This window comes from Diplotaxodon limnothrissa, linkage group LG22 (genome assembly GCF_057381915.1).
Source record: "Diplotaxodon limnothrissa isolate DT_005_m linkage group LG22, D_limnothrissa_male_GT1.1, whole genome shotgun sequence".
In the NCBI taxonomy this organism is placed as follows: domain Eukaryota; kingdom Metazoa; phylum Chordata; class Actinopteri; order Cichliformes; family Cichlidae; genus Diplotaxodon; species Diplotaxodon limnothrissa.
The window spans coordinates 26,200,186-26,270,493 of NC_140616.1; the positions used below are offsets into that span (position 1 = coordinate 26,200,186).

General features: G+C 41.9%; 5 protein-coding genes across 8 annotated transcripts; 3 read left to right on the top strand and 2 right to left on the bottom strand.

The window, feature by feature from the left end:
* Nucleotides 1-233: 233 nt before the first annotated feature.
* Nucleotides 234-8,974, bottom strand: lrp12 (low density lipoprotein receptor-related protein 12). Its single transcript, XM_085346776.1, has 11 exons — nt 8,445-8,974; nt 6,406-6,462; nt 6,171-6,306; nt 5,836-6,038; nt 5,498-5,745; nt 4,690-4,839; nt 4,390-4,611; nt 4,036-4,302; nt 3,280-3,482; nt 3,068-3,200; nt 234-2,866 (listed from the first exon to the last, which is right to left on the bottom strand). The coding sequence occupies exons 1-11, from the start codon at nt 8,497-8,499 to the stop codon at nt 1,937-1,939; spliced, it is 2,604 nt and encodes an 867-aa protein (XP_085202902.1). The 5' UTR covers nt 8,500-8,974; the 3' UTR covers nt 234-1,936.
* Nucleotides 8,975-11,346: 2,372 nt separating this feature from the next.
* Nucleotides 11,347-19,637, top strand: bop1 (BOP1 ribosomal biogenesis factor). The gene is made up of 16 exons (XM_085346777.1): nt 11,347-11,474; nt 12,354-12,518; nt 12,642-12,719; nt 13,790-13,944; nt 14,024-14,141; nt 14,317-14,418; nt 14,498-14,710; nt 14,828-14,989; nt 15,080-15,160; nt 15,239-15,308; nt 15,987-16,119; nt 16,879-17,065; nt 17,160-17,451; nt 17,615-17,699; nt 19,017-19,124; nt 19,238-19,637. Exons 1-16 carry the CDS (start codon nt 11,409-11,411, stop codon nt 19,389-19,391), a joined length of 2,169 nt encoding a protein of 722 aa, XP_085202903.1. The 5' UTR covers nt 11,347-11,408; the 3' UTR covers nt 19,392-19,637.
* A 762-nt stretch (nt 19,638-20,399) lies between these two features.
* On the top strand, nt 20,400-27,873 carry ntaq1 (N-terminal glutamine amidase 1). 2 transcript variants are annotated; one of them, XM_085346778.1, is made up of 6 exons: nt 20,400-20,457; nt 25,180-25,279; nt 26,873-26,923; nt 27,013-27,158; nt 27,242-27,366; nt 27,455-27,873. In XM_085346778.1, exons 1-6 carry the CDS (start codon nt 20,402-20,404, stop codon nt 27,601-27,603), a joined length of 627 nt encoding a protein of 208 aa, XP_085202904.1. In that variant the 5' UTR covers nt 20,400-20,401; the 3' UTR covers nt 27,604-27,873. The 2 variants fall into 2 exon arrangements, with proteins under 2 accessions (XP_085202904.1, XP_085202905.1); XM_085346779.1 differs by having other exon boundaries at nt 27,242-27,343; nt 27,455-27,597.
* Nucleotides 27,874-33,245: 5,372 nt separating this feature from the next.
* On the top strand, nt 33,246-41,770 carry hsf1 (heat shock transcription factor 1). Of its 3 annotated transcripts, none has more exons than XM_085345911.1 (15): nt 33,246-33,599; nt 35,634-35,742; nt 36,655-36,791; nt 37,070-37,194; nt 37,267-37,342; nt 37,511-37,572; nt 37,955-38,027; nt 38,205-38,323; nt 38,404-38,585; nt 38,661-38,814; nt 39,454-39,525; nt 40,006-40,111; nt 40,200-40,253; nt 40,359-40,404; nt 40,490-41,770. In XM_085345911.1, the coding sequence occupies exons 1-15, from the start codon at nt 33,480-33,482 to the stop codon at nt 40,657-40,659; spliced, it is 1,605 nt and encodes a 534-aa protein (XP_085202037.1). In that variant the 5' UTR covers nt 33,246-33,479; the 3' UTR covers nt 40,660-41,770. The 3 variants fall into 3 exon arrangements, with proteins under 3 accessions (XP_085202037.1, XP_085202038.1, XP_085202039.1); XM_085345912.1 differs by having other exon boundaries at nt 38,664-38,814; XM_085345913.1 differs by lacking the exon at nt 39,454-39,525.
* A 5,189-nt stretch (nt 41,771-46,959) lies between these two features.
* Nucleotides 46,960-63,106, bottom strand: LOC146610047 (uncharacterized). Its single transcript, XM_085345821.1, has 29 exons — nt 63,096-63,106; nt 62,147-62,211; nt 61,997-62,062; nt 61,034-61,069; nt 60,682-60,747; nt 59,900-59,929; nt 59,229-59,297; nt 57,788-57,841; nt 56,109-56,150; nt 55,951-55,980; nt 55,154-55,210; nt 55,015-55,062; nt 54,825-54,869; nt 52,686-52,727; nt 52,462-52,497; nt 52,336-52,386; nt 52,020-52,136; nt 51,862-51,912; nt 51,623-51,649; nt 51,482-51,520; nt 50,176-50,226; nt 49,729-49,770; nt 49,614-49,646; nt 49,457-49,516; nt 49,139-49,204; nt 49,016-49,051; nt 48,168-48,203; nt 47,469-47,513; nt 46,960-46,994 (listed from the first exon to the last, which is right to left on the bottom strand). Exons 1-29 carry the CDS (start codon nt 63,104-63,106, stop codon nt 46,960-46,962), a joined length of 1,386 nt encoding a protein of 461 aa, XP_085201947.1.
* Nucleotides 63,107-70,308: the final 7,202 nt, after the last annotated feature.

Genomic DNA, 70,308 nt, shown 5'->3' on the forward strand with positions numbered 1-70,308 from the left:
GTTTCACAGCTCTAACGTCACCTTACAAATAAACAGCGTGCACTGAGCATGCAGTCATAAAATAGTGAAATAATAAAATTTTTCTAAATAAATAAAATTGATATTTGACACATTTGACAGGAGCTAAGTTCACTTGCTTGCTCTGAATTACCTACTTTTTTTTCACCTTTACCTTTATGTTCGTTCATGTGGAAAGCTGAGCAAAATAAAAAGAATACAAGAGACACTGGAGGTGAACCTTTAATGTTTAGTGCAGTTTATCAGTTTTTAACTACAAAGAAAAACACGAAATGGCCAAATTCATGCAGGCCAGAAAACAGCAAAACCACAACAACAAGAATAATAACTACAACAATAATAACCACATCATGAATAATAATAATAATAATAATAAATATACATAGTCACACACACACACAAGGTCAGCTGAGTACCAAAAACTGTAACAAACATCAGAAATGGCTTCAGTCTAGGAGTAGTGACGATGGGCGGGGCTACAAAACCTTTATAATTCAGGTAAGTCTGACTCGAGTTCTGATCCTCCGCTGTACCAAACCCTTCAGGTCCCATGTGAGCTGTAAACACTGACCTTTGACTTTCCTTTTCTTTGACCTGGACATGAGGGTCACATAATTTAGGTCTGGTTCTAAAATCAAACTCAACTGTTGAACATGTCACATTGTGCTTTACCGTCAATAGCCAATGAACATTCACCTACTCAAAACACCAAATATTTGACCTAATCATCCAGCGTCTCTTGAATAGGATGAAGTGTTAGGGTCACATTAATTTAAAAAAAAGTGTCCATTTTTAGATTAAAGTTGAAATGTAAGCTCAAACTTGAAATAGTATTTAAAATTTTAAATAGTCAAAATGTGGAGATTACAGTTATTTCAAGCCAAAAAACTGCCACGGCTCCCATATCCTCTATAAAATGGCTTGTGTAGATAAGTTAGTGAAACAAACAGATGATCCGTCTTATTGTGTTTTGTGATACAACCATTGGTATCTTTGCATCTGTCCATTGCCAGCCATTTCATTTTGCACAAATCCGACCCACTCTTTCAAGTTTGTGTATTTTTTTCCTTCTGACCAGATGCAGCTTTCTGGCACCATCTCTTCAGTGTCATTTTGTTTATGAGCTAAAAGAGAAACAAGTTTCTATAATGAAAATCAATTCTGAAGTCATTTCACTAACTCAGCTACACAAGGCATTTTGTAGAGGGTATAGACGCCGTGGCAGTTTGTATTGAAAATGTGACTTCCACGTTTTGACTGTTCTCAAAATTACGAGTTTATTATCTAAATAATCAATAATATATATATATATATGTTTTTGCCTAATGTGGCCCTAATATTCCTTCGTACTTGGCACCACTCTCAAGTGACTGCAGGCGACAGGAGAACCTGTTGAACTCAGCTCTTCCTCAGTTTGTGTGCAGTACCAAAGGAAATAACCTGAACTCTGATGTCAGTGACTGAAATAAGGACCAATGAGAGTAAAGGAAATGCCAACTGAACTTTTTTGGGGGAGGGCTATATGTGGCCTGGCCTTAGAAGAAGCGTTTGGCTGCCTCCAACAGTCAATGACCCTCTCCTGCTTGGGAGCTCTACAATTCAGTCGTACCATGAGGTGGGCAGTACCTTAACAGACAGACCGGGAAACAGAGGGACTGTTTTTAAAGTCGTACCAAATAAAATTCAATTTGTGACATCACTCAGTTTGTTTACCTTTGACATCACTGATCCAGCTAGGGTGCTATAATATAATAATCCCACCCCTCTGAGTGTCTGAGGAGTGAGTTGTGTGGCATTGTGCAGTGCTATCCTGTCAGTTAGCATGTTGTTAACATGCTAACTAACAGGCTTACAGCTGCACTTAGTGTAGTTAGAACACTGAAGGAGTAGGGCTAGCGTTAGCCTTTCAGTTAGCCTGTTAGCACAGCAGCAGCAGCTCATCATCACTGCTCTCTGTTTTGCCAGTCGCTTCCAGGCAAGCATCAGGGATCTGAGCTGTGTGGACCATTCCGCAGTGTTCACAGGGGCCATCCCGCCCTCCTCGACCACTGTTCCCATTGTGATGGCGGGGGGCATGGTTCACGGTGGAGGAGGGGTATGACTCGAGCAGAGGTTGTCGGATGTCGCTGACAAGCAAGGACGAGGAAGAGGAGTCTGAGTCAGAGATGGGGATCAGGAGCTCCACATCTTCGTCTTCCTCTCCACTCCCCCGTCGCTCTGTGACTTCAACCCCACCTCTTCCTGTCTCCAGCTGGTGCAGTGGGCTATGATTGGTCCAGGTCTGGCTCTGCTGGTTCTGACTTGTTCTTGTCAGATTTCTAGCTAAGCGGTGCAGGTTTTGGGCCAGGCGCTGCAGGGCAGAGGCAGCTGGGGCAGGGAGGTCAGAGGTGTCACTGTGACATTCGGGATCTGGACTGGAGGTTACTATAGTGACAGGGCTGGATGGGGGCAGGGCCTCTCTAGGCCTGTCATTGTCTCGGCCAGATGTCAGGGTCACAGAAGGTGTCACCGAAAGCACAGCCTCTACAGCGGAGGGAGGCGGGGTCTTCTGGGGGAGGGGTGCAACAGGTCCACCCACTGCACTGATGCCTCGCCCTCGCTCGCCCTCAGTGTCTGTGTCATCCGAGTCTGGAGACAACAGGTCTGAGCCGGAGCTTCCGGTGCTGCCAGTGCCAGCGCTGTCCTCCAGGTCTGCAGAGACCAGAGCCAAAGAACCTGAGCGCCGGGACCGTGAGAAATTAAAGAGGCGACGCCACAGGTTGCTACGACGACCAGAGGAAGGCAGCCTGAGGGATGTGAAGCCAAGCTGAGAGCGGACCGCCAGACGAAGATTTTCCAGGACAGAAGCCTGAGGATAGAGACGAGAGAACCAGTTCAAACTGGATCTACCTGAAGTCCCTGAGGACCACATAGAGTCACCTTTAATAAGGTGCTATTTAACCTCCATTTGACCTTGGACCTAACCATATGATCATTCTTCAGTGTACAGAGAGAGTGTGCGCAAAAACTTTAATCAGGAGCTTCCTGCTATGTGAGATAAGAACTGTACCTGGCTCCCTGAGCACACTGGGAAATCCTCCACAGGTGGGATCAGTCCCTGCGCAATCAGCTGACCATAAGAGGGCGGGGCTTCCCTCCTCAGCAGCTCCGCCTCCACTCTGGACAGCTGGGTCTCAAATGACCTGGAACAACCAATCACAAGCCTTGACTCACAATGAGTTCAGAAGCACGAGGTGAACAGAAATTTGTTGACATTCTTACCTGCGTTCAAACATGCGCAGAGAGTACAGCTTGCATGTGCAACCAAGGGCAATGACCAATAAGAGGCCACAGATGAGGCTGCCAATGACGGCAGCTGTGATGACTCGTGTGGGAACAATAACAGGACAACTCTCCTCGTCGCTGCCATCCCCACAGTCATCCTGTGCGTCACAAACCCACGACTCAAACACACAGCGATTATTCTGAAGGGATCAGACACACAGGGATCAGTCAGAGGTTAAAGTGTTCTAGTCTTCTGTAACTGGATGTTAAACATGCCTTTCTCTGTATTAGACAGAATGGCACACACCGAAAGACAAATGTGGGAAATGTGACTTGGACTCCACAAAGTTGTCCTGATGCTGCCTTAATGCGATCGGCCTCAAACCGAAATGTGTTTGGAGTTATTTGGTTAGCATTTCTAATGTTTTAGCTGTGATGTCAGGCGTTTGGAAGGCATTTGTAAACTACATCTATTCAATTTTATTTATACAGCGCCAAATCACAAAAACAGTCGCCTCAAGGCTCTCTATATTATAAGGTAGACCCGAAAATAATGCATACAGAGAAAAACCCAACAATCATCTACAAAAAGTTGAATATGGAACCTGCTTTAAACAAAGTTCACCTCCAGTTTATTGTGTGAGTGAGATCATATGTCTGTGATGATTCACAGGACCACCCTACTGCTTCTCATTTGATTTGAATCGTTAAAGACTAAAGTCAGAACACACCAGTCTGGTCTTACCATCGTACCTTACAGTGGAAGTTTCCTGGCTGACAGAAGAAGCAGTTCTTCTCATCAGAACCATTGGGGCAGCGGTTCTGGTAGTTGCAGCGGTCCGACCGAGGGTAACAGGCTCCATTTCTGGAGCAGGGGAACTCATCCTCCTGACAAGAGGAGCAGTTTAGCTCATCCCGACCGTTGGGGCAGTGCCAGTACCCATCGCAGCGCTGCTGCTCGGTGTAACAGCCCCAGTTCCCCCCGCATGGAACCTCCCAGGGCAGGCAGAACCCATCCACCTAAAAACAGGACCACAAAGACTACTTAATCAAGAACAATAGAACAGAACACGGCCACCTGCACAACACCTCAAAAATCAAACACACCTGGTAGGTGACGTTGAAGCCTCTGGCCGCATTGATCTTGTCAGCGTAGAAGTGAACTCGGAGCTGACCGGATGATGAAACTACAGCGACCGGCGCTCTGGAGTCAAAGGCAGTCAGCACCCTGAGGAGGCGACGGGGGTTCTCCTCCAGCCCGTCATAGACTTTGACATAGTCGCCATAGCCAGTCCCATCAAGTTTAAAATCTGTGAACCTTAGAATAACCTGCAGGAGAAGACAGGAACAACATCAGGAATGTTGATGTCCTTTGCTACCCAAACACACTCGGGGATCAGAGGTTACCTTTCGGTGGTCTCCAGTGTCAATCAGCCAGGTGCAGTTACTTCCTGGAGGGTAGAAATCAGGATAGTTTGGAGAGCTGAAAGAACCATAGAAGTTCCTCAACAACTCGCCACAGGTGGGAACATCACAGTCTATCTCATCGCCAAGGTCCTGAAAGAGACGTTGTGACACACCAAGTTGAGGACATGGTCAGCAGTCCGGCCCAAGGAACCCCTGAAGTGGATTGTTGTGTCCTTTGGAGACCAGGCAGAGTCCCGATCACCTGAGCTCTAAAGCACTGGGTTAAATCTTCAACATAAGGTGCTCCTTCTCATAGATGTAACGACTTGTAGCAATATGTTGTGTAAACACAGCATTAGTACAATACTAATACCTCGTAAGATATAAACAGCTATATTCATATTAAACATGCTTACAATCCTAACGCCATAGCTCGCATTCTGCTCATCTTTAGCTCTGACATGATGTCTGCATCATAAAGAGACCATTTCATAAACTCCAACAGATCAGCTGAAGTTACACTCACGATAGCAGAGCAGCACAGGCGTACCACAAACTATGGGTGACTTAACGGACCCTTATAAATCTGTTAGATCTGAGTCAGCAGAACTCTTTGTGGTGATTAGCCCACATGTGCTGTGAGTGGTGCACCCGAGGATATGCATTGGGCGAATGCTCGGCGTACCGGTTCGGTACTCCGGCTGCCTGTTATTGTTTGACACATTAATGTAAGTCACATAAGCAGCAGCGGCAAGTGGACAAGGAACCATTTGAGCAGTTGCAATGGGTCACCTAGGTGGCGTGTTACCTGGCAGTCTATGCTACCGTCGCAGCGCAGGCTGTGGGGCAGGCAGGTGTAGATGCGGGTGTAGCGAGACAGGCAGGGGAACTGGTTCAGGCTGCAGGGCTGGAAGGAGAACGGCGAGTCCACACACATCTCCTCATCTGAATTGTCGCCGCATTCGTCCATCGAGTTACAGCGCCACCAGTCTGGGATGCACTTCCCATTTGAGCAGTGGAACTGGTCCACATCACAGCTGGATGCCAGCGGCTTACCTGCACACACAGCAAATCTTACTTGTTTCCTATCCAGAGCATCAGCCTCTACTCCAGTTACATCACCAATAGCACACAGTGTTTCCTCACCGCTGATGTATGACAGTCTGAAGCCCTTTCCCGTCAGGCTGTCATCCGAGTGGAAGTGGATCCACAAATGGTCCTGAGAGGAGATGTAGGGTGGTGGCAAGGAAGAGCCACAAACCCGGAGTCCATCCAGGTTCCTGTAGCTGCTGATGGACATCCAGTCTGAGGTGCAGCGATGGGAACCCTGTAGGTCAAAGTCCTGGAAGCTGCAAAGACAGAACAGGGAGGGCATTGTGAGAGCAAAGATGGGGTTAAAATGAGGATGTGGTTATTGCTTTTCACTATGTGCCCTGATGTGGGTGTGGCAGCTGTAACTATGGAGACAGTAAGTGTAGTACCTGATGGTGATGGCATCTCCAGGTCGCGCCCTAATATTCCAGCTGCAGTTCAGTCGGGCTGGATACTGGAAGGGCCATCCGGGGCTGGTGATTATACCGCTGGATGCCCGTAGGAGCTCTGCCACATCACTGCAGGCTGGGGGGGCAGGGTTGGACTGTTAGTGTGACACTGTGTTTGTGGGTGTGTGTGTGCCATTAGTGCTGCCCTGATGTCTAGATGTGACTGTGACCTCACCATTAGAAATCCCTGACACATAGACATTTTCATTCCTCTGAGAGACAGCAATGCATCCTGGGGGAAAATCACAACAACACATGGTTAGAAGTGATGTCATATTGATAACAGTCTGACGTACAGCTGATGAACCGCTGGACAATGCTGTTCCTTATTCTGTTAGTTTTTGTCTTTATGGATCTGAAACGTCTGCCTGAAGGTAGATGTTGAAACAGTACATGACCAGAATGTTATGGGCCTGGAAGGAATTTGTTAATCTTCCTGAGAAAAGAGGAGGAGAGGATATCTGACGATCTGCTAGGCAACCTGTACAGCCCTGCGTAGTGCTCTCTTCTGTGCTCCTGTGCAGCTGGAAAACCATGCAAGGAGACAGTATGCCAGGTGATCACCCTGATTCATGAGCAGCTTATTTTTATATGTTTAGATCATGGACTCAGATTATCCCCTTTGAAGATCAGATAAGGACTTTTGCAGTCAGTTTACAATCATATTATGAAGCTTTGAATGTTTTTGCTGCAGCCATCTTGCTGTTTTTAAAACAGAGTGAGAGCTGGAGCTTACTGTGAAACTGCCCCATTATTGGCTAATGACCTGTCAATCAGTCATTAGTATATCCTTAGTAATCAGGACTTCATATTTAAATCACTCAAACAAATGACTGAGCCCCTAAACGAATCGGGAACGTGTCTACGGAGGTCAGGGGTCAGGTTTCACACAGACTAAAGAACTACAGGTACTTGGCCTTGGTGATCATTAGAAAAAAAGAATGCAGGTTTGCTTTTCACATCCACAAGCTTTAGTCATTGTTTATCCTGTCTGTGGTCTTAACACAGTGTTCTACATCCAGCAAGTTCCTATTAAAAGTTACATGTAAAAAAGAAAAAGTTAAACAGGATGGACAAAACGCTGAAGGAAGATAGCAGATGATACTTCATGGGAGGATTCTATTTTGAAAATTTGGCATCTTAAAGACTGCTCAATCTTGCAGGGTCAAATAGCTGGCCAATGCTCAACATTGTTAATTTTCAACAATTGATAATCAAATGTTACAAGTTTGACCACCACGGGTGCTGTTTTGCCAGTTTTAGTGTAGTTGTGTCATAAAGCAGTCTGAGGTCGGGTGTTGCAGGGGTTACAGCTGTTAAGGAAAAAGGATCAGACTTCCTGTCCTTTCTGTGGTATCTGTTCTCCTACAGACTAAAGAAGAGCTTGCCGGTCAACTGGTGATTCTTATTGGTGGTAAGTGCTAGCCCTGTGGTGGACAGGACCTAGTCAGGTGTACCTGCGTGTCATTCTGACTCCAGCCCAAAGTGGTTAAGAGAAGATGGTCCCTGTTAAGATACTTGTGAAGCCCTGATCACTTACATAGACCGTTTCATTATCATGATTGTTATTATTACTGAACCATGCTCAACATCTTCAAGCTTTAATAGAAACTGATTGATATCTTCCAACTGCTATGGTTACTACACAGAAAAAAGGAGTAATGGCTGTAGTGACACCTGTCAACAGATCACAGCAGACCGAATGTAAAGAAATCTGTAAGAGCCATTTGCAGCTGTCACTACTAGATGGTCTCCTCCTTCCACATCTGCCTCTCCATTGTACTTCCGCTTTCTCTACTGGTGGATTTGGAGCAGATTGGATGCTGCAGTAACGCACTGTGGGGCCCTGAGCACACACTGATATAGCAAGAGCTGTACTGTGAAATATTACAGATTCAGGTCCAGGTTTTTGGGATATAAAATCTGGGTGACAGTTAATCCTGGAAGGCTATTAACTTAGACTGGTAAGTGCCCACAATCACTTCCTGCCACATGTCTATGTTAAACATTAAATTAAGTAACACTAGCTTGTAATACTTTGTCCTTGTATGGTTACAGTAGTACAGCTCTGCCCTTCTGCAGTCTTCCAGACGCACTTTATTCAGGACAAAGTAGGTTTTCAGGAAAGGGGGGAAGTCTTAAAGAGAGAGGACCCGGCGTCATCAGAACAAAACATAAGTGTACACACCTGACAACAGGTCAGTCTGCACTTACCTGTGAGGAGGAGCAGGCAAACCACACCCTGCCTGCAGTCTGTTCTGAGGGCCATGCTAACCCTGATGTTATGATGAAGATAATGGTGAAGAGTCCAAGGTCACAGAGCTGAGCGCTGCATGTCAGCTGTTAGCAGACCTCGGCTCCGAACCGAGCGGCTACCGAGGATAACGGATCTCACCGATAAACCCGGCATTCAATTAACACAGACACGAGCCGCTAAACGGGACGTTAACAAGGTTGGTCCGCATCCTGCGAAGAACCTCGGTTAGCTCGCAAACAAAGGGCCGCTAGCTGCCGACTAACAGGCTGACACTAAGAACACCGGCCCGTTAGCTTCAACATGCTAACGGGACAGAGTCATCCGACCCGGAGCGGGGGGCCCGAACCGGGTCAATCCGAGCTCACGGGACCGGCACCGAGTCAGCAGCAGTAGTGTCGATCTGATAGTATGTGTGAGCGCATTTCCGTGCGAAGCTGTTAGCTTTTAGCTTCCGTCGAGCCGAACAACAACAACAGACCGCAGAGAGAATCCCCGCCCCTTTGACAGTGGCGTCACTAACATGGCCCCGCCGTTTTTGTCATTTGTTGGTTTATGTGAACTTCCTGTTTCCTGAAGATGCCAAAGCACTTCATTAATCAAAGAGCCGAACGTCCTTCATATGTTTTGGCATCTATCTATCTATCTATCTATCTAGATATATATATATATATATATATATATATATATATATATATATATATATATATATATATATATATATATATAGTGATTCTCACTGTATTACGGGACAAAGTGCGTCCCTTATTAGCTCAATACGGGACGTGTACTTTTGTTTCTAAATACGGGACGATTCCGTATTTTAAGGGACGGTTGGCAACCCTATGCACGATTGACTCGCAGGGGTTAGAAGTTGGTAGGTCACGATGCAGGTCTCACACTATACCGCCCGATGCTCTGATGCGACCTGAGTGCTCACACTGTGCGTCCATAAAATTAAGGTTATAACAGAAAATCTGTCGCTCGCTCTCTCTGTCTCTCACTCACACAGACACACCACCACCATCAACTTTGCTAAATTGCTAATGAAAAACATGATCAGGCAGCTGTGATTTAGCAGCGATGTAGATCCAACTATTTTCACGGTTGTTGTGGTCGTGATAATTTTGTGAGGCCACATCGAAAAGGCTCGGATGAGCTTTTCAAAGTTCTACAAGTTGTGCCTCCATCGCTTGTGTCCAGATCACACGCTGCACAGCCGTGCTGCTCCGTCTTTTTCACGGCGTTTACGTGTTTGCGCGCGAGCAGTGTGAGCACCTGTGGTGACACCTTCACGAGCGATTGATGATCGGGAGCTGGTCGTGAGGTGTTAATCACTTCTCGTTACCCCACGTATACTACACGATGAAGGCCAAAATCGGTCCGATCACTCAAAAATCGGCTCAAAATGGGCCTAAAACCGCACAGTGTGAGCCCAGCGTTAGAGCAGCAATGTTTGTTCCCCTCAGAGAAAGGGAAGAATGGGAAAAGGAAAACACCTGGCTGGAAAAAGTTAATATGGGCATGTGCAGTGAATATCAGCGCTATGTGGCCAGAAGTGTGATAATATAATTTATTTTGTGTAATAAACGACTGCAAGGATGGATGATTACAACAAATAGATGACTAATACATAAAAGTAATACATAGATGAATAATGATGATGAGTTATGATGCGTAATCATGGGAACAAGCGGGTTTTCAAACGGGAGCAGCTGATTAGCATTAGAAAAGCTGAAATAATACCTCAACTGAAGCCAATTGTACTAAATGCACTAAATGTACACTGTTACAAGAATATTTTTCTTTCTATTGTTTTCTATTATTTTAAGTTAAGCAGGACAGAGTTCTTTTAAAGAAAGATTTACTTATATTCTCAAAAGTTAAGCATGACAGGCTTCTGTTTAAGAAAGAGACCTGTTTTACGTGTTAATGTTGTCATTTTGAGCTAAAAATAAATGGCTAAATGATCATTTGTTTCACATGTGTTCATATCACAAAGAATACACATCTACTTAAATCAAATTCAAGTCAAAGGGTTAAAAAAAATAATTTCACACACAAAAAAAGAGCTAGAAAATTCACCACACTGGGAAGGGTGAAGACAACTGGGTCGCCCGGCCCTGGCCACGAGGTGTCCCTTATTTATTTTTCAGGGAGTTGGCAACCCTAGTCATATTACTCATATTTTCCTCACATCGCCCAGTCCTAATTTCTAGCACACACTACAACAGGCAATAGAGTATAGTATACAGAAACATCTGTGCTGAGGAATGGCCTGGAAGTCCCAAGGTCAAAATGGGAGATGCCAGCTAAGGTGGTCGAGAATGACTGAGCTAAGATCCTGTGGGACTTCCAGATACGGACAAAGTGGTGGTGGCTAACCAGCGGGACGTAGTCATACAAGCTAGCCCTCCCGATTTTTCCGGGAGAATCCCGAATTTCAGTGCCCGTCCCGAAAATCTCCCGGTGTCACCATTCTACCGAATTTCTCCCGATTTTCCACCCGGACAACAAAATTGAAAAACCATATCCCAGATTGGCCCAGCTAATTCCAGCTTCCAACTACTACTACTACTGCAGCAACTTAGTTTTAATATTACCCTTATTACTTTTAATTACTCCTTAATTACTTTTAATTACTCCTTTTAATATTACCCTTATTACTCTTTCTGGGTCGCAAAATGAACTATTAAGATATTTTCAGGCCAGAATGTAGCTGCGTAAACTTCAAATATCTGAGCCGGGGAGAACAGCAAACTCCCCGGCAGAGGTCGTGTCACTGTAACTATGACTTTCTGCCAGAAGCTCGAGGCGTCACCAGCAGGCCCCGCCCTCGAGCTGTGACACGTGACCTCTAACCTTCGGTTTCACGTGGTTGAATCGAGGAGGATAGAAACGCGTGGAGCGACCGGAGAGGAGCGATGAAGAAAGCAGGGGGGAAAACAGCGTTGAAGAGGAGTAAAGAAGAGGATGAGGAGCAGAACCAGGTGAGCCACACACACAGGAGGAAAGTGATGAAGATCTGGTAACATGCTAGTAACGAGCTAGCATGCTAACACGGGGCAGGCTGCTGTTTAGCCCTCAGAGCAGACACAGAGCCATGAGACCGGACCGGGGCGATGCTGCTTCTATAATAAACACAGAACTATCCTCTGTGCACATGTGTGATGTCAGTCTCGGGTTAGGGCTCCGTTATAATGTCGGAGTTTTAAACGGAAGACCTCCTCAACTCAGATTTTAACTCGCATTGTCGGAGCAACCTCACCGACCCAGAGCTAACGATCCAACATGGAAGCAGTGACGCAAATGGCAGTAAAACTGTGACGGAACGAGTCAAAGGAGCTTGCAAAGAAAAGCGTCTGGACTTCTTTAAGTTGCTTGAAGACGTTTCACCTCTCATCCGAGAAGCTTCTTCAGTTCTAAGGTCAAATAGAACTGAAGAAGCTTCTCGGATGAGAGGTGAAACGTCTTCAAGCAACTTAAAGAAGTCCAGACGCTTTTCTTTGCAAGCTCCTTTGACTACGATCACCTGGATGACTGAGAACCTTCAGACATACTGTGATGGAACGAGCACTGCAGCAGGTAGTGTGTCAGAGTACATGTGTACGGTTAGGGTTGCACAGGGTGATGTCAATCCTGAGTAGAGTACATAAGTTTATCCTGATTTGACATGTTTTGGTTTTAGTTGCTGGTTATTGTTTGATTTAAGTGTGTGTGATCACTCACAGAATCATTCGCACATGCTATTAGCTTGTGCGAATGATTCATAGGTTTTATTTTTCTGCTCTTTAATTACACTCTTCTTGGAAATCTCAGCAAAAAACTGATGGTTTTTTAATTGAGTAATTCTGGGTTTTCCTTCTCAGATCTTCAACTTTAACAGGAAACCTGCTGATGAAGATAAGGATGATGATTTATCAGATAGCGAGGACAGTGTCTACTCAGGACTGGAGGATTCTGGGAGTGACTCTGAGGAGGAAGAGGGATCTGATGACGATGAGGAAGAGGGATCTGATGACAATGACGACAAGGTAAAGTGTAAGCAGATAAGAGGGGTTTTAATTCTGTGTTGGTCTGACTGCTGATTGGTTGCTGTTAAAAGTGTCCTCAGTGTTCTGCTGCAGAACATCACCTGAACTTTGTTCCATCTGTAGATGAAGGAAAAAAAAGAGGGAGAAGTGAGTGAAGAAAAGAAGAAACATGAGTATGAACACGATTCTTCAGATGAAGAGGTGATCTAAACTTATTCATTTGTGTGCTTGTCATTACTTTTCTTATGCTTGTCTGGTGTATTGTATGCAATTTTAGCCACATGTACACTAATAAAAAGCTGGGAGATTTTTGCTCCTGGTGAAGCTCAGAGTTCTCTGTTTCACCCGATGTTGACCTTTATTAGCCTGAAAAAGCTGTGATGAGAATCCCTGCTCCCCCAGGTGTCGTTCTCAAGGGGTCTGGGATTTAGGGCCCACCCATAGCTTGTGCTGGTTGGCCATCCACCCGCTGCCTCTGGCCCCTGTCACACCTACCCTTGACTGTGGGAGCTCTGTCCATAGTTCCTTGGTTGGAGTAGACACACGGTTGTCATCTGAATGTGTGGCCTTGGGTCTTCAGCGGCTTTCTTCTGTCTTTTACCAACCTGGCCTTGACCCAACATAATATCCATAAAAATAATACTATTAATACTAAAAGAAAAAAGATTAACAAGAGAGCCTTCAGAGAATCCATAGTGCTGTTTTTGTGAAAACAAATGTATTTGGTACAACAACGCATTCGGATCATGCCTGCCAGACAGGACCGGTGTTTTACCAAAACAAAAAAATTATGTCCTTCCTGCACATTAAACACTGCTTTATTCAATAGCTCTGACATTAGCAACATCCTGTCTCAGAGTGATGCTGAAAAACTAGTTCATGCATTTATTATTTCTAGGTTGGACTACTGTAATTCATTATTATCAGGATGTCCTAAAAACTCCCTGAAAAGCCTTCAATCGTTCCAAAATGCTACAGTAAGAAAACTTACAGGGACTAAAAAGAGAGAGTATATTTCTCCCGTACTGGCTTCTCTTCTTTGGCTCCTGTTAAATCCATAATCAAATTTAACATAATCAACATTTGCCTTGTGATATATGTGAGCATAACTAAGACAAATCCCTGTCAGTGTTCCTGTTAAAGTGGCTACAATACAACATGTTTTGTACAGGATACATGTTTCTTTACACATGTTCTGATTGGTGCATTTGCTTCTTTTATGTTCTCCTCTCCGTCCTGTGGTGGTTTCTCATGCTCACATTGTTCTTCAGGATATCAGGAACACAGTGGGGAACATTCCTATGGAGTGGTACAAAGATTTCCCTCACATTGGGTACAATCTGGATGGGAAAAAAATCTACAAGCCTATAAGGAACAAGGATGAGCTTGATGACTTCTTGGATAAGATGGAGAACCCGGAGTACTGGTGAGCAGTTAGCATGATGCTAACTTCTTCATAGGTTTGATAGGGAATGCTGATGAAGCTAACAGGTTGCTGTCTGCAGGAGAACGGTGCATGACAAGCAGACAGGAAGTGACGTTGTGCTGTCCGATGATCAGGTGGAGCTGGTGAACCGTCTGCAGAGAGGACAGTTTGGAGATGTCAACTTCAATGAGTGCGAGGTATGCCCTCACACAGTGACACCGGGGTTCTGTTCACTAGCCTCGCATTTACCTGCTTGATCCACCCTTTAGTAACCACATGTCCCCCACATGTCCCAGACCAGCTAGAAGAAGTGAGTGTGGCTTAAAAATGTAGAACACGCTGGCTACCTGTCTCTTTACCCCTCTTCCGCAGCCAATGGTAGAATTCTTCAGCAGCGACGTGATGATTCATCCCGTCACCAACAGACCCGCAGACAAACGCAGCTTTATCCCCTCGCTCACAGAGAAGGAGAAGGTAATGCACCTGACTCACTTGGCTTACCTGGCTGTTCTCAGCTGTCTGTCACTCACCTGTCTGACTTGCCTGTCTGCAGGTGTCCAAACTGGTCCATGCCATAAAAATGGGTTGGATCAAACCCAGGCGGGTAGAGGATGATGGCAGGGGGCGGTATTACAACTTGTGGGCCAGCGAAGACTCTTCCATTCTGGCCAGACATAAGATGCACCTGCCCGCCCCCAAAATCCCTTTACCTGGTCACCATGAGTCCTACAACCCACCGCCCGAGTATCTGTTTACTGACGAGGAGGTTTGTCAATGCGTTGCCTCACCTGGTTTCTGTTCAGAGGATAGATAGAACTGCATTCAAAGACACATTTTTCTTCCCCCCCGTCTGTCTGTCCTCACTTACCTCACCTGTCTGCAGCGAGCACTGTGGGAGCAACAGGATCCAGCAGACAGAAAGTTGCCGTTTGTTCCAAGGAAGTACTCGAGCCTCCGTCAGGTTCCAGCATTTTCTCAATTCATCCACGAGAGGTTTGAGCGCTGCCTGGACCTTTATCTGTGCCCACGACAGAGGAAGATGAGGGTAACCTTTCTCAGTCTGTCCTACTACCTAAAGCTGGAGCTGCCCTTTTAGGCATGCAGTTTAAATAATTTCCTGTTTGTCTGCATGTAGGTGAATGTGAATCCAGAGGATCTGATTCCCCAACTTCCCAAACCAAAGGACCTTCAGCCATTTCCCACCACACGGTCGCTGGTACAGCACACACACCTGAACACATGCACACAAACAAAGTGGTGAACCCTTTCTCACATCTTTTATCTGTGTGTTCAGGTCTATCGAGGTCACAGCGGTCTGGTTCGCTCTATCAGTGTGTCTCCATCGGGACAGTGGCTTGCCTCAGGTAACCTCAGCTTGTCCCACTCACACATCAATAGAAACTGTTGACATCGTGACGGAGTGGTGTAAAGCTCACAGTGAGAGTCAAGTGTTTGATCCCAGGCAGGGTTGTTGACCGACCAGTCTACACACCTGCACCACAGAGTGTGTAAAAGATGCAGGCAGCTTCACTGATTGAGTCTCAAGATGAGCATTCTGTTGTTACTGTTTTAAAACCAGACATGATGACAGTTCCACACAGAGACCTCAGCCTGATAATCTCAAATTGTGTCTGTGCACAAAGCAGCTTTATTCTGTGTGGTCTTATCCATTTACACTTTCCTTGGTGTATTTATTGGAAAGGCGGAGTCCAGTCGTCTTTGAATTAGTATCAGGAAATAAGTATTTGATTCAGGAGTCTGTGTTTTGTAAAGACCGACTGTACTGCCACAGAGTATCCATGATAATGCTTTTCACGACTCTGTCTTTGAAATTCTTCCTAAAAACAACCTGTTTTGGATTTTTTAAATTTTTTTTAAACTCCATATTCATTTTTATCTTCTTTTCTTTGAGTTTTCTGTGTTGTGGTCAGAGCACTTCCTGAAAACCCAGTTTGAAGGTGATGTTTAAATAAAACATGCATCCTTTGGATGGGTTCATTGAGTGTGGGCGGGACTGTAATCTCTCTCCTCCCTGTTCACAGGAAGTGATGATGGCTCTGTCAGATTCTGGGAGGTCTGTTCGTCTCGTTGTATGAAGACGGTCCAGGTGGGCGGAGCTGTGAAGAGCGTTGCCTGGAACCCAAATCCGTCTGTCTGTTTGCTGGCTGTTGCCCTGTGAGCACCTCTCTGTCTCTCTCTCTTTCTCCGTCTGCCTGTGACATTCAGTTTTATTTGTATAGCACAACATCACAACAGCATTTGCTTCATGGTGCTGTGCATTCTAAGGTAAAGATCCTACAGCAGCAGTGGGGGCAACTCCAGGTCCTGCAGGTTTTAGATATTACCCTGGGTCAGCACACCTGAATCACATGATTAGTTCGTTCTCAAGCCTCTGGAGAATTTAGCCATTTGAATCAACTGTGTTGGATCAAGGACACATCTAAAACCTGCAGGACACTGGCCTTCGAGGCCTGGGGTTGCCCACCCCTGTCCTACAGTAATACAAAGAATATCCCATCAATCACATAACCCCTGGAGCGAGATGGGGATAAATATGTCATATGAGGAAGAGAGCATGTATTAATAATTTAATTCAGTGATTTCTAATGATGGTTTAAACTGGGTTTTTTGTTGTTGTGGACATCCAACTTTATGAGCACGATTGCAGCGTAACTAAGGAAGGATTCAGGGTCACCTGATCCAGACCTAACTATATGCTTTATCAAGAAGAAAACTTTTAAGCCTAATGTTAAAAGTAGAGTGTTTCTCTCTCCTGAATCCAAACTGGGAGCTGGTTCCACAGAGGGAGATCTGAAAGCTTAAGGATCTGCCTCCCATTATACTTTTAAATACTCTAGAAACAAGCAGGATTTTAAACTCTTCCCTCCTCTCCCACTGATGTGATCCTGTCCCTCTGTTTCTCTCTGGTTTCAGGGACTCTGTGGTCTTGATCCTGTCTCCCTCTCTGGCAGATAAACAGGTCATCTTGTCGTCAGAACGACTCCTCAGTGCCCAGCAGGAGGGGGAGGAGCCAGCAGAAGGAAATGGGTCTGTTGTCTGGAGCGAGGCTGAGGGGGAAGAGCTAAACCAGGGGCTCCGCCTCAAAATCCAACACCCCAAAGTGAGAAAACCACCTGATTGGTTGATTTATTCATTTGTTTTTAAACCCCCCCACTCTGATCCACATCTGGCCTAATCGCTGTTGATCTCTGCAGGCTGTTCACCAGGTGGTGTGGCATGCTAAAGGAGACTACCTAGCATCAGTGATGCCAGATAACACAAGCCACCTGCAGGTGTATATCCACCAGCTGAGCCGGAGGCGGAGTCAGAACCCCTTCAGCAGGAATAAAGGCCTGGTCCAGTGCATATCCTTCCACCCAATCAGGCCCTATTTCTTTGTGGCCACACAGCGCTCGATCCGCATCTACAACCTCGTCAAACAAGAAATGACTAAAAAACTCCAAACCAACTCCAAGTGGATCTCCAGCATGGCTGTCCATCCAGGAGGTAACCGCACCCCAGTCCCCCACACACAAGTCTTAAAGGCTCCAATAAACCCGCCGCAATGGTCATTTCGCTCGCCGCAGTTGCTTCGTCCTAAAGTCATTTGTATTTATACGAGCAGTATTCTCTTCACAGCTGTCCCACCTGTCTGTTCGTGTGTCTGCAGGTGATCATGTGATCTGTGGGAGTTATGACTGTAAGCTGAGCTGGTTTGACCTCGATCTGTCAACTAAACCCTACAAGATGCTCCGGTACGTACCTGCCAGTCACTCTGATCATCTGAGTTTAACCCTTTTAGACATGAGCTGTCAACATTACCACTTTTGTTAATTGTTACAATGGAAGCAATGTCTTGGTCAGCTACAGGTGACCTTGAGTGCTCCTGTCTTCGTTCAGACCTGATCTCCAGAATGGGGGTCAGGGTTTCTTCAAATGGTGGCTGTACTTAGTAACTCTCAAGGTTACAAATATTGCAGGTTTATGCAGTCCCCTACAGAAGGTGGTGTTGTTAGAGTGATTATCTAACACAGCTTGACTAGACTTTGTCAGAAGTTATAAATTAAGTAGATTCACAGACAGCTGCATCAATGCTGAGTAAAGGGAAAGCACAGGTGGGTTAAGAGTTAACAAGTGAATATTTTTAAGATTAATTACAGATTTGGAGGTTTACTGCTCTTTACACACCTAAATTTAACAAGTGTTTTGTGAGTTTGAGTTGTCCTGGGTAATTACCATCACTGTTTATGCTCTCTTTATATTAGACACTATACAGCTGGTATGAAAGTGGAATTCAGTGCATGAATCTAAAATAATTCATATCTGCTACATTTGATGTGCCTAACTCTGACAATGAAACCACAACCACTGCGCAACAGTCACACAAGCTGTGACTGTTATGAAAATCACAATGTCACATGTATAGACCTAAGCACTCAGCTGGTAGATGATACTACAGTTTTCCTCAAAAGGTCAGAACAAATCCCTCTTGTCATCAATAAAATCCACATATTTTCTGAAGTGTCTGGTTTACATTTAAACCCTAAGAAAAGTGTGAATTACTCTATTCAGAACTGCCATGTAGTTTATTTGTATGGTATCCCGGTTTTAAAATGATTATAGCTCTTTATTTTATTTTATAATGCTCCCTCTTGTGTTCAGCTTGTATTTTTCACATTTTATACATTGATGCCAACAGAATTTTGCATAGCCAGAGCTGATTTGTACATAAAGCAGCATTGTTTAAATTGACAAAAAAAAAGAAAGATCTGCAGTGCCTTCACAGTCCAGCAGGTGCAGCAGTTCAGGAAATTAGATTTCAGTCAGACGTGCACCAGGAAGGTGAGGAGTTTAAATCCTGCTGAGCAAACAAAGACCTTACCTGAGTCTCACCTCAAACAAATCAGAGCTGTGATTGGTTCAGAGTGGTCTCAAAGCATGTGTACTCAGTCATGACGCTGACATTGGTGTGTCATCATTGATTTTTGAATACTACATATTGATCAGATGTTGTTTTCTTTTGTTTGTTTTTAATCATTTATCATGTGGTATGGATCACCTTCTCTCTGCAGACACCATAAGAAAGCAGTGAGGGGTGTGGCCTATCACAGACTGTACCCGCTGTTTGCCTCGGCGTCGGATGATGGCTCAGTGATAGTCTGTCACGGGACTGTTTACAAGTAATATACACACACACACACACACACACACACACACACACACACACACACACACACACACACATTTTTCCTCCTCTCAGTTACACTCTAACCCCTCCTTCCTACCTCCACAGTGACCTTTTGCAGAATCCACTCATCGTCCCAGTGAAAGTCCTCAGAGGTCATGTGATGACTCATGATCTTGGTGTTCTGGATGTGACCTTTCACCCCACGCAACCCTGGGTCTTCTCCTCTGGCGCTGATGCTACTATCTGCCTCTTCACATAGCAACATGCTTAGCAACCACAGATGCCGTTTTTCTAATGTTTTTACTTTCAGACACAATGTCTTAACATGTGACACCATGAGTCCTTGCCTCACTGGTCTCCTTGCTGTGATGTCAGTTCCTTTTTGAATAAACTGAACTGTGTGTGTGTGTGTGTGCGTGTGCGCTGTCAGTCTGGTGAAAGGAGCTGATATTGATCAGCAGTGTGACATCCCTTTCCTGTCTAGGGCCATTAAAGATGAATAAAAACATGCATAATTGGCTATTTGTGGGTGATCGATCAGGTTTAAGATGTTAAGTTCAGATATCATGACAGCCATATTTACAGAGTTAGCTGAGGAGCCTGGACTCCCTGTGAACTCCGCCCATCTCACCACAGTTATTCTAGTTTTAGATTTGCTCATTAGCTTGTTTCGAATTAGTTTCTGGAGTGCTGATCCAGATCTGTCTGGGTTTTATTTATATTTCAGTGAGAAAATTTCACTCATGTAGTTTTTAGTTCACCGTATAATCAATATGATATGAACAGATTTGTTCAGTTCAGTTTGATGAAGTATTTGATCTAAAATCTAATTAAAACTTGAGAAATTTGCAGTGCAGATGTTTACAAAAATTACAATTTCTAAGAGATTTAATGAAAAAAGTCTTTTCTGATGATTTATGGTGCTGAGCAGAAGGATAACTCCTGAGTGAATGGGGACTGTATACTGCTAAAGTAGTTATTCTCTGAAAATCTAAGCTAGCTAACAGGTTCAGAGGTCAGTTTGTTTCTCTCATAGTGCTTTGCTGTAAACGGTGTTCTCCTTTCATGAAGGATGCAGTGTCACTAATGTAGGAGGTAAATAAGGGAGCACTGAAGCTAATTTCTTGTGGCGGCAGCGAAGTGAAATTAGCAGTTAGACCCCAGTCTTACTGTTACTTTGTCGATGCTTTTAATTTGAAAGTCCCCTTTCCTTAGCGGATTTGGCGTCAGCCCGTTTCCCTTGGAGCTCTTTCAGTGTAACACCCGATCATGAATCGGAGACTCGTTCCGACGCGCGAGGACTGCGTGTACACGAGCTGCTACTGGTGAGTCTCGACATACCTGCAACAGGTGACGTGCAGGCTCTGTGTCAGAACATTACTTGGCTCCTGAGAATTGTAAACACACGTCTGGTCAAAGCAGCTGCAACTACAATGATTGGCTAGTTCAGATTTCCGTTTAATTTTTAGCGCAGTTTCTTTAAATTTGTCAGTGAGAGAATAAAAATCACAAGAACATTTAAAGGAATAATAATCCTCCTTTAAACAGTGGTAATATCAGGTTATCAACAAACATACAACCGAACTGTATCGAGGCTTCGAAAAAAATGTGAAACCCATGTCCACAGTGACATCTGCTGGTCAGTTTGACTATCGCCCCATCTTCTTTAAAGGCCCTTTCATTTATTTTTTATTTTTTTAACAGGTCAGTGATCAAACCTTTATCAATATGATTGTTTTCTGCAGTAAATTGCTATGGTAACATACAAATCCACACATTCATTATCAATTTACATTAAGAATGAATACAACAATCATACTAACAACTTTCTTCTTGTATGTGTATCTGTTGCTGTGTGTTAGTTGCAGAGCTATTGCTGAGGTAAAAGACAATCAGCTGACTCCTAGCTGTTTGGGCTCCTGGTAGGCTGCTTCTTCTGATGGGCTGTGACCTCTTGGGCTTCTTTAAGAGAGCCAGCTGATCTTTGACGTCTTTAGCCTGAGTCCTGGCCAAATGCAGCTCCTTCCGCAGCTTGTTGATTTCAGCTATCAGAGTCATGTTTCCTTCATGATTTTGGTGTAGACCTTTTCGTGCTCCTCTGCAGATTTGACCAGCCTCATTTTGAGGCCATTTACTGTCCTCTCCTGTTGCTCACACTGGTGACGCAGCGCCTTCTGAACAGTATCATCTGCATTGGTTCTCTCCACCCTTTCAGTCTGCTGGACATATCGAGCGTATAGCATCTGTATGTTGTCCTTCAGGGTTTTAGGCTCCTGGATGAAGCCCACACAGTTGTCCAGGTCTGATTTCAATCGCTGGAGACGCGTCTCCAAATCTTTGACCTTCTGACTCTCTTTGTACATCTCTGTCTCTGGTCTTCAGTTTGAGCTTCAGCTCAGAGACGGTGAGCTTCAGCTGAGCATTGCTCTTGTCGGTTTGTATCAGCTCTTCCTCCAGCTGACTGATCCGCTCCTTCTTCACACTGATGTCATGTTGCAGAGGCTCAGTTTTCTGCTTTTCAGCTGGAATTCAAGAACAAACTTCTCCAGTTCCTGATTCTTTCTCTCCTTGTCCTGACTGGTCTTTTCATCTCCAGAGATCTGCCTCTTCAGGTCTTCAATGTCACTCTCCAGGGAGCGGATCAGCCCAAGCAGCCTCTGCCGCTCTTGCTTCAGTTTGTTTATATCAGCGCTCCTGATCTGATATGAAAGGCCCTTTCATATCGGACGTGGCGTGTGCTGCGCTCACTGCTAACTAGAGTGAAGGACCCAAAATATGAACATTTGCATCCTCGAAAGAGTGACCTTTGTCCTCTTAGATGCCGAGTCTTGTCCTGTGGAGATGGCTCTTCTGTGTTGTGCCATGCGTTTATGAAGTGGCTGTTTGGTCTCTCCAATGTAGAGGTCTGGGCATTCCTCGCTACACTGTACAGCATACACTACATTGTTAAGTTTGTGTTTAGGAGTTTTGTCTTTGGGATGAACTAGTTTTTGTTTGAGTGTGTTGCTGGGTCTGAAGTAAACTGGGATGTCATGCTTGGAGAAGACTCTCTGGAGTTTTTCTGATACACCGGCTACGTAGGGAATGACAATGTTGTTGCATTTTTCTTTCTTATCCTCCCTCGCTGGTGCCTGATCTTCTTTTCTGTGCATCTTTGCAGACTTGATGAAAGCCCAATTAGAATAACCGCTTGTTTTAATAGCTTCATTAACATGTGTGTGTTCCTTCTTTTTCACTTCAGGCTTAGAGGGAACATGTTCTCCCCGGTGATGTAGGGTCCTAATTACTCCAAATTTGTGTTCCAGAGGGTGGTGGGAGTCAAAGAGGTGGTACTGGTCCGTGTGTGTGGGCTTCCAGTAAACTTCAATGTTGAGGTTTCCATTCTCTTCAATGCGCACGGCGCAGTCCAGGAAAGGCAAACATCGTATCTGTATCTGGAAGGTCGCCGGTTCGATCCCCGGGCTCTCTGTCCTGGCCGTTGTGTCCTTGGGCAAGACACTTTACCCTACCGCCTACTGGTGTTAGCCAGAGGGGCCGATGGCGCGATATGGCAGCCTCGCTTCTGTCAGTCTGTCCCAGGGCAGCTGTGGCTACAACTGTAGCTGCCTCCACCAGTGTGTGAATGTGAGAGTGAATGAATAGTGGCATTGTAAAGCGCTTTGGGTGCCTTGAAAAGCGCTATATAAATCCAATCCATTATTATTATTATTACATCAAAGGACACCATGGTTTCATCTGGATCCAGGGTAAGTTTCTGGACCTTGTCGGTGGAGTTCTTGATGTGATATGTGGTGGTCCCCACCAGAGGTGCTAAAATGGTAGCTAGGTGTTTTGAAATGTTGTAAGTAGCTGAGTTTATGCTGCTAACAATGGGTCTGAGTGGGACACCTTTGTGGATCTTAGGAAGTCCATAAATGCAGGGTATGGCATCCCCTGGGTTTAGGCGATGATATAAAGGGCGCTCAATGATTTTGTCCTTTTCAAGGTCTTGAAGGCAAGCTATAACTTTCTTTTTGTAGCTGCTTGTGGGGTCTCGCTTTAAGGCTTCGTAGGTATTTTTGTCACTGAGGAGAGTAGTGATCTTTGTGTGGTAATCTGTTGTGTTTAGGACCACGGTGCACCTTCCTTTGTCAGCTGGTGATGTTGTGGTCTATGCTCAGGGAAGCGACGGCCTTCTTTTCTTGTATTGTGAGTAGAGCTGGGCGATATGAGATTTTTTCATATCACGATATGTTTTTTTCATTTCAGGCGATAACGATATCTATCACGATATAAGCCAAATAACTATATTTGTAAGATTTAAATGTGCCGTTGCTCACAAGTAAAATGTGAAATAATCAGCAGCTTGTTTTTATTTAAATATTTATTTCCCATAATAAGTTCAACAGGGTAGATGTACTTAAGGAACATGAGACTTTTTCAGATAAATAAAAGGCAAATATTGCAAACTACACAAAAGGCAGCCGCTAAAGCGTTTAAGTTTCAAAATAGAACAAACGAAACAAACTAAATTGTCAATTCCACTTAGAAACAAAATATTAATTCTAAAAATAAATCTTAGTTTGTTTTACAGAAGATCAGACAAAACTGACTAACTTTTGTCAATATCAAATAAACTGAGAACTAAAAGGAAATTCTCAATCTCTCCTTGTTGTATAGCTTAGCTTTTCAAACAGTTTTAACAGTTACTTTAGTCTGACAAAAGCCGAATGACGAATTAGCGCTTCCAGTCAGAGACTGAGGCTACGTCCACACGTACACAGGTATTTTTGAAAACTGAGATTTTCCGTTTTCGTTTTAAAAAATAATCCCGTCCACACATAAAGGCAGAAATGAAGGAAAACGCTGCTATGAACATGCCAAAGCAGCAGGTGGCGCTAGATTCCTAACCGTGCAGAAATGTTGGCCAATCAGAAGTCTAGAAGCCTCGGTGGGAAAAAGTAAACAAAGCTGGGGCATAGAAGCAGAACCGAGTCGTATGTGTGGAGGGACAGTAACTGTGTGTGTATGTAAGCATTTAAACACTGCAGAGAGTAGAATTAACAGTAACAGTATTGTAGAAATCCATTTCACCGAAACAATAACGTGGCGCACAGTGTGACGCATGCACCAGTTTATTGTATTTCCAGACTTGCTTTCGGCACAATTTACAGTGCACGCTACTCTGTTTTTTGTCAGACTTGAAATAGCCGAAATACCTTCACACTACGGAACTTCTATGGCTCTTCCGTTTGACAATCTCTCCGGCATTGGAACCATCATCTGTTTTCTCTTCGGTCACGCTCGGTTGGTTTTTCTAGTCGGCACACTCATTTCCTCCATTACCCGCTGGCTGCTTCCCAAACAAACACACGTGCGGCTTGGCACTTGTGCTGTACGTAACAAGTCACGCGACGTGACGCTGCGGCTGTGATTGGTTCGGCTCTGCGCTACTTAATTTGGATTGGCTGACCTTTTTTTTTTTTTTTTTTTTTTTTAAGAGGACAAGAGCGGCGAGGTCTATCGCGATAGCTTAATTTCTCTATCGAGTAAAAGTTATATCGCGATACATATCGTTATCGTTCTATCGCCCAGCTCTAATTGTGAGGTTAGACGGAGGGACTTTGGCACTGGAGAGGGTGGCTGAAACTTTCATCTTGATTTGCTCTGCTTCTGTTTGTGATAATTTATTAATCCGTATGGCGGTTTCTGTGGCTGTGATGAGGTCCACTATGGGCAACTGTTGAGGAGAAATGGCAAAATGGAGTCCTTTGGCTAGCACTTTCTTTTCAGGTTCAGTGAGATTCCGGTTTGAAAAGTTCTTCATCCCTTTTTTCTGACTGTCCTCAGGTGTGTGTTTTTCTCTGTGTTGTGTAGGTTCTGACTGAGGAGTGAATGTTTTTGATAGCAACGTGTGGAATTGGAGTTAAAGACTTGGTGAAACATTTTCTATTAGCCATCAATAAAAACGATCATATGGATCAGCAGGACACACTAATCCTTCAGAACTTTGAGGAAGTCCTACAGGCTGACTGTCTGTTGCCCTTCTGTCTGTTCTTGTTCTGCAGTGAAGAAAATGTCTGGAAACTCTGTGACTATGTCAGAAAACAGAGAACCGCACCGCTGGAACATCTGTTTGTGATCTTCATCTCCAATGAGACGAGAACGGTGAGAACCAAATGCCAGTATAATGTCAGATTTAAAATGAAGATGATGGATTTTGTAATTGTATCATCAGATCTGCTGCTCTATGTCAATTAATCACCGTCTGGTGGTGAGTTGGAGCAGGTGGTGGGGAAACATTTTATTACAGCGATTGGAACATGCTTGTAGGTATTAAACATAATGCACAGCAGTGGTTTGAATCATATCTATGTAATAGATTCCAATTTGTTTATGTACATGGACAGTCCTCTCCACAGACGTCGCCAAGATTAATTATGGAGTTCCACGGGGTTATGTGATAGGAGCATTAAAAGGCATAGCACATATTTTCTCTGCTATGCAGATCACACCTAACTTTATCTACCCATGAAGCCAGATAAAACAGACCAATTAGTTAAACTGCAGGAATGTCTTAAAGACCTGGATGACCTCTAACTTTTCAGCTTCTGAATTTGGTATCTAACAATATGCTTACTCTGGTTGGCATTACCTTGGTCTCCAACACTGTGAGGAATCTTGGAGTCATTTTTGATCAGGATATATCCTTCAGCATGCATATTAAACCAATACGTAGGACTGCTGTCTTGCACTTCAAGAAGTGGCTAAACTAGCTGCTAAATGTCATGATCTAGAGTCCAGATTGACGCAACAGCATACGGATACACGGAATTCCTGAGGGGTCTGGAAGAAATGACAGCATAGGATTTGTGACAAACTTTTTTTGCTGAAGATTGCCAAGAATGTAAACACACACAGTGAAAGGGCCCACTGAGCTATTATTGTTTGCTTCCTGGAGTACCAGGTTAAAAAGCACATAATATGGCAGGCATAGAAACAAAAAGTAACATATGAAGGCTGGACCGTCTTAAGTTAATCACGACTATACCAAAGAAATACAGAAAAAGAGGAAACCGGTCTGAGAGGTTATGAAGAAACTATTATTTTATATACTTTACAATATAAAGTGCCTTCAGGCAAATGTTGTTGGGATTTGTCGCTATATAAATGAAACTGAATGAAATGCGTCTCCTTCAAAGAGTTGCTGGGCTCTCTCTTAGAGATAGAGTTTGGTTATTCGTGAGGGACTCAGAATACAGCCAACTGCTCCTCCACATTGAAATGAGCCAGTTTGAGGTAGTCCGGGCATCCTGCAAGGATGCCTCCTGGATAACTCCCAGGTGAGTTATTCTGCGCATGAAATGCTAGGAGGAGGCAAATTACATTTCAGAGCTGGGTTAGAAACATCTCAGCGCCCCCCTGGATAAGCTAAAGGAGGTGGCTTGGGTGAGGGCTTCTCTGTTCAGACTGCCGCCCCGTAACCCGAATGCGGATAAGTGGCAAAAAATGGATTAAAGGATGGTTCTGTGAAACACCTGTCATGCTCTTTTAGACATCTGTCATTTAAGTTTTACATATATAGCACCAAATCGCAAAAACAAAAGGTGCCTCCAGGTGCTTTATATTCTTAGGTAAAGACCCTACAATAACACATGAACTTCTGTCACATTCTAAAAACATCCACTTGGTTTTTTAGGTTTTTTGAAACATCTCAGGTGAGGTTCTAAAGCTGATGTTCTGTATTTGTTCTCCTTTGAGGTTCCTCTGTGGAAGCAGAAGTCTGGACACGGAGAGCTGCCGGTTATCTGGGTTTGTGATGTCACTGTTAATACTGTGAGAGCACAGACATAAACACAAATGATGTCAAAATGACATTAAAGATAACATTGTTGTTTCAGGACTACCATGTGATCCTGCTGCAGGCAGATCAATCGGACTCTCTAGTGTATGATCTGGATTCAACGCTCTCGTTTCCCTGTAGCCTGAAGCTTTACGCTGCCCAAGCCTTACGCTCAGAGAGTGACATCAGACCAGAATACCACAGGTAAGACACAGCTGAGCATCATGACAGGAAACTACACACACCTGAGTGACATCATAGTTACAATTTCCCCTTCTGTCTGCCAGGAAGTTTCGTGTGGTTCCTGCTGACAGCTTCCTGTTGAACTTCGCATCTGATCGATCTCACATGAGGAACTCTGATGGATCGTGGAAGATGCCTCCCCCTACGTACGCCCCTATATGCACTGCAGGTCACATGACTTCCCAGTTATTAGCGTGTGTAATCGCGTGTACCATTTAGTTATGATGTCATCATACTGGGCTGCGTTTTCCCCTCAGAGTGCCAGATGAACCTAGATGGTTTCATCAACATGGACCCTGCCATCGGCTGGGGTGTGGTCTTCAGCCTTAACCACTTCCTGCAGAGATACATTGGAAGCACCTCATCAGCCTCATCCTCTTCTTCATCAGCAGCAAGATCGTGGTAGTTGTGGTTTTGAGGTTTTTTTTTCGATTGTGGGCTCCAGATGTTTGAAGTGGAATGAAGAGTCCTCCTGCCAGCTGCTGTCCCACATGACCATGTGAAACGAAATTGGTTCTTGTAACTGTTCACCATTGTCCCACCCCCTTATAAAATGCAAGATATTTTGATAGTTGTTCAGCCAAAAACCATCGATGTACATATGAACATATTGATCATTTGATGACTTATTGGTGAACTTGTTGATCAGAAGAGTGCTTTCACCCCGATCAATAAAACTCTCCATAATGTCTTTGAGCATCTTCAATTCACTGTTAGAATTTAAAAATAAGGAAACAGTAGTAGGTTTCTGTTTGTTTGGGGTACAGTTGGTATGTTTAACATGATTGTCAGTTTCCAGAAATAACATCAGAGGTTTTTGACATCTGCTGCGCCGTTGTCGGGTAGACTAGTGCAGGATTTAGGGACAGCGTTGATGTAGTTCATCACTTGGGCCGCTACAACGAAAATCAGAAGTCAAGGTTGGTTATCATTCGGTTTTCAACAAGATCAGCTTGCGACCAGATCTGGAGAAAAGCTAAAAACTACACCTTCCTGAAGAAAAAACTACCTGAGAGTCACTGAAGATGTCCTCTGCTGACAGAGCACTGCAAGGAAAGAAGGAAAAAGAGCTCACTTTGCCGGGGTCCGTGTGATTATTGAGGGAAAGGAGGTGCACCCACTTCGCCTGAGGATCAAGCAGCACCGGCGCTGATGAGGTATAAAGTTACAGATGTCACATAAGGGATTATCTACAATTTTGAGGTTCAGGCTAAAAGTTGTTAATGTCAGTACTATGTTCACTAAGGGAAGTAAACTGTTCATTATTTTGTGTTAAGGCCACATTGTCTATATCAATTTTTTTCTCTCATTGTCAGGTGTTTAAGAGACACTGTTAAGCGTAAAGCTTTGTTTTTGTTTGCAAATCAACAGAATACTGTCTTTTTTTATTCATCTTTTTCAAGAATCACACTCTGTTTAAAAGGATACTGCTTTTTGGAAAACGCAATGGGACAATGACCTATGGTTTTCAAATGGATCAGGAAGATCGGCAGGAGTTATTACTCTTAAGAACAAATTTAATGGAGGGGGTAACTCTAGCCGGACAAAAACATCTTATTGGATTATTTGCTGATGATGTCATTGTTTTTTTACGAGATCCTGACAAGTGTTTGATGCAACTATTCCATACCTTCGAACACTTATTGGGCTACAAAATTAATGTATCCAAAACACAAATTCTATCATTCAACTATACACCTTCTCAAAAGATTAGAGATGAATATAAACTAAAGTGGCACTTGAATACCATGAAATATTTGGGCATAACCTTGACAAAATCATTATCTGCTATGTTTGACACAAACTACAATCAGGTGGAGGGTAACAAAAGAGACTTAGAACGGTGGTCAACAATACCTACAAATTTTTTACTCTAGAATCCAAATAATAAAGATGAACGTTCTCCCAAGATTGCTTTACATGTTTCAATCACTCCCACTTTCTATACCTCAAAGTAAATTTAAAATATGGGATAAGATGATGTCAAGGTTTATATGGGATGGGAAGAAGCCCAGAACAAGGTTAACAACATTTCAACTCCCGAAGTGTAAGGGAGGGATGGCTTTGCCTAACCTAAGGGAATACTTTTACGCAGCCCAATTTAGACCTCTTGTTTGTTGGTGTAGACCAGATTATGAGGCACGGTGGAAGGAAATTGAGAAAGAAATTGAGGGAAACAAAATTCAAATTTTTATCTCTGACAAACAATGACCTCTTACAAAAGTAGAATGAATCAAATTGTGAAATTTACATTAGACACACAGTAATAGAAAAACATCAGTTAAAAGAACAATTATTTTTGCTGAGATGGTTTAGACACGAAAAAAAAATTAAGCCGGGACAATTGGACCAAACATTCAAACGATGGGAGTTAAAAGGGATTACAGCAGTTTTTACTCTAATGAAAAATGGAACACTACTGAGTTTCCAACAACTAAAAAATAAATACAAATTGGAAAATAGAGATTTTTTTTTAGATATCTGCAAGTAAGGGACTATTGTGTAAAGCAAATAAAGACTGAATGGCTTGAAGAACCATTGGGTGTTATTGGACTAGTAAAAAATTGCTATGAACATAAACAATTCAAAGCAATTTCCACCTTCTATAGATCTTTAGAAGAAGATAGACAGGACACAACCTTTTACCTTAAAAAGAAATGGGAAGCTGAACTTGCCATAACTATAACAGAGAAGGAATGGGTTAGTATGTGTGAAATACAACACAGCACAACGAATTCGCCGTTGTGGAGGGAATTTTGCTGGAAAAATTTGATGCGTTTTTTCATTACATCCAAAATAAAAAGTAAACAGATCTCAAGTCCACAGAAATGTTGGAGACTGTGTGGAGAAACAGAAGCAGATCATTCACATGTATCCTGGAAGTGCATAAAAATTAAAAAGTATTGGGAAGACCTTAAAATGACCATAGATAATAATCTGGGTTATGCACTCCTAAACACCTGTCAAGTGATGTACCTTGGAAACATAAAGGAACAGATACAAAAGGAGGACTTATATCTGGTAAAAATAATTCTAGCCGGAACTAAAAAAGCAATCACAAAGAAGTGGTTACACCCAGACCCTCCTACTCAACAAGATTGGATTAGGATTGTAGAGGGTATCTCAGAGATGGAAAAAAATCACATTCAATATTAGACTGATGGGATGTAAAGATAGACAATGGAGGAAGTGGAAAGCATTCCGAAGTGGCACCAAAAACACACCATAAAAAGAAATTTGATAGGTGGAAAAAGAAATGTAAACTCCAGACTGCATATATGTTCGTTTGTTTGTAATTTTCTTTACTGTATCGTTTTCAATGTTAACTAAAACTAATAAAAATTAAAGTTGAAAAAAAAAAAAGAACAAATTTAATGAGAATGTTATACACTCTGAAGTATACCCCAGTAGGTCATTATGTGTTAGAATTTACCATCAGTGTTGATAATGTCTTTCTTCTTGCCAGTCAGAAAAATACTTTTTGTTGGACGCCCCAGAAACATGCTTTTTGTTCTGATTATCAAATACCCTAATCTTCTGTTACTAGTGTGAGGTGACTTTAATATAATAGATCCTTCCTTAGACAGATGCCTACCTTGCTCAAATAACTCTGCTATAAATACATTTATGCAAAAAATTCTTTTACTAGACATTTGGAGAGTTAAGAACCCTAAAGCCAAACTGTACATGGAATAATAAATCCAGCTCTTCTAAATCCTGTATTGATTTCTGGTTAGTCCCTGATTGCTTAGATAAGAATAACATAATAGTCAATATAATGCCAACTCCACTTACAGAACACAAAGCGGTATCACTTCAGGTTTCTTTAAGTCTTCATGCTGCCCAAGCGCGTAGGAGCTGCTACTAGAAACGTAATAATTCCCTTCTAAAACATGAGACAGGGATTGAAGATATTCTGGTATTGATTAAATGTTTCTGGGATAAATCCCTAGCCAGTCATGTTTACTGTCAAAACTGGGAGCTTTTCAAATTTGAAGCCGCTAAATATTTGAGTATGGCTTTTCAACAGCAAAACAAAGGAAAACTGAAGGAATTAATGTAGTTACAAGGATAACTGCTCCAGAACCGATCGGAAGATGATGAGATTGATTTTGTTTTGCAACAGAATAAATTAAATGACATTTATAAATTGAATGCGGGAGGCTTTATGAGATCAAGGAGATAGATGGTGGTTAGAAGAAGGCAAACAACACTCATCTTATTTTGGCCCTTATGTTCAGAATGCTATTTAAACAATGTACAAAAATGCTAATTGTTCCATCAAATTACATGCCGGTACATCCTTTAGGTTTAAGTTGAACCGTAGTATCAGGCGAGGTTGCCCCATCTCCCTATATTTGTTTCTCATCTGTGCTCAGCTCCTCTCTGACTATATTAAACGTAGTCCCCTGAAAGGCATTACAATTGCAGAAAAGAAAAATTCATTAGTCAGCTTACTGATGATGCCACCCTCTTTTTAAAAAGTGCTTCACAGGTGCAGATAAACATTAACACAACTGATGCTTTTTCTGTAGCTTCAGCACTCCACTTAAACATCGGTAAATGTGAACTGCTTGCCCTCAGAAACTCTACCAGTCCCTCTATTGCTGGCATTCCAGTGAAAGAGTCGATCACTTACCTTGGTAATTAATAAAAGTCAAACCACCAGATACTTCTTCAATTTCAATCCAGTTTGACATAAAACACAACAAAAAACTAAATTCTTGGCTCCAACAGGATTTATCTCTGAAAGGCTTTTCAGTTTTACACACCAAAGCGGAGGGATTATCTCGATTGACTTATGCTGCTTTGTCTCTTGATGTAAATACAGAAACCCTGGTGGATATTGACAGACTCCTTTATAAGAATACAATACATTATATTAAGGGAGCAGTTTATCCAACTCATACCAACATGGTGGAATAAACTTTCTTGACTTTTCTACAGTAAACAATGTGTTTAAAGTAAACTGGATCAAACAATTTCTCAGGAACCCAACATCAATTTGGAACTTTATTCCAAATTAAAAAATAAATAAATTTTAGTCTTTGTTTTATCTTGTAATTACAGTATTGATAAAATCCCCTTAAAACTGTCCAACTTTGCCAACGACCAGATGCTTCTTTCCTGGTCGTTGCTTTATAAACACAACTTTTCTCTGCACAGATACTATATTTGGAACTATATCTATATGTAGATAAAGATATATATCTATATCTATATCTATATATATCTATATATCTATATATATCTATATCTATATCTATATATATATATATATATATATATATATATATATATATATATATATATATATATATATATATATATGGAATAATTTATACTAGGACCTGGAATGGAAGAAAATTTGGACCACACCATTGAAATTCCTGTTAACCAAGAAATTAAAGGAAATATCTTTTAAAATTATTCATAGTTTTTAACCCACCAGAACCTTTCTTGTACGATATAAAAAGACATTGATGCTAACTGTTATTTTTTTTTAACTGTTAGAAGAAAGATATTTCTCTCTTATTTTGATCCTACTTATGCGCTAATCTTTTCTGGCAAGATGTTTGTGCTTTTGTTGTTTCTTTTATCTTATCTTTGTTACGGAAAAATATTGTTTGGCTTTTTTGATTGCCCTGCAAATAGGTCAAACACATTTCATTTGATTAATTTACTAATCTTAATGGCTAAATTTCATATACATGAATCCAAAATTTCTAATGCAAAACCGTCTTTTCAATGCTTTATAAATGAAACCAGACAATATTTTAAAACTATACAACATTCTCATAATATAAAAGCAATAAAACTATAAATTTATGCTCCTTGTTTGGTATCTTGTGATTAGCCTGTGTCTAATTGTTATTACACGAAACCCCCTGACATTGTCTTTTGCTCATTTATATCTGTAATGTTTGAATTGCTAATGAAGTTAAAATAATAATAATAATAATAATCCGCATTACTGCACATCACATCACAGCGCGACAGAACTTTAGGGTTACGTATTGTGCTGACGCCATCAGACCGCGCTGGGCAGCTATCTGCGCAGTTGTGTTTTATCGGATTTGCGGAGTTGTCGCTGCTCTAAGTGAAATAAAGTTCAGGACGTCTGTTTGCAGCCCCGCGGGGAACTCTGAGTTCAACAGCGGGACCAAACAGGCACGGTCCGAGTCAGATCAAGGACCCGAGTCGTAGTTCGTTGTTTTCTTTCTGACGCAGCTAGCAGTTAGCGTCGTTAGCTCAGGTGTGTGCTCGATTTTCGTCTCTCAGATGGAATATCCCGGAGGAGGGGGGGCGGTGCTGAGCAGCGGGAACGTCCCGGCCTTCCTGACCAAATTGTGGACCCTGGTGGAGGACCCGGACACCGACCCGCTCATCTGTTGGAGTCCGGTACGCACGTTAATAGCTAACAGCTAACGCAGACAAGTTTAACTTTAATTACACTGCAGAAACAGACACAACTTTATTTAAACTGGAATGCAGACAGGTTTGTTGACAAACTTTATTTACTGACTAAGGAAAAGAGGTCAGCTCAGTTAGCTTGGCTTCAGTGAGCTATTAAGGCTAACAGATCTCACGTCAGAGGTCAAATGATTTCAGACATCATCAGCTAGTCAGTAAATGATCAGTTGACGGTTGTTTTTCTGACAAACAGATCCCAGCAGCTGTTTTGGTGATTGGCATAAAGCCTGAATTCAAATAAGCTGATGTCACTGTAGTGTCATAGCCCACACAATGTACAGCTGCAGGTGTTAACTACCAGTTGCACTGAAATCAGTCACTTATCACCAAGAGGTCTCCATCTTTATTTTCCTGATTTTTAGGTGGGTTTTTTTTTTTGTTTATTTGTTTTTTTTAATTGCATAACTATTAGGCTCCGCCCACAGCTGAAGGTCATGTAACACCAGATTAAAGATTCTCAAGTGTAATTTCCTAGTGTAGTTTAAAAAGGAAAATGAACCTTTAATCCACGGTTTTCATTACTACCACACCCCCACCTAGATGGCAAAAACAATACTGCGGTCCTTTGCTCTCCAGCCTCCCTGTGAACGTCTCCTAGTTTAACTAGAAACCAAAGTGCCAGATAGTTGCTGGGCTATCAGATGCAGTAATCAACATTTATTTACAACTGCCAGAGAGGAGTTTTGATTATGGCACCAACATGTAAGCACACCTCCTATCTCATAAAGCTTCCGCGGCAGGATATGGCTACATCTGCTTTTCACAACAACCCTGGCTGTGCAGTGCAGGAATGATTTAACTGGCATTAGAAAAATACTCGGTCAACTTTACTGTTATGACATGATATTATTGTGACAAGTTAATACTACCTGAACTTTTCTGGAACTACACTGTAAATATCCAAGTCAACAAAATGTAAGATTTACATTTGGTAGTTTGTGTTTAACCCTTTCACACACAGTGCTCACTACAGTGGACACCTATTCAAAGGCTGTTTTCTTGTATTTGTGTCAGAGTTGATGGTATACTTGCACATAAACCACTACACTGGACACTGATGTGTCACCCCATACCCTGCCACCCATTCCAAATGTCCACCTAAGTGGACATGTAAAAAACTATTTGAAAAATACATGTTTAAGAAATGAAGTTGCAAGATATTTTTTTCATGCCTAAAGATCATTAAAAATACTTAAGAAAAAAAAATCCTGATTGAGGTTGTCATAATTAAGCTAGCTATGTAGCGCTTACTTTTGCTTTAACAACAAACATTTTCTTGTTCTTCACCTCCTTTACATAAAGCTTCCGCGGCAGGATATGGATCACAAGTCCCCAAAATTAATGGGTTCTCTTTATATCGTTGTTTTTCTTCCATGGATAGATGATCCAAATAAAGAGTTCACTTTCATCTGCAGTGTGTGTGTGTTCTGTTTAAATAAGAGTTCCAATCAGTAATCTATTCATCAGTGCCTGATGTGCAAAAAAACCAAAATGTTGAAATAATCAATAAACTGTGAGCTGGTCAGACACAGTCTGCAGGAGAGCAGACAGCTGAGATTAAAGTGTTAGCAGTGTGCTCTGACTTTCAGATCTATTCCTGGAGATTCCTGAGAGCGTAAGAGCGTATATAGTCTCTGTTTTTATCGGTTGATTATAAGGTAAATGGAGTGGTTCTTATACATTCCTTAATACTCAAGTACTCAAAGTGCTTTATACACCATGTCTCATTTACACACATTCATGCGACACTTTTTTCAACCTGCGCGCTTTCTGTCGAACAGTCACACACTAATGAACGCATCGAAGAGCACCCGGACCTCAGGGTTCAGTTTGTGGCCCAAGGAATGGAGCAGAGAGGAATTAAACCACTAACCTTCTGATTAACAGATGACCTGCTTTGCATCCTGAATCACAGCCACCACAATAATACAGATTCTTTTTCTTTTTCTCCTGTTGTATAAGAGTGGTACCAGTTTCCATGTGTTCGACCAGGGGCGGTTTTCCAAAGAAGTTCTCCCAAAGTTCTTCAAGCACAACAACATGGCCTCTTTTATCCGCCAACTCAACATGTGTGAGTAACCAGCAAGGAATCATCAGTGTGTTAGCCCCACCTCTGAATGGTAGCTTGTTCAGAGGTGGGGCTATCACCACTGGTTGTTTTTTTTGTTTTTTTTCATTGATTTATTTTTTGGGAAAGAAGATTCACCCAATCAGGTGTGCTTTGTGAAGAAACATTGAGATATGAGTGAAATGTCTGGTGTTTAGCGGGTTTTCTTTGCTGCTGTAATTATCATAGCAGCAACAACCAGTCATCACAAGGCAAGGTAGCCTGCAGTTAACATAGCAGTTAATGAGAAGATAGCAGTTAATGAGCTAAGCCAGTGCTCCCCAACCTTTGTTGCGCCACAGACTAGTTTATGTCCGACAATATTTTCACGGACTGGTTTTAAAGGTGTTGTGGATAAATACAACAAATAAAACGAGTATCGGTACCCCCCAAAAAAGAACATTTATTCATAACACATGGGAAAAGACCCAGGGAAACAGAGTTAACGATAAAAACGGATAAAAACCACAAATTTCACACCTGAGCCTCAACTCTCGTGGTCCGGTACCAAACGACTCACAGACCGGTACTGGTCTGTGCGCTGGAGGTACCGGTTTGTGTATATCAACTGATCGTTCATCATGATGATCTTTGTGCATGAGCAACTTCTTTTTCTCCATGTCACTGAAGAAGTGCTAGTTGACTGGTATGCTGAAAAGCTGAACTTTTCTCAACACTCAGCAGAACCATCTTTATAAAAAGTAGGATAGAAGAAAAGGACAGGCCCACCTGTGCATGCTCCACCTCTAGCACTGTGCATGCAAAGGCATCTGGACTATGGAAGAGCCAGAAAGAGCAGCTGTGATATTAGCAAGTGTAGCATTGTATTGATGGTGTCCACATCCTTTATTGATGGTGTAATGGTACTTCTCTCAGATGGTTTCCGTAAGGTGGTGCACATTGAGCAGGGTGGTCTGGTGAAACCAGAGAGAGATGACACAGAGTTTCAGCACCCATTCTTCATCAGAGGACAAGAACATCTGCTGGAGAACATCAAACGCAAAGTCACCAACGTATGTAGTGCCTCACACACCAGAGAATACCTAAAAATGCAGACAGGTGATAGACTAAAGGCAGACTCTGCTGGACTTCCTCTGAAAGGTGATGATTCAGAGTGCTGTGTGACATCACAGGATACAGCTAATCAATCATAAATACTTTGTATAGCCCCCTTAATGTGGGGTCAGAGTGGCCTTTAATCTATCGCTGTGCATGTGGTACTACGAACTCAGAACCCAATCTGACCTGTCCTGTCCATCTCCTTGGTAACGGTATGCTGTGATTGGAACAGGTGTCATCAGTGCGTCAGGATGATGCGAAAATCTCAGCAGAGGAAGTGAATAAGATCCTGAACGATGTCCAGTTGATGAAGGGAAAACAAGAAACCATCGACTCCAGGATCGTCACAATGAAACAGTAAGTACCAAACCAGAATCGGGGCTAGAAACCACTCGGCAGTGTTGACTAAAGGCTGATTTTGTATTTCAGTGAGAACGAGGCTCTGTGGAGAGAGGTGGCCAGTCTGAGACAGAAACACACTCAGCAGCAGAAAGTTGTCAACAAGGTACCTGTTCTCACTGTCCACACCTTTCCAATTAGCAGAACTCTGTAAGAATACACCTGATGTGATCCCTCTAAAAATATGAAAACCTCAGGGGAGAGTGATGCCACATAGTTGTCAGACATTATCTTAACATTAATGAACTCTCTGCCTGTCTTTCTCTCTCTCCAGCTCATACAGTTCCTGGTGTCTCTCATTCAGTCCAACAGACTGCTAGGAGTCAAGAGGAAGATGCAAGTGTTTTTTTGATACCATAGATACTACAACAAATGCTACACTGTACACCACAAAATGTTACAATTGTGACTTAGACACTAGATAATTTCAAAGTGCAGATTGGATGCTGTGAGATTTTCTCTGCTAAGAACATTTTCAAGAAAATGTTCCCAGGTGATAAAATGAGGATCCAACTGCCCAAATTTCTGACTTTTGCTTTTATTTTGAAGTACCAGTTCCATTTCCCTCTCATACCTGACCTTAAATTCAGTTTCGTCTGTACATGTTTTGCCATCCATCCATCTTCATCCGCTTTATCCGAGGCCGGGTCGCAGGGGCAGCAGCCTAAGCTGCTACATGTTTTGCATTTTCATTTATTCATTTTAACTCTCTCTGCAGTCCTCTGATGCTCAACGACTCTGGCAACACCCACTCAATGCCCAAATATAGCCGTCCCTTCTCATTGGAGCAGGTAACTTGTCTCTGATTTACATCTTTCACTCAGAGCTGCACAGTCAGCGGTGATTATCTTTCAGAGTGACATTAGCTGATTGTCTAGCTTTAGCTTTGAAAACTAGACTCTTCATATCTACCTGTGCAGATCTTTGTCCTCACTTGGTCACTTGTGCTTTTGTGTTTTTCATTTCAGGCTGCAGCCAATCTCTTCTCAGCTGACACCTCTGTGACTTCAGGACCCATCATTTCTGACATCACAGACATGGCCACATCTGGTTCAGATGAATTGGCTAGTGATTGGACGGACCAAGGGTGAGTACTGATCAGATTAGTCCTGCTTAGTCAGTAAGTGATTGATCCTTCAGAAGTCAGAGTGCATAACCTCCTTGCAGAGAGAGCCAATCAGTCGATATCAAAGAGGAGCCGTCCAGTCCAGAGGTGGAGGTGTGTCCTGTTCTGGAGGAAGTGGCTGCACCAGTGGACACGCCCTTCTCCCCCACCACCTTCATTAACTCCATCCTAGAGGAGAATGAGCCACCCACCCCAGTCACCTCCACGAGCAGTGCTCCCACTGGTAGACATTAAGTTTGTGGTTAGCAGTTTGATTCCTGTTCAGAGCATTTCTGGTAAATAAAAATCTTTCTCTCAGCAGCCAGTCCCATTGTGGTGATGAGCCCCGTCTCCACTGGCCCCCTGTCTTCTGCCTCATCCACCCAATCACTCACCTCTGTTACCACAGCAAACACAGCCCCCAGCACAACAGCACCTCAGAAGAAATGTCAAGCCATCGCCTGTATTGACAGGTAAGTGTGACTACACCAGTATGCAGTTGTGAAACATTCATAGAGACTTCTAATAGAGTTAGTACCACCTGCAATGAACAACTATGAGTGTTTACCAAGAGTTAGCCCAAGTATTTCCCCAACAGTGGCCCTGCTCTGACTAAAGCTGAAACTGTGTTCGAGGTTGCAAAGAGCTGCCCAACAAACCGTCTCAGTAGACTGTCTATTAAACTGTCCTCAGTCCACCCTTACGCTGGGGAAGGCGTCACCCTTTACTGACAGCTTCCCCAGCATCTCTCCAGAAACTGCCCCAACAAACACCTGCAGCTTCCCTGAACAGCTGCCCCACCCCCTGCATCCGTCACCTTGACATTCTGAGTGTCTTTCTGAAAAGTGTCTTTCAGACAGGATACTGAAAGTGTTCTGCTGAATGCAGATTGCAAGCTTGTGTCAGGAGTGTGCGAGTTAGACCTCAGTCTGAAGTTTGTGCTACAAGTTTAGGAACCTCCTCCTATTCAGCCCACTTGAATAGCAAGTGCAGCGCTGCCTTATCTGAAAGCCTCTTAACTAACCATGGTGTGGTTTCAGTTTGTCTTACATTTAAGGTGATGGTCCTGTTGCAGGACAAGTGTGTCATTAAAACCCCTGTGCTTCCTTCAGACCACGCCCCATTCCCTCTGCAGGTGGACTCCCACCTGATGTTTGGCGGTTCCTCTCAGCACAACCTGACAAGTGAATCACTAACTCTACAAACAATTATTGATTTGTAAATATTTGTAAAGTTTTGAAGTCTTCTGGTGACATTCTGCATTTTCTTCTTGTCAAATGTGTGAGGTCCAGATCAGCTTCTTTAGCTGATCAGATGTCAGAGGTCATGAGATAGTTAATTGATTATATTTGGTCAATATTAAGTGCAGAAGTAAGCAATCCGGTCAACAGGTCAAAAAAGGTTTCTTAGGTGGCTCACAGCAGGAAATGTTTCAGGCATGTTCTGACTACAGGAAATACTGTGTGTGGCCACAGTGAGGGGTGGAGCCTTTGCATAAGATTATTAACAGCAGAGAACTGGCAGGTTCAAACTGAGCTCACCTGTATGGAACAGTTGAGATGCAGATCATGTATTTATTTGGATCTCTGCAGACATAAAGGAAAATGTAGAATAACGGCAGACATGTGACCTAACATCAGACCTGTCTCACCTGTGTGCCTCAGGTCTGAGCTTTTGGATCATGTGGATACTATCGACAGCGGCTTAGAGAACCTGCAGAACATACTCAACACACAGACGTTCTCCTTGGATACAGTTCCATTTATTGAGGTTAGTCTGACTTCTTGTTACCACCTCACATTATTATCACTTGTGTTTGTGTGTCACTAACTGTGTGTGCGTGTGTGTGGGTGCTTAGTTTTTCAGTTCATCTGGCTCGCCTGCAGACTTTGACCTCGACAGTTTGGACAACGTGAGTTGCAAATTTCACATTCTTTGGTCTGCTGTTTCAAAAATAAGAGCGTACTGTTGCCGATGATGTCAGACCTGTCTCACTGATGTTACCGTTTCCCACTAGCTGCTGTCTGATGAAGCTCCTAAGGGAAGTGAAGAAAGCGGAACGGGTGAGTCATGCCTTCAGTAAGTTGCTGCTCCATCCACCTGTCTGTTGTCATGTCATGACACTGTGCTGCTCTCTGATTGGTGCAGGAAAGCAGCTGGTTCAGTATACACCTGTCCAAACGTCTGAATCTGACAGCGGGGCTGACCTGCCAGCGCTGCTGGAGTTGGAAACTGAGCCATTTCTCAGCTCTGACCCCCACACCGAGGACCCAGGCATCACCTTGTTGAACCATGGCAATCTGGACTCCAACCTCTGACCTCTCGAGTAACCATAGCAATGTGACACCTGAGCACTGACTCAGTTGCAGCAATAGATGAGAACAGTCGATAGGTCAAAGGTTGTGTTTTTATTACACAGATGTTATTGATATTAATCTGTCTTCTTCTTCTACTCTTGTTCTTTTCTTCTTTGTTGAAGCTTAAATGGAAGCCTTTGTTGCTGTTGAATGCATGTTGAAGTCAGATTTTATGGTCGTCTTTATTTTCTTGTGTAAAATAGATTGAAAAGAATCAGAATATTTTTGGAGTTTTATCAACAAGTGCTGTGCGACCTGACTGACTGCCCACCCATATGAAAGAGCCATGTGGATCAGTGTTATTTCTCATTAGTTTGTTTCCATCAGTTTATATTACTATTATATTCAGTTAGTTCCCGAAACATGAGTTCACATCACTGCTCACTGCTGTGTCCCCATGTTTCAGAAATAATGCAGAGACATGTCTGAGATGGTATGAGCGCCTTTTTTGACTTGTATATTAGAGATGCTTTGGATCAGATTTGAGATTCTTGTCTGCAGAAGCTTCATGGATGGAACTCTGAAGGTAACCAAATGATGGTCCGTGCTGCCAATTGTGTTTGTGTTTGCAAGGCCAGTTTAAGGAAACTTTGTTTGAATTTGTCGGGGTTGCACGTTGTTATGTCATCAGACACAGGGTTAACATTCCTCACAGCTTCACTTGGTTAAAGTTTAAACAAAGGCCGAGATCTTAACCACATCTCAGGCTCAGTGCTGTGATACAGGGCTCATCTGTGATGTCGTCATTCTTACTGAGCAGCTTTTCTGTATGCTAAGTCACCTGTGGCTCACCTGAACCAGTCGTCTCTTTGATGGCTAAGAAACACCTGAAGTCCTGAGGATATTTTATTGGTCACATGGTCAGAGCTGAACAAACAGAAAGCTCCCTTCAGTATTAACACATCTGTTAATATAGTACAATTATATTTAAGGCAAGTGGTAAATCCACCCGAGTCCTCCAGGCTAACATGATGGCGCTCCACGTGTAGAGAGGACAAAGACGGGGTCAAAGGGCAGATGAAATGTTGATGTATTCTGAGTGTAAAATTTTGATTCAATAAAATGTTTTTAAACAGCAGCATGTGAATGAATGACTGGTTGATTTAAATCAAACTGTGAGGATGTCATAAGGTTGGTAATACTGCGTTGTCTCTACAAAGTGAAATGAATGTGTGAGTAAGCTAAATCACCACGTTAACTGATGCTGAACAGATCACCTGGTCAGGAGCAGGTAAAGTTCAGAGTTTCAGTTTAACATCAACTATGTTTATTTCCAGCATGTTTTCAGCCTGATAGATTATCTGTTAGGAAACCATGTTTTATAGTAAGCGCTACTTTTCTAACAACAGTCAGTGAAGCTCAGCTGTAAAGTTAGCTCAGACCTTTTACCCCCTGCAGCTACTAGAATAGAACACACAAGAAATATCTTTTCAGTCAGTCAAAATTAATTTGATTTCCATGTTTGCTATATCTGGCTGTGGAACAGGAAGCTTAAATGTATCAGTCCAGATCCAGTTTAAAGCATAGCTTTTGTCTTTCACATTTGCACATTCTTTGACATACACAGCAGCACTGTGAGAAAATGATGTAAATAAATTTGGTGAACATTTACTTCATCAAGAGGGAGGAAGGTACTCACAGATGGACTGTATTGTATGCAGAGACTGCAATCTAAAAGGTGGTGTTAGAGGAGAATGTAGTTAGACATATGATGGTAATGTGTAGGATGCCCACTTTGAGCAGTTTGGATACAGAGAGGTGAGGTAAGATTGGGCACGTGCAGAGGAGGAAGAATGGATACACTGGACAAAGGAGGATGAAGATGGAGCTGCTAGGCACAAGGAGAATAGAAAGACCTCAGAGGAGGTTCATGGATGTAGAGAGGGAGGACTGTTGTGACAGAGGAGAATGCTGGGATAGGAGGACATGGAGGCAGATAATCCGCTGTTAAGACCCCTGGAGCAACTGAAATAAGTGCAGACATGGTTTAAAAATAATATTCTGGTAAAAGTTAAAGAAGTGATTCAATGTCTTTACTCAAGTAAAAGTAAAAAAGAAGTTCTGCAACGCTAACTGAACCTTGTGCTATAATAATACAATAAAATCATATTAGTTAGATGGAAATGCAAACATAATTTCAGTCTAAATTCTAATAAAAACAATTCTAATAAATGTACTCAGGTTGAATCAATTATGTAAGTAAGTATGTAAAATTTTATTTATATAGCATGTTTCTAGATAAAAGATCACAAAGTGCTTCACAAGGTATAAAACAAAAACAGTCAAAAGTTAACAGAGGTCAGTAATTTGCACCAGAGGTACACTTCAACTGTGAGAGACAGAATGTGAAAAAAAAATCCATGAATCCACATGGTAGGATTTGTAAAGAATTTATTCGTAAATTAGGGTGGAAAATAAGTATTTGGTCACCTCAAACAAGGAAAATCTCTGGCCCTCACAGACCTGTAACGTCTTCTGTAAGACGCTTTTCTGTCCCCCACTCGTTACCTGTATGAATGGCACCTGTTTGAACTCATCATCTGTATAAAAGACACCTGTCCACAGCCTCAAACAGTCAGACTCCAAACGCCGCCATGGCCAAGACCAAAGAGCTTTCGAAGGACACCAGGAAAAGTATTGTAGACCTGCACCAGACTGGGAAGAGTGAATCTACAATAGGCAAGCAGCTTGGTGTGAAAAAATCAACTGTGGGAGCAATCATCAGAAAATGGAAGACATACAAGACCACTGATAATCTCCCTCGATCTGGGGCTCCACGCAAGATCTCATCCCGTGGGGTCAAAATGATCATGAGAACGGTGAGCAAAGATCCCAGAACCACACGGGGGGACCTGGTGAATGACCTGCAGAGAGCTGGGACCAAAGTAACAAAGGTCACCATCAGTAACACACTACAACGGCAGGGAATCAAATCCCGCAGTGCCAGACGTGTTCCGCTGCTGAAGCCAGTGCATGTCCAGGCCCGTCTGAAGTTTGCCAGAGAGCACATGGATGATACAGCAGAGGATTGGGAGAATGTCATGTGGTCAGATGAAACCAAAGTAGAACTTTTTGGTATAAACTCAACTCGTCGTGTTTGGAGGACGAAGAATACTGAGTTGCATCCCAAGAACACCATACCTACTGTGAAGCATGGGGGTGGAAACATCATGCTATGGGGCTGTTTTTCTGCCAAGGGGACAGGACGACTGATCCGTGTTAAGGACAGAATGAATGGGGCCATGTATCGTGAGATTTTGAGCCAAAACCTCCTTCCATCAGTGAGAACTTTGAAGATGAAACGAGGCTGGGTCTTCCAACATGACAATGATCCAAAACACACCGCCCGGGCAACAAAGGAGTGGCTCCGTAAGAAGCATTTGAAAGTCCTGGAGTGGCCTAGCCAGTCTCCAGACCTCAGTCTCCAGCCCTGAGTGAGGACTCAGGGCTGTGTGTCGGACAGGGTCGTCTGCAGTACGGGGGCCCCACAGGGAACGGTTCTGGCTCCGTTCCTCTTCACCATCTACACTGCAGACTTCTCCCACAATTCCACCCAGTGCTTCCTGCAGAAGTTCTCTGATGACTCTGCAATAGTCGGCCTCATCACTGATGGGGACGACAAGGAGTACAGAGGTCTGACCCAAGACTTTGTGGACTGGTGCCAGCTGAACTACCTCCAGATCAACGCCAGTAAAACCAAGGAACTGGTGGTAGACTTCCGCAGGCACAAGCATTCTCCACTGCAACCACTGAACATCCAAGGTATGGACATTGAGGCTGTGGACAGCTACAGGTACCTTGGTGTTCATCTGAACAATAGACTGGACTGGACTCATAACTCAGACGCCCTCTACAGGAAAGGGCAGAGCAGGCTGTACCTGCTGCGGAGACTCAGGTCGTTTGGAGTGGAGGGCCCACTCCTGAAGAAATTCTATGACTCTGTTGTGGCTTCTGCTATCTTTTATGGCGTGGTCTGCTGGGGCGGCAGCATCTCTGCTGGGGACAGGAAGAGACTGAACAGGGTGATCCGAAGGGCCAGCTCTGTTCTAGGATGCCCTCTGGACCCAGTGGAGGTGGTGAGTGACAGGAGAACGGCGGCTAAGCTGTCATCCCTGATGGACAACATCTCCCACCCCATGCAGCAGACTGTGACAGCACTGAGCAGCTCCTTCAGTGGGAGACTGCGGCACCCACGGTGTGGGACGGAGAGATTTCGCAGGTCTTTCCTCCCCACTGCTGTCAGACTCCATAATAAAGACTTTAACTGATCAAGCACACACATCCATACATATGCAATAATACTAAGTGCAATAATCCTTTCTGTCATCGTTGTATTTTTACTCAGTTGTATATAGTATTTGTATTCTATTTTTATCTTATTGTATATTTATTTTATTTTATTCTACTGTATATAGTATTTTATTTTATTTTATTCTATTCTGTACAGTTGTGTACTGTATTTATTCTTATTGTATTCTAATTTTTGCCTCATAACTTTTGCACTGTCCACTTCCTGCTGTGACAAAACAAATTTCCCACGTGTGGGACTAATAAAGGTTATCTTATCTTATCTTATCAACCCCATAGAAAATCTGTGGCGGGAGTTGAAAGTCCGTGTTACTCGGCGACAGCCCCAAAACATCACTGCTCTCGAGAAGATCTGCATGGAGGAATGGGCCAAAATACCAGCTACCGTGTGTGCAAACCTGGTAAAGACCTATAGTAAACGTTTGACCTCTGTTATTGCCAACAAAGGTTATGTTACAAAGTATTGAGTTGTATTTTTGTTATTGTCCAAATACTTATTTTCCACCCTGATTTACGAATAAATTCTTCACAAATCCTACCATGTGGATTCATGGATTTTTTTTTTTTTTTTTTTTTTTTTTTTTTTTCACATTCTGTCTCTCACAGTTGAAGTGTACCTCTGGTGCAAATTACTGACCTCTGTCATCATTTTAGGTGGGGGAACTTGCACAATCGGTGGCTGACTAAATACTTTTTTGCCCCACTCTATATGCTGAATAACAAGCAGGCCCTGATCACAAGACCTCAGGGACCTACTATAGGGACATAGGGCTGTAAAAGGTCAATAATGTCGGCTGGTGCTTGTCCTTGAAGAGCTTTAAATGTCAGAACCAGTGTCTTAAAATGGACTCTGAATTCAGCGGGGAGCCAGTGCAGCTGTATAAGCAATGGTGTTACATGAGAGTACTTAGATGTTTTTGTCAGAATCCTTGCTGCAGCATTTTGGACAATCTGCAGACGCTCCGGGGAGTTTTTGTTTACACATGTAAACAGTGAATCACAGTAGTCCAATTACGATGAAATGAATGCACGAATAACAATCTCCAGTTCAGAATGAGATACCATAGGGCTCAATTTAGAAATGTTTCTTAAATGATAGAAGCAGGATGTAGAACATGAGCAGAGAAAATTAAGGAGAATTTACAATCGCCTACATTGTAGAGGGTGACTTTGCCTCCAAACCTAAACAGGAAGATGAGTAAAGCAAATGGTTACAGTGGGATGAAGAACGTCTGGTGTTGTGGTGTTGTTCACGGGTCTAAAATCCTGTACCATTCATCTACCCTTACCTGGGCCCATAAAGACGGGAAATATTGGCATATTCCATGATGACTGATATGGGATGATCATGCTGGCCTCCAGTAATCTGTTTATAGTGTCATACTGGGGTCACCAGACCAGACCTTCACCAGGGTTCAGGGTGATGTGGACCTGGGCTGTGTCAACTAGATGGACATCATGTGGCGTGGTGGTCCAGATAGCAGAAGAAATGGAGTCTAAGAAACCTGGGGTTGTTCTTATTTTCTTCAATCAGTGATGAATAATAAGATTTATTCAGAGCTCACAAAATCCAGGACGACAGTTTAGTCACCAGTTTGGGCAAAAGACAAATTCTCAGTTTTGATGTTCAACAAACACATTTATTACAGAATTTTTAAACCATGTTTTACAATGAACATGTCACTTCCTTTTTGTCATCAGATCAAATCTGAATCAGCACACTGTTGAGACTAATTTTCTTTACTTTCCCTCCATGATTCTCTAAGACAAAATAAATGTCTATAAACCGACATTTTTAAATATTAAAAAAACAAACAAACAAAAAAACACCTGCTTCCATTCACTGGAGGGGCCTACAGCTAGTGGGAGGGGTCAGATTTCATTGGCCGTGCTGATTGGTCGGTACACTGGAAACGGTAACGCAGGAAGCGAACTCGCGGTTTGATGTGGAAGTCAGCAGGTATCCTCCAGTTCCACATTTTCTGTACCTGAACGAGAAACTAAGATTCAGTGAAAAGCTTCACATGAGAACAATAAAAATAAAAACATTCCGAACAAACATATTAATTAACACACGTTTTCAACATGTTCCAGCATGTGTTTGCAAAGCTTCTCTGTTGCATGCTACAATAGACGGTTTAAATAATGGATCATATTTTGGATCATTTTTATACCCTCTGGTATGAGTTAAAACACATAATGAATTTATGTGGGGGTTTTTACTATCTGGATCTGGAGGGACAGATCTAACACATCCAGTACTGATGCTGCAGGGTTTTCATGACCCTGACATAAGGTTCTTTTAAATAAAAATCAGTTTCAGGGTTTGATGAACATTGAATACAAAGAAAGTGTAAACTAAACAGGAAACATCAGACTGCTCAGGACATCTTCAGTGATAGAGAAAATGTATTAAATGAAATATTGTAAAGATTCGAGTCAAGAGTGTGATGATAACAAACCTTCAGGACCCTGACCAGATGGGTTGTACTGTTCAGTAACTGAACCTGCAGAGAACAAGCAGAACCAAGAAAAGAGAAAGAACAAGCCTTCAGCACCTGATCTCATATCAGATACAAACAGCAAAATATCCTTTAACCAAAAAATGGGACCCCAAACCGCATCCAGCACACCTTTGAACCTTCTGGGGCACAGATGCAAAGGAGAAAGTACACTTGGAGGGAAGAATTCTCTTCATCCAATCTGCAATTTATTTATTTATTTATTTTTTACAAAAATACTGATATTAACAACCAAAGAAGAAACTTATCTTAGCATTAACCCAGGCTTGAAAAGCTTAAGCCCCTCCCCCTGAAGAAACTATGCAATCATTAGTCAGTGGTCTGATATACTAGATGTTTTTACCCTGAGGATGACAAAGATTTCTTACTTATTACCTCTGATGCTTTTATACAAAAATCACAAATACAGAATCCCCCCAATGTGTGTGTTTTTAACTACTTGGTAAGATTACAATTCCCCGCTAGTACATAGAAGCCATGGAATACATGAAATTTTCCAATATGGTGGCAATGTGGAAAAGAGCATATGCAGTCTTAGTCCTCTAGAGGGCATAGGTTTCCACGTGACATACAGGCTCTGTCCGTATTTCAGGTATGTGTTCTAAACCTTTTAAAGCTGTGAACATTTTTAAGACTTACCAGCCATCTGTGTGTGATCTGTCACAGCTGGAGGACCTGCAAAAGAAAAAAACGACACACACATTGTGTATTCAGTGGGTGTTGACACACCCACAAAGAGACACAGACCTACAGCAGAATAAGAACAGACACTCTGAAACATGAACTCAATCCCAGTCAGTCACAAACACTAAACCTCACAACTTGATCTTCTCCTGCGTTTGAATGTGAGTTTATTAACGGGAATGAGCCAGAACCTCGTGATAGACCACATGACACTGATCTACACCTTTCTCAGCGATGCTGCTTTGTTTCATGCTCACACTTTAAACTGCCGGATTTGTAAGAGTGTCTGTGCAGGTTCTCAGTCACCCAGGTCATCGTAATGGAAGGAGCTTGGAAAGAAAAGCGTCTGGACAGTGGGATACTCCCACTGGGTTTAAATCTGGGACTCTCCACAATTTGACCCTTAGAACTGAAGAAGCTTCTCGGATGAGAGGTGAAATGTCTTCAAGCAACTTAAAGAAGTCCAGACGCTTTTCTTTGCAAGCTCCTTAGACCTCACCCTTCAGAGGCGACAAAGGACATCTAGGGTTTTTTTTTTTAAACAGCATCAATAAGCAAAGATCAAAGAAATGATCAAAACATGATCACTAAACCTTTTTTTTTTTTTACTTTAAGCCCCCCCCCCTACAAAACCATAAGTAAACACCATAGCCCTTGGAAATTCGATTAATTGCGGGCTCCCTCTAAGTGTATAAAGAGCATGTTGCATACTTGGCTTTGTGACAACCCTTGTGAGTTAGGGCAAGTTGCTGGAATTGGACTGTTTTTTTTTTTTAGGTGGGAATAGGTATAGTAGAACTTACTAGAGTCGAGAAGCCTTCCTGTATGATCTGTTGCAACTGAAACACACAGAACATACATCTGACCTTTGACCTCTCACCTGTCTGTTAATTAACTGTTAGTATATTGAAGGGAGATGGACATACCTGTATCTGTCCCAGAGAAGTCTGCTGTCATGGTAACCAGATCTGTGTGAGGGTGAATGCCTGAAACTGAATAAAGCAGAGGAGAATCAGACAGGAAAATGTAAACCTAGATATCCAGACAAATGTACAGACAGGTGTACAGAAGCAGACAGATGCAAAGGCTGACCTACAGAAAGACAGGCAGATGTACAGATAGATTTACAGTCAGGCAGACAGAAAGACAGATGTAGAGACAGACGGCCATACACAAAGATATGCACACAAATGCACAAAGAGAACCAGGGACAACTGTAAAGACAAATGTAAAGATATGTGTACCTGGGTTATGTGTCTGTGTGACATCGACAGACGCAGTTTGGATCATAATGGATGGAGACTCTGTAACACATGATCATGTGACAGAAAGTGGATAACCCCCCTCTCCCACACCGGATTATGAACCAATGAGCTTCATAGTCATAGTAAGTAGTAGTACCTGTGACATCATGCCCGAATCCAAGACCTGAAGCTAGAAATAACAGAACACAGAGCTTCATCCATTACTAACACTGTTTATCAGTAAACAGCTTTTTTTGATCTGTTCACCTCACCTGTGAGATTGACGTTAATCCTGGTTACTGACTCTGCACCACCTGATGACATCATCAGCACATTTTTATTTATCACATTATTTCACTGATCATTTAAAATACAATCCTGATTCCAGATTAACGACTGGATAAGGTGACTCGGGTGTGGTTTCCAGTTATTCTGCACTTTGGCTGTTATCCTGTACTTCCTGTACGCCTTGTCTTTGACTGAAAATTGTATAACTTAAAATGTGAGGCTATTTTTGTAAGAAGTGTTCAAACCATTTAAAGAGCTTCATGTTGAGCAGTACCACTCCCTGACCTGGTGACGTAAACATTACATACTCCGGACTTTTAGCTTCTTTTAGCTCATAATGTTAACAGTTTACTAGTCTAACGATGGAACAATGGAGACACTGAATTCCAACATATAATCTGGTATAAATAATTAGCTTGATTAGACTGTACCTGTGAGATCAGTATAAAGATCGCTGAAGGAAACCAGTTTTTCTGTCTCTGCTGCAGAAACACAAACAGCAAAGTTAAACTGCAGAAACAAATGTTGGCGATGAAGGTGGTGTGAGGAGTATCTAAGGGGGTGATCTGAGCCAGGAATCCTTCTGAACCCACTATCTGACTTTTCAACAAATGTCTTATGTTCACCTGTGTTCAAATGAAGAATCACTAAATTGATACAGAGGGCTTTTGCTTTTTGAAGATGAGGTAGTACTGTTGTTTTTTTCAGAACATGACCATTATCTTACACCAGGGCCAAGCTGAGAATCAGCACCTCCTTCTCTGAAGCCATGGTCCTCTGCGAGAAGATGGTGGATTACTCCCTCCGTGTTGCTGCTCCAAGTGAGGAAGTTAAGTATTTCAGGATCTTAATCTTGAGTGATGATTGAGATGGACCAGTGGATGAGTGCAATTGCAGTTCTCTTCCAAGTATCCTTATCACGGTAACGGGGGGGCATTCACACTTTAGCATCACCTATTAACTTAATCCCACTAATTGCATATCTTTGAACTGTGGGAAGAAGCGTGGGAAAAACATACAACCAGCCAAATGGTGGAGTCGAATGCAGGCAACAGTGCTAACCACCATACTACTGTGCTGCCCAGTAAGTAACATTCACAGATCATTTTCTGTGGAACAAGAGTCACGAGACCTTTGTTATTGATCAGATACAGCCAACACTACCACTTTTATGTAAACATACAGGGGAAACCCTGGGCTAATGTGACAGATAGTAAGTTTCATGTGAACGTTTATCCAGATCATAAATCTTATGGTAAGTGAATCCAGATAAGGGAAAGATACGTTCCTTCATAGCAACTGATCACAGTCAAGTAAGGCGGGTCTTTAATGTATTCTTTTGTTTTTCTTTTTTCCCCCCTTCACATATGACCTGTTGGAGTTTTTTCTTTTAAATTTTGCCTTTTGCAAACGCAGAGTGTATGAATAATGCCTGTTTCCGATTAAAGATGGGATTTTCTTCTTCCTTTTTTGGGGTCCTCTGTTCCATGATTCATTTATTTATGAAGAAAATCAAAGAGGTAATATATCTCATCTGGCCTGTGAGAGACTCTTAATTCTCAGGGAGGAACTGGAAGATACTGTTGAGGAGAATAATGTGTGGAGCTTAGCCTGCTGCTACCGTGAATGGACAAATCATCGAGGTGGGTGACAGATGGATAGTCTGGTCTACTCAGGTGTGTTCTGTTGCAGATCTGAATGTTTTTATCGAAGTGAACTAAAATGGTGAACGTTTACCTCCATTTGTGTCTGTCAACAGGGTCTGTCGACCGTTTCCTAAACAACACAAAGTAAATTCAGAAAATCAAACAATAATTACATAGTTGAAGGTATTTTTATATGCAGTAAATTTAAGAGCATGAAGCTCTGAGGAATTACCATCAGTATCAGCTGAATCAGCTGCATCTGTGAGGACAAATACAGCACCAATATGAAATATGGTCAACAGATAATGAAGGATCGGGACTATTGATATTTTCCTTAGTTCAGGTGCCAGATAATGTGTCTTTTTTTAAATTTAAGTTTAGAAAAAAAAGAAACAACATTGAAAAGTCTACAGTGGAGCTGATGTAAAGTTTAAAACCTTTGGGATTACATTTATGCTAGTGTGAGATCACCTTTCTGGTCTCTGAGAGCTTCAGTGTGCGTTGAGGATGAAGACACTGCCCCTGAAAAGGAAAAAGATGCTGTTTTACTTTACTAAATAAGAGATGAAGGAAAACTTCAGAGTAAAAGTTAATCTGGTTTTCAGAGTAAAAGTCTTTCCTCTCACAACCTGCAGAGTGGGAGGAGCCAGAGACAGAGCTGGGTAATGATTGGTCAGGTCCTGAACTCAGGAAAGTTTGATCTGGTCCTGGCTGATCAACGGTGGTATCAGAATGATGAACAAGATCTTCAATACCAGGAAACAGGAGGTAGGAAAGATTAACAAGCAAGGAAAGGAAACAGCAGAGATACAAACACAGATGCTGTGTTTGAACTGCCACTAGCAGCTACATAATGCTTTTGGCTGAATAAAAAATAATTGGACAGTTCAAAAACATCATGTGATATATTTGGATGACGTTAGTGGGGGAGGAGTCTGTACTCACCTGCAAGTGAGTTCAGACTGTTCTGATCTGCATGTGGAGTTGCTGTCACACCTGAACCAAAAGAAAAACATCAACCAGCGTGATTTGTCCAATTTCAGACATTATTAAATGAAGAGGAAGTCATACCTGAAGGCTCCAGGTGAGAGGGTGCTGTCATGTTACCTGTGATAATTCAGAAACAAAAAGCAAAACAATAATTAACACCAATATCAAACAATCAAAAAAGAACAAACAAACAACAACAACAACAAACCCTAAATCACATCAGAGCCCTTTCCCCCAGCTTTAGTAGTCATGGTTAAGTTCACTAATCAAAGAATCACTTTAAGTGTTTCAGAAAGAAATCAAACCTGGGATGTTAACGTGACCATCTGGACCGAAAGCATCACCACCTAAAAACACAGAAACATTCCACTACAATAAAATACAGAATTATGTTTATTGTGTTTCTTCTTGGCTCAGACATCTGACAGGTATACTGCAAAACGACATTAATGGCTTTTTATCTGTGTCTTGTCTTTATATCTCATGAAAGAGGCTCTCTTTTCATATGAAAATATCACCTGATCAGCAAAATGTTATATTCAGAGTTTTGGTTTGAATCAACCACATTGTCACTGTTTATTTTTATTTATTTTTATTATTTCCAGCATGTTTTGAGTGTAATAGAGATTCTCTGCCGTGGGAATATGTTTTATATGTGTGGTAAATCATACCATACTCACCAAATGAAGCACAAGCTGTGCACCACATTGTCACAAGAATGTGTTCATGTGATTATTTAGAAAATGTGTGAATATTGTTCTACTTGATTGTGATTTCCTGCTAAGTCTCATCGACGGCAAGAACACCTGTTCAACCAATCACATTCATTCACTCTGATCTGATTTCCATGTCTCCTTCATCAGGCTGTGGGACAGGAAGCCTTTTTTTTATATATATATAATTGTTTATTTTATTTTCACTTGCTACACACGGGACAGACATGACTGGGGGAAAGAAAAGGGAGAATGAAAGAGAGGTAGGGGAAGAGCGAACAGCGGGGAAGAGGAACAGTGATAAAGGGCAAAAAACAAAACAAACAAAACAAACAGACAAAAAATACATATATCAAACAAGCAAAAAAAGGAGAGCAATATAAGCTACCTGCATTTAGCTACCTGCCAGAGAGCAGCAGGTAGCAGGAAGCCTTAATAGATCCAATTTTAGATCTCACAACTAAGGTGCAGCTGTCACCGAGATGTATTTTGTTTTTTTCTTTATAATTGGTCTTATTCTGATTTTAGTGTTTATTTGTGAGTGTGGTTCTGATTATATTTGCATGATTTTATTCTGATATTTGTATTGCATGTTTTTAGTGTTTTTTTTTTTTTTTTGCATGCTATTGTTTTAATCCACTGTGGACTCTGGACAGTTAGCAAATAGCAGGCGTCTGTTGAGGTGTGGGTGTGGCCTATCAGCTGGGGAAAGGACTTGTTTAAAGAAAGTTGGCTGAGCAAGGGGAAGGGCCAGATATGACATGGCTATTAGCCAGGTCAGACGATGGTTCTGGCCAGTATGTTTATTTACAGGGCGAAGCAGCGAGCGAGAGACTCGAGTGCGGAGTGCAAGCTGGGTTGTGATGTGGGGTGCCCAGTGGAGGGATGAGGTGGTCCCCACTTCAGAAGAGGAATTCCTCTGTTTAACTTTTACATATAAGGAACATTGGTATTGGGTTGTAGGACAATTGAATTGCTGGACTGTGTGGGATTTTACTGTACAAAGAACATTTTATTGTAGTTTTAAGAATTGTTTTTATTTGTTCTTGGGGGATTTTAGGGTACCAAGAACATTTTATTGCATACGTTTTTTAGAATTTTGTTTGCTTTTATTCCTGCTTTCCACCTCCATGAATAAACTTTTTCTTGTTAGACTTGTAGTCTCTGTGCCCTGGGAATCTGATCCCCTTTTATTTAAAGAACTTCCTGTAACACAATTTGGCTCACCAGTTTTAGTGTCTACAGAAATAAACAGCAGCATTGACCATACTCATAGGTAAAATAATTAGCTGTCATTAAAATATTTTACTGCTCTGTGACATACATCCCCATCTTGCTCTATGTGATATTTTTATATTCTTCCTTGACGTTTTAATCATCATCATCATCATCATCATCTGATAATGTGTCACTCACAAATGACCATGATCTGTGAAATAACCCATTTTGTCTGAGGGCTCTCAGGGAGTGAAGCAGAGAGCCTGGCCTAACAAAGAAGACTAATAATCTGATAATCATTATCTCTGACTGGGGTTTAAGGTTTTATTGAGCCCGCTACTGCAGAGAAAGCCTGTTTGTGTTGAAACTCGCCACATCCCTCTGTGAGTCAGAGCTGGAGCAAAAGACCAAAAGAGTCAGTGTGTATCTGGAATGACCTCAGATTTTATCATCAAATCAAGCTTCAGATTTAAGAAAATTATTGGTTTGTAAAATGAGAGCAGCTGAACTTACCCATCATGCCAAGCAGGAAGTCATGGCTAGATGGCTCTATGGATCCTAAAGGAGAAAAAGTCAATGACAGCTGCTGAGAGATTCCTCCTTAAAGCCATAGAAGTGTTCTTTGCCTTTGTAGCACTTAAAAATCTGACTTGGATCTGATGAAGTAAAAGTGATGTCACAGACACCTCACCTGGACACTCACCTGTAAGACCCAGGTGAGAAACGTCACCCTGAAAGAATCCCACAGCATCTGGAAAAGAGAGTTGAACTTAATGTCTCTGAGCTTCTTAAAAAATAGGTTTCACCTGTCTCCCTTGTAGCCCCTCTCCATACCGCGTTACCTGTCTGACTGCCAACTCCACCCCCTCCTCCTCCATTCAGGAGCTTCTGTCCATTACCTCGAAAAAACAAAACAAAACAAGAATTGATAATTTTTTGAAGAGATTGTAAGATCTTTCGTCTGGACTTCTTTAAGTTGCTTGAAGATGTTTCACCTCTCATCCGAGAAGCTTATTCTGTTCTAGAGTCAAATGGTGGAGAGTCCCAGGTTTAAGCCCTGTGGGTGTTTCCCCATGAGAGGGACAATGGCATCTAAAGGACAAAGGTCACTCTTTCGAAGATGCCAATGCCATCTATGTCCACTGTGAACGACCATCCTTGAACAGAGGCGGTGGGTTACGACACCAACTGTCTACCATCTATAATCCAGATCGCTTCCCAGACGCCTTAACGCCCACTCACGTCCTTGGCCATTTGACCTCAGGAAATCACATAATAGGATGGAGCTTGGTTTCACAATGAGCTCACCAAAAACCTTGGCTGATTGTGACCTACACCCGTTTTCACACCTTGGTTCGTGTGATTAGGTAGAGGATCAATAGGGGGTCTGTTGTCCTTCTTGGGGGGACACTCCCACAGGGCTTAAATCTGGGGCTCTCCACCATTTGACCCAAGAACTGAAGAAGCTTCTCGGATGAGAGGTGAAACCTCTTCAAGGAAACTTAAAGAAGTCCAGATGCTTTTCTTTCCAAGCTCCTTAGACTACAATGAACTGAGAATCTTCACAGACATATTGAAAGGTCTTCAACTCAATGATCTATTGATTGGTCTCTGTTTGAGGGATTTGAAAGCTACTTACTGTTGGTCTCTGAGCCAGCTCCTGCAGAACCTGCAGACAAAGACCAGGTTTAAAGATGTGAAGCTTTCTATGCTAAAGGGCTCGTACAGTCAGCTGTTGTGCTGAGCTTAATGAATCAATAATTCTCAAAATGCCAGCAGAGTAATAATTGGACTTACCATTTGTTTCTGTGTGAGATAAAGCAGAGGAATGCTTGTCTCCTTAAAACACAGAAATCATCGATTAACACACCTTCTCATTTAATGGACTTTCTTTATTTTTACTATTTTTGCCTTGTAGATACATACTGAAGACATCAAATATGTGAAGCAAGACATATGGAATTATTAAGCAAAGAAAAAAATGATAAATAACTCTAAATATGTCTTATAGTTTAGATTCCTTTGCTTTGTTGACAGTGCTGCAAACCCTTGGCCTTCTCTCAGTGAGCTTCATGAGTAGTCACCTGATATGGGTTTCACTTCACAGGTGTGCCTCGTCAGGGTTTATTTGTGGCATTTATTGCCTTCTTAATGGGGTTGGGACATTCAGTCATGTTATGCAGCACCTCAGATAAATGCCCACAGTTCCAGAAGCAGACACATCTCTACATCAACTGTTCAGAGGAGACTGTACAAATGAGGTCTTTATGGTCAACAAGCTGCTAAGAAACCACTACTAAGGAAAAGCAACAAGCAGAAAAGATTTGTTTCAGGTCATGAAACACAAGGAATGGACATCAGATGTGTAGAAATCTGCTTTCCTTTGATGAGTCCAAATTTTAGATCTTTAGTTCCACCCGCTGTGAAAGGATGCTCTCTACTACTACTACATGGTTACCACCATGAAGGAAGAGGTGTGATGGTGTGGTGGTGAACCGACCAAAATGACTCCAAGACCGCAGCAACGACTCATTCAAGAGGTCATAAGACCCCAGAACAACTTTCAAAGAACTTCAGGCTTCACGTGCCACAGTTAAGGTTCATGACTCTACAAGACGGGGAAAAAAGAGAGTTCCGAGATGATAACCTCTGCTCACAAATACTGTGGATTAATGAGACAAAAGTTGAACCTTTTGGAAAGGTGTATGTCCAGTACATCTGGCATAAAAGTAACAGAATTTCAGAGAATGAACATCACGCCAACAGTAAAATATGATGCCGGTATGGTGATGGTCTGGGACTGCTTACTGCCTCAGGACCTGGAAGACTTGCTGTGGTAAATGGAACAATGAATTCAGCTGTCTACCAAAACGACCTGAAGGAGGATGTCTGGCCATCTGCTTGTGATCTCAAGCCGAAGTGCAGTTGGGTTCTGCAGCAGGATAATGATCCAAAACACACCAGCAAATCCACCTCTGAATGGCTTAAGAAAAATAAAGCGAAGACTTTAGAGGGGCCTAGTCAAATTTCTGACCTGAATCTGGTTGAGATGAGGGGTGACCTTAAAAAGGTGGTTCAGGCTTGAAAACCCTTCACTGTGGGTGAATTACAACAATTCTGCAAAGATGAGAGGGAAGTCCTCCACAGCATTTATTTCCAGTTATCGCAAACACTAGACTGCAGTTATTACTGCTTAGGTTTTTCCAACCAGTTATTAGGTTTAGGGGGTAATCACTTTTTCACACAGAGCCACATAGGCTTGGATTTGTTTCCCCCTAATGATAAACACCTTAATTCTTGTGTTTACGTTTTTGTAATGTCATGATGCCATTTGATGATGATTTCAGTGTTTTGACATGAAGTTTTGTTCCATCCAAATGCATACAGGTCGCATATAGTTATTGACTGCACCCTGTTTGTTCTTCAAAATAAAAGTCCACATATCTGCCATTTTTTAAAAAGCCCAGGCTGTTTACCTGCAGAATGGATCAAAGCTGTGGAAACATCAGAGATCTCAGCTGCTGCAGAACCTGTAACAACAGGAGCAGTTTTAGCTTCTAAATACAAAAAAAGTAAAATGGTCAGATGTTCAAAGCCCTTACAGACCGTGCAATGAACTTATGTCTTGAGCACAGGAAGCATTGTCTAACACTTCCATGTGAGAATGTTTCCAGTAATGGTGGCCAAGTGTGTATCAGAGCAAGACAAAGAGATCCTGGCCATGAATTCTGAGTAGAAAAAAACAACTGGTGTTGCAATATTAGTATTGAAAAATCCCAACACAGGATTGTAGAGAACCACTGATGGTGAGTACAGCCCAATTACATTCTGGATGATGGTGAAATGGTGTGGCCAGCCATGCGATTGGATTGTGGGAGATCTCTGAAGGGCTGAGTCAAGCTATTCCTTGGGATTCAGATGTTTTATTAGTCCTATCCGGGTAGTAGATGGGTAGTTGTGCTTTAAAGCACTGCTTTGAAGGGACACACACGTCCTTACAGGCACTGCTTTTTGGGTCACAAGGAACGTTAAAAGACAATTCAGACTGGACTTCTGTCATTCTACAACAGGAAGACTTTATTTTGTTTTATTAATTTCATTTAATTTCATTTCTCCTTTTATTTTGTTTGTTTTACACCTATGAAGAGCAGGTGTTATTTTCCAGGTTGTGTGACTGTGTACTGTGTATTGTTTATGAGCTTTCCTAAGGTAACAAGTTCCCAGTTGTTCACTTCAGTGATGACTTTTTTCCTGAGACCCTAAAATCAAAACCTCCTTCCAAACCTACGTAGATATTTGGAGTCTGTGTTGAAATTGATATTGCAGTACAATAAGAGGTGGCTGTAGCTCAGGAGATAGAGCAGGTCACCTACTAATAGGGAGCTTGGTCGTTTGAGCCTTGTCTGATCCAGTCTGCATGCAAATACAGGCCAAAGACATTTGCCAAGATATTAACCCCACTTGAGAGCAACCAAGAGTATAAATATGTGTGAATGTTAGATAGAAACACTTACATAGGAATAGCATAAGTAAAAAGTGCTTATGAGAATGGATGAATGGGACAAGTTGTAGAACCTGCTTTGTGCTCAGAGTAGAAAAACGCTATAGAATCCATCTAATCTTTACTGGTCCTGAGTAGAGGCACTACACTGTATTGATGTAGCAAAATGACTGGATAGTTCAACCGTTGTAAAGAGGTTGGAGTGTAACATGTCTCTTAAAAGTATTAAATTGCCACACAGATTTCTGTGCGATCCTTTAAGTAGGGAGTGTTTCCACTGATGAGACTGTAACCTAACAAAAGTCAGAGAAGTGATCAGAGCAGAGTGACTGAAATCTGATTACCATTCAAATCAAACATTTTACTGTCTAAGATGTTCATATTTGTCATCGCGTTTCTCTCTGGATGAGATTCACCTGGTTTACCTGCTGAGCTTCCGGCTGTTCCTTCATGTGTTCTTCCCCCTGCTGTTTGACCACTGGAAGCTGAAAATAAACATCATTTTTAAACAAGTATATTTGCTCTCAGACCGTAGAGTTAGAATGGAAGTAGAATAGAAGGCAGAGCCTTCTGCTTTCAGGCCCCTCTTCTGTGAAACCAGCAACCAGTTTGGATTCAGGAGACAGACACCCTGTCTATTTTTAAGATTAGGCTTAAAACTTTCCTCTTTGATAATGGAAATAGTCAGTTGAGCCTGACTGCTAGTTATGTTATAATAGCCTCAGATTGCTGGGGGCTTCCCATGATGCAGTTTCTGGGATTTGACGTTGAGTGTTTTTTCTAATGATAACTGTCAGGGTGTACAGCAGGCTCTGAGAAAAACAGTAAACCGTCATGAATTTTCAACTCTTACTTATTTTGTTTCGTGAACCTTAGTTTAACAACTAAATGTCAGAGAAGCTCTGTTTTCTATGACTACACAAGGTCCCAAAGCCAAAAGCCTAACACAGAACACAGAAATATCAGTAATATTTCAATCAAATAAGAGAATGTCTCTCAATAAAGTTGGGATAGACTCTGATAAGCTATCAGCATTCTGTACTTTTCTCTAACATCTTCAAGAAACTATACATTTAGCTGAACTTACCACTTAGATCCTGAATGTCAGAGGAGACACCTGCAGAGAAAATACACCTGAGTCAAACCATGCATGTCACCAAAAACTCATCTTCATGTTTTCTTGCTGAAAAACACATTTATAATCTTTACTTCCATAAAAAAGAAGCACGATTTTATCATAAAACATTTACATTTCTTCCTCAATATTCGCTTGTGTGAAATACAAAAACTAAATATTATTTTTCAGTACTTTCTAACATAATGGTGATTTCATATTTCTTTTAAAAATGAACAGTCTGGGAGCGCTAGTTTGGCTCAATGCATGGAGCGGGCAACCACATGCCATACTACTGAGAGCTGGCCTGGGTTTGAGTCCGACCCGCGGCCACATGCCTTCTTCCTTCTCTCTCTGCTCCTGCCTTCCTGTCTTCTCTTCACTGTGTTTATCAAATAAAGCTAAAAAATGAACAGGCAGTAGATTATTACAGTTAGCTGAAATTAGACTGTACACAGCTACATATGAATATAAGAAACACAAACTAAGAGTTTTAGTCTCTCAAAGACTGCAGAGACTTCACTTCTTGTGTTTAGTAACATATTTGCTACTTTTGCTTTTGCAGAGTTTGTCCTGTACGTGATGCCGTGGTTCTGGACATCCTGCAGTAACCTGAGGAGCTCAGGAAGTGGACTAGACCCATTCAGGGTAATCCTGGTCTGAAAAGCAGCCAGTTAATCTGGATTAAACCTGAGACCAGTTGGAACAAACAAAAAAACTATTCAGGAAGGAAAAACCTGATCAGGTCTACTCACCTGAACCCCCAGCAGCCCCCACTGCCACCACCGTTGCCGTGGTGGTCCGCTGCCCACCAAATGCTCCTGCAGGAGGGGGAGGAGCAAACTGTCAGGTGTTCGGCATGAATGAAGCTTGTGTTTCCAGATATTATTATAAACCTAAAGGCATCATTTGAGCTTCATTCTGTGACACATTTAGATAAGACTGAAAAACATATATTACACACAGATTTTTAAAGAGATGTTTATAAGGTTCTCACGTCACGTTCATTTAAACAGTCTGATGTTTGAACTTTTCATTTCTTTGTGTTTATGCAGGTTTATAAGATAATACTACAGGGCAAAGGTCACAGTGTGTTTTGCCTCTCACCCCCAATCTTATCTTGACTCTTGGAGTCATCATCATCTGGAAAGAGAAGACATCCAACATTTATGTCTAATTAGAAGTTTTAAACAAATGTCACACTTCTCTGTTTTAGTGTCTTTTTATTTCTGCTCTGACTTTTGACCTCTGACTCCTTCTACCTTTCCCCTATGCGCGTATGTCACCTAGCTTAGCATTAACACATGTGCTGCACTCACTGCTTCACGAAGATTTATGATTTCTAATATTTCATTTACTGGACAGAGGCCACGCATCCTACAGGAGTTACACTGAAATTAATTCAGTCAAACACAAACAAATTAACAATAAACAAAGAAAACCTATATTATCTTGACCCGGATGTAGTGATTTGTGTCAGTAAAAACATTTTAGTACACAAATGAGAGATAGGTGATGTTCTGAGGACTGAGTACTGTGAAAAAGCTGTTGGATTTTGTCATTTTTCCCTCAAAAACAGCAAACACCACCTTCTCCAAACCTTCACTGTCAGCCCTACAGTCTCACACCCACTCTACTTTGAACAGGGACCCGAAGAGGGGTCATTGAGAATGTCTCACACACATTTACTCACCCAAACAAACCCCAAGAACCAACACCAGGTAATATTTGGCAAACACTGATTACCTAAGGTTATGTCATGGTTATATAGTGTTTCATTAATAAAGAAAGAATCTCACTGCCTGAAGAGTTATTTTAAAAAGCTTTGTGACTGAAATGTGTGACATGTTTGTGTCTTTATGATAAGTTTAAACCGGTTTGAAAAGATCACAGACGATGATGCTGTTGTTCACTCTGAGGTTTGTGTGAGGGTCAGGTTCCATTCGTGTGACCTCAGTTTGGTTTCATTTTGTCATCAGTATAAACTCTGAGTTTATGCTTCATGAACAATTTGACACGAATCTGCTTTTCACGATAAAAGCTGGCTTCTCTCACACACACAAGGCCTACCCTCCTCCTCCTCGGACACCTCCCCCTCCTCTGTGGCCTCAACCTCCACCTCCTCCAGCTCCTTCTCTGGAAGACACACAGAAAGTCTTCTCTCCAAACAGAAATAATAAAATGAAATAAGATACAAAACATAGCTTCTCTTTTTTTTACCCTCCAAGGGAGCGGTAGAAACTGCTGTTGTCAAAAAGACGGCCATGGACATGATCAATAGATTTCTGTTGTGACAGAGGAGATTAATCAGTACTGACCAACACTGTCAGAATCAGCCTCACATACACTCATCAATAAGATACAGGGACAATACAATAATCAGCACCAATAAACCTCATCAATGATCATTAGTAATGAGTTCATTTCTGCTGAAATCAATCAATACACAAACCGCTGTCAATATAATCAATACCATCACCACGTGGAATGAGGATGGCTGAACTCTGATTGGATCAAAAAACAAGAAACTTTTTTAGTGATCTGATTGGACAAATGAGCTGACAGTCAAAAACAGTCAGTAATAATCTGCATCCAGTCAGGATGAAGTAATACCAATGATTTCATGAAGCACAGCAGAACTGCAAAAGTACTAAAGTATTACAACATGCAGCAGTGTTTGTTGTATAGTGCAGTTATAGTAGCACTAGCACAAGTCATATGAGTAACAGCAGTCTTCACAGTATAAAGTGTATTATTATTAGTAGTTGTAATAGTAGACTATTAATACTACTGCAGTAAAAATGCGGTGGTATTATTAGTGTTAGCAGTATAATGGTTGTGGCAATAGAAGCAGTTTAAAATGCAGTAGCATTAGTAGTTTTATCAATGTTAAGTGCATTATTATTATTATTATTATTAATATTATTAATACTATTGTTAGTAGCAGTAGTATCAAAAGTATATAGTGCAGTAGAAACAGTTTTGGTAGTACAAGCACAGGAGGATAACAGTATAACAAGAATAAAATGAAGGAGTAGTCATCAATAGCTTTGTGTAGAGCAGTATTATTATTTTAAAATGCAGTAATATTAGTAGTATCACTCATGCTGGTATCTTTAGCAGTACATAGAGTAACATTTGTAGTAATAGTAGTATTGCAAATACTCACGCTGGCAGCATGTTGCTGTGTGACAGGTGCGTGCTGAGCTAAAGAGACGCACCTGAAGAGCTGCAGCTCCTCCTTCAACCACTCGTATTTATACTCAGACAGGAAGGGAGGGGCTGCTCATGCTATCTATGAAAATACTGCAAATACGACTGAGACTAAAACTACTAGATCATGTACTGGTTCTTATATGAATGTTACTTTCCTGGTCCTCACTGGCCCTGAAATCCATCCCATTTTGCACTGGAGTAGGGTTCAACAGCAGGTGACCCATCCTAACCAGGTGATGTTCAGGTCTGCCCCTGGAGGTTACCTTAGATTAGACAGGTAGAAATTGTTGCTAACTTCCAGTCAAACATATTGATTACACAATCAAGTGAAAACAAGTGAACTGTAACTACTGTGACTCATGTGACCTGCTGGTCACCTGTTACCTGCAAAACCCACCTTCAAATCACTCCACTACATCTCAGGCTTGTTAGTTACTCTGAAGTCTGTGTTTGTGTTAACTGGCAGCTATAATGAGCCAATCAGAGCTTTGTAGGCAGGGTTAAGAGCAGGAATGACATCATCCAGGGACACACGTCTGATCTGGGAGGATGTGTCATTCAATTTCGGATTCAATTATGAGTAGCTCAAAAAAAATTACGACTAGCTCTGACATCATGTAGGAATCAAAAGCTGATTGGCCAAACCAGCTAACTTCACCGTGACGCATAATGAACCATTCATCCATCCATTTTCCTCCACATATTCAACTCATGGTGAACCAAAAAAAATTGTTATGAAGGGGGCTTCCACCCTGTCAATGTGTCACAAGGACGACAGAGATTCTGTCGTTAGTGTCTGTGCTTATTGCATCGTAATCATTATTACACAGGAAACTCCTCTGTTAAAGTGGAGCAGTAAAAACATGCCATGAACTGGATTTTCAGCCTATTGTGGTCATGAACGCAAAACAATAAATTAAAGACATTAAAAAGTCAGGGACCAATGTGCATGTCAAATCATTTTGAAGCAGCTGTGTTTTCTGTTTGTTTTCTATGTACAAATAAAGAAATGATAAACCTTTCCACAACTATAGACACTTTATAAAACCTTAAAGGCCATATAACCTTCAACCCCCCTTCTCCCAGGGTTTCAGCTTTCAACTCTAATTAATTTCTTGGTTAAAACAGACTTGTATTGTTGGACTGAAAGATGAGAGTGGTCTCTCTGCTGCCAAGCTGAGCTGAGACCCCAGCTGACCTGCAGTCTTACAGTTTTTCACCACCTCTAAGACACTTTTCAGAAACCATCCACTCTGTTCTTAAAACTGAACACAAATACAGATTTTGTATTCTGATTCTGAACACAATAGCTTTATCTGTTTTTAAGATCATACAGCCCCCTTTGATTCAAGGCAGAAATGCAGCAGACAAAAAAAGTTTAAAAAGCGAGGTTCAATCTGGTCTCCTCTGTGAGCCCAGCTGTAGAGGAAGTCCCTTTTAATGCAGATTTCTGGAAAAAAGCGGTATTAGTTTTTCACCGATGATAAGACACATTCTTAGAAACCTTTATACAAATAATATCAGATTTATGAAAGCACATTAAAAACAAAATCTCCTCAAACAAAGAAGCCATCAGCTCAAGCCATACAGAGTCTGTGAGAAACAGACAGACAGTTCTTAAACTGATTTTATATCACTGCATGTTGTTGTCCACAGCATGTCTTTTGTTTTTTCTTCCTCTCCCCCAACTGGTTGTGGGAGATGGCTGCCCCTCCATAGCCTGCTGGAAGTATTTTTTTCTGTTAAAAGGGCATTTTTTTCTTCCCACTGTCGCCAAAGTGCTTCGTATTAGGGGATCTTATGACTGTTGGGTTTTTCTCTGTATGTATTATAGTAGGGTCTACCTTACAATATAAAGCACCTTGAGGCAACTGTTGAAATGTTGACCTGAGCTTCATCTGAATGACTGAGCCCCTGTCGTCACCACCAAGCCTCAGCCCAGACAAACAGAGCCAATGGCTACACCATCACAGACCAGTACCTTGTCCATATCACTGCACTTGCCACATGATCTACTTGTTAGTCTCCCGACCCTAAGTTCCTTAAAGTCCTTCAACTGGGGCAGCAAATAATGCCCGACCTAGATTTGGGCATTATCAGGTTTTTCTACAACCAATTACTATAGGAAAAAATCAGAGACAAGCTCCTGTGGAGACTCTCCACCATGTAGTTATCCCCAGAAATCCTGTTCATAAAAGTTGTGAGCACACATAGTGGTGGCGTTTCAGTTTCTTCATTTTTTTCTCTATAGAAGTTAGCTTTGTGTTGATGAACACTGTTGGATGATGAAGGAATGCAAGATCTGAAAGTCACATTGCATTTCCTAAGTCACATATAGGCGTACTAAAAATTCTCTAATACCCTGTGTATTTTTAGACATAACTGTTCCCCATGTTTACATGGATTTTATTATAATATTTGTTCTTCTGATGTGTGCCTATGTCCAGAAGAGTGCATTATAACCACTGAACAGTTAGTCTTGTGTTGAAGAGTACCGACCCTGAAGTAGGAGCTACTCCACAAACAGGGTCTCTGGAAATTACTAGTTCCTACCATGCAGACAAAAAAAAAGGGGGGGGGGGAACTTCCTGTAAGTCTTATAAGGTCTTGTTCCTCCCATCCAAACAAGCCTATATGAACTATAAGGCTACAGGGGCTCCCTTCTTGGCGCAGAGCACAGCTTTGACCTAACCTTTGATCCTTCCTCACAGGGACCTCTGCAGACCTGTTCACAGAGCATGTCGGAGGAGACAGTGGATGGTGGAAACTGTGGACTATATGAACACTGAAAACCTATCGCTGCAGGGAGGATGTAGGAGTTACCCATCTTCTTTAATGAATCTCATGCACGACGGCCACAGAAACTCTTTACACAACCTTTGCAATCCTTGGATTATTGGAGACAGATATAATTAAAATGCCTGCTACATGTCCCATTACTGTTCTTGATCTTTTCATCTTCTCTCTCCCCCCTCTTCATTTTCTTTCTCTTGTTTCCATACATGAACAGCTTCAACCGTCTGCCACTCCTGCTACTTTTTGACTGAGAAGAGTCTCAATTTAAAAAGAAGAAGAAGAAGAAGAAGAAGAAGGAAGAAATACATTTAAGGTTTTGAAGATAAATATTTCAGTTGTAGAGCTCATGAACTTCAAACAACATGTTTTCCAAACTGGACTCTGAGTCGCTAACTTACAAGATGATACTGGTCCTGATGGAATCTGATAGTCATAATGTGAATAACCTGCTGAGAGATAAGAACTGGATGGATTTCTGTCTGAAATGCTGGAGATCAACTTTCATTTAGAAAGAGAGCAGTTTGTTTTTTCATCTTCTCAGCTTGAAGTCTCTTTCTGTGTTCAGGCTCAGAGGATGTATAGAAAGGAGGCTTTATTGAAGCGATACAGAGCTGCAGAGAAAAGCTGCCAACATTCCTTCGAACTACATCTGTGACCTTCTCCTCCTCCTCCTGTGAAACTGACTCCATTCATTTATTTTTTGTGTGCATGAACACAGCAAGACAGTACAAACAAGCCTCATTCTGAAAATGTTGCAGGAAACAGACATCACATCGCCTTATCCTGAAGTGACATAAAGCTGTAACAGTGTAAACTGCTCCCACCTTGTGGACAAATGACTTCTCGAGCCTGAAAACTAAAATTCTGAATAAAAGCAGCAGGACATCTGCAGCTCTTCTAACACTTTCCCACTGAAACATGGAACAACTGGGTCTGCACAATGAAGATATTTGGTAGAGGTCACCGGCAATCCTCTCACATCATGTTTTGCCTTAGTTTCTCTGATTGGGTTCACACTCTGCCAGCCCAAATTCAGGGAATAAAGATAAATATATTAATAATAAAACAGTGGGAAAAGTTAAATTGATCCACAGAGGATCTACTTGTTTAATAATCTGCAAAATTTTTATTTAAACGTTCGGTTTTGGGATATTTTGCTTCAGTGTATCAAAGTTTTTAAAGGTTCATCCATTTTTTGGATTCTAGGGTCATGGTGGGTGGTACCTGTCCCAGCTGTGATAGGGTGAAAGGTGGGGTACACCTGCATAGGCATTGGACTATGACAGGGGTTTCTGTGAAAAAATATTATTATTATTGTGACTACTATTAATATTTATCATGAAAATCAAATGTATCGGTATTTAAATACTTTTAATAAACTTTAATAAGTCTTCACAAGCTTTTTCTCCTGTCTGCAGTGACATTAAGCAGCTTTGAACTAATACAAGCTCAGCACAAGCAATACTCACTAGAACACACTAGAACACACTAGAACATATTAGGACTAGGGTTCTATTGAATCCATGATTTCATTTTTACACATTTTTGTGCATAATGCATAAAAACAAAGCTGACCTCCTACTTCATGGGAGGTGTGAGCATCACAGCAGATGCCTTTGTGTCAAAGTAACTAAGGATAAAACACAGAAAAACATGAAGGAGATTTTCCTGGCCTGGCTTTTTATAACCATCTTAAAAGTAGAACAAAAAGGGAAGAAAACTGCGAATCAGCATACGAACATTACCTGATGCTGCTGAAATGAAGCAGGGCCAAGTTAAAGAGGTTTTATTAGAGAGATAGTAAGCATTTTGCAATTTGGCAAGATTTGTAAAAGTTTAAATTTCTTCAGGATTGAACAGCAGATCATTTATGAAAAAACAAACAAACAGAGGCTGACAGCACTATACACAACGGTAGACGGTGCGTAACAAGCAAGCTAATAATGCAGAAAACTGAGATTTTTAGTACAAGAGAAGGAAAATGAAGTACAGAAAGAGCTGTGTAGGAAGTGTGATTTTATTGTGGTGGAAGCAAGAATACCAAAGTAAGAGGGAATGATCTGTTTTAACTGTTTGACGGTTGTTGAAATAGTTTTGTGAGCTTTAACCTGAGATTAACCTGTGTTTGTGGCAAAATATATCTATATTTAAAAATGGATTCAGCCTTTAATGAATTAATATCACATTATTCAAACTAAAATCAATTTGAATCTTGGAAATCAATTTTACAAACCCAACTTTAACTAGGGGACAGAGAAGAGTTTATTATAACTTATTATATGTTAATAAGGAACACAGAATTATTGTGTGGTCCAGAGAGTTTCTGATAAAAAAACAACAACAAAAACAAGCAGGAAATGCAATTGCTGTGTTACTGTGCGTTTTCTCATTCTCTCTCTCTCTCTCTCTCTCTCTCTCTCTCACACACACACACACACACACACACACACACACACACACACACACACACGAAGTTTATTTCCAAATCACAGTGAAAATGTGTTCCACAGAAATATGCATACAGTTAAAAAAATAAATTAAAGCAAAATAATGAAGAAGGAAATAGGACAACACTGAGAGGACGTTAAAGAAAAGCTGGTGTGTACAGGCAGGCGTTTAAAGGTTGTGGACTGAACTGACTGAACTGATTTAAAGTGAGAGGAACCTCCGATACAGAGTCGGAGATGAAACGAAACTTTCCCTCCACCTTTGTTTTAATTCTGAACTGTGAAGCCTGTCAAAGTGGCTGACTCCTTGGTCTGTTGGATGCAGAAGAAGGGGTTAAAAGTCACATCGGAGCAGGTATCGCATAGGTACAGCAACATGACAGAGCTGAAGCTGTAGTTTATCTCCTGAGTCTGAGTCAATGTGACAGAACCCAATGACCTTCTGTGCTTTTATTTTGAAGTGAGCTTCCTGTTGTCTGTGGGAATCAGGGCAGAACAAGACTTTGAATCCATCTGCTGTAGGACATCCTGAAACTAGAACCAACTTGGAGCTGGGCTGGACTCTGGGATCAGGTCCAGAAGAGGAATTAGGGGCACTTTAAGCTATAGTCTAGGTCCAGCTTGGTTCTGAATGACTGGAGCTCACCTGCACCTTTGATCCTCATGTCTGACTGAAACTAAGAGCTGTGGGACCATCGAGCAACAGGAAGCCGGTGAGACCGCAGAAACTCCACAGCCAAAGTTTCCATCTGTGACCAACAACGATGCACTCCACCATGCGGGTCAAACTGATCTTCATCACACATACCTATCATCAGTGTGAACACTCAAAACCTACACACACACACACACACACACACACACACACACACACACACACACACAGGTGTGGCAGGATCTATTGAATTGCCCCCTGCTGTTGGCCTCTGTCCTGACCCCATTAACCAATCACAGGTTGAAACAAACACCCTTTATCTGGCAGGAAATGCCCCCCTACCCCTCTCTTCTTCTTTGGTATGTGCGACTCCTCTTAGGACCTGCAGGTCACCTTTCATTCATCATCACAAAGAAACTTCATCTCAGGAATCAGTGTTCCACACCAGTAAGCCTGACTTTTCCGTCTCCGACACACCTCGCCAGGCTGTCTTAAAATGTCAGTATCCACAGGCCTCACTGCTGCAAATAGGAAATAAATAAACAGAGACTACCAGGTGAGACAGACAAAATGCAGCTTCAGAAACAGGTGAAACCAAAACATGATACAAGGTGAAACAGATGGAAGTGAGCAAGCTCCCATACTACGAGGTCCCACAGAGCCAAAGTCTCTTTCTGTTTTCTAGATTTAGAACGGTCACATGAAGCTGGTTATCAACTCATCAAGTTAACCCAGGATTTAACCTTTATGTTTACAAGAAGGGATGGGGCTGGCACCGTCAGAGGCTTGTACTACAAAGAAGGGCTTCATCTTATCCAGCTAACTTCAGGTTTAACCCTGGATTCTCTGCGCTGTGAAGGTGGTCCATTCTTACCTGGGTGTATCGCCATGGTAACTTATGCTGTCAAATTAGAGATCAATACAAATTTGTTCTTTGATTATATTTTTTTCTACTGGCAGCAAACAATTTTACAACAATTTTATATTGTTTTATACTAAAACAGGACATCTACACTGCACCCGCTGACCTCATATGAAATCTGTACTAAGTTTGAATTCTATTTTAAGATTTAATCTTTATTCTCAGACAATAAACAGCAGTGAGTCTGCAGCTGAGAGGAAAAGAACCGAGACTTTCAGGAGCAAGCTATGGGTTGGGCTGCGCACAGGAAGCTTTGTTTCTATGAATAAATTTTCACAAAAAAGTCTCACAGCTCTAATGTGCAGCAATCACCTCAGCAGCATGTTTAGTCTGCTTTATTTATTTG

Coding starts and splice junctions, on each gene's coding strand:
- lrp12 (XM_085346776.1), bottom strand. CDS start 8,499: ATGGCCCTCAGAACAGACTGCAGGCAGGGTGTGGTTTGCCTGCTCCTC. Junction 5,746..5,835: donor CAGACTGTCATACATCAGCG/GTGAGGAAACAC, acceptor CTGTGTGTGCAG/GTAAGCCGCTGGCATCCAGC. Junction 4,303..4,389: donor GCTTCAACGTCACCTACCAG/GTGTGTTTGATT, acceptor TCCTGTTTTTAG/GTGGATGGGTTCTGCCTGCC.
- bop1 (XM_085346777.1), top strand. CDS start 11,409: ATGAAGAAAGCAGGGGGGAAAACAGCGTTGAAGAGGAGTAAAGAAGAG. Junction 12,720..13,789: donor ACGATTCTTCAGATGAAGAG/GTGATCTAAACT, acceptor ATTGTTCTTCAG/GATATCAGGAACACAGTGGG. Junction 17,452..17,614: donor CATGGCTGTCCATCCAGGAG/GTAACCGCACCC, acceptor GTGTGTCTGCAG/GTGATCATGTGATCTGTGGG.
- ntaq1 (XM_085346778.1), top strand. CDS start 20,402: ATGAATCGGAGACTCGTTCCGACGCGCGAGGACTGCGTGTACACGAGC. Junction 20,458..25,179: donor GTGTACACGAGCTGCTACTG/GTGAGTCTCGAC, acceptor CTTGTTCTGCAG/TGAAGAAAATGTCTGGAAAC. Junction 27,159..27,241: donor ATCAGACCAGAATACCACAG/GTAAGACACAGC, acceptor TCTGTCTGCCAG/GAAGTTTCGTGTGGTTCCTG.
- hsf1 (XM_085345911.1), top strand. CDS start 33,480: ATGGAATATCCCGGAGGAGGGGGGGCGGTGCTGAGCAGCGGGAACGTC. Junction 35,743..36,654: donor TATCCGCCAACTCAACATGT/GTGAGTAACCAG, acceptor TACTTCTCTCAG/ATGGTTTCCGTAAGGTGGTG. Junction 38,324..38,403: donor AGTGATTGGACGGACCAAGG/GTGAGTACTGAT, acceptor ACCTCCTTGCAG/AGAGAGCCAATCAGTCGATA.
- LOC146610047 (XM_085345821.1), bottom strand. Junction 55,211..55,950: donor AGCTGGCTCAGAGACCAACA/GTAAGTAGCTTT, acceptor TGTTTTTTCGAG/GTAATGGACAGAAGCTCCTG. Junction 55,063..55,153: donor TGGAGTTGGCAGTCAGACAG/GTAACGCGGTAT, acceptor TCTCTTTTCCAG/ATGCTGTGGGATTCTTTCAG.